Source organism: Nuphar pumila, chromosome 5, assembly GCF_984573655.1.
Source record: "Nuphar pumila chromosome 5, dmNupPumi1.hap1.1, whole genome shotgun sequence".
NCBI lineage: Eukaryota > Viridiplantae > Streptophyta > Magnoliopsida > Nymphaeales > Nymphaeaceae > Nuphar > Nuphar pumila.
Window position 1 is genome coordinate 3,854,839 of NC_143253.1, and position 72,089 is coordinate 3,926,927.

The 72,089-nt window shown below is 38.7% G+C and overlaps 3 protein-coding genes across 3 annotated transcripts in view; 2 read left to right on the forward strand and 1 right to left on the reverse strand.

Moving 5' to 3' along the window:
- Positions 1-814: 814 nt before the first annotated feature.
- On the forward strand, positions 815-27,767 carry LOC149836517 (uncharacterized). The gene is made up of 2 exons (XM_090005406.1): positions 815-996; positions 25,608-27,767. Exon 2 carries the CDS (start codon positions 25,632-25,634, stop codon positions 27,615-27,617), a length of 1,986 nt encoding a protein of 661 aa, XP_089861532.1. The 5' UTR covers positions 815-996; positions 25,608-25,631; the 3' UTR covers positions 27,618-27,767.
- A 1,625-nt stretch (positions 27,768-29,392) lies between these two features.
- LOC149836518 (uncharacterized) lies at positions 29,393-53,113 on the reverse strand. Its single transcript, XM_090007029.1, has 5 exons — positions 52,610-53,113; positions 31,394-31,509; positions 30,935-31,306; positions 30,093-30,789; positions 29,393-29,771 (listed from the first exon to the last, which is right to left on the reverse strand). The coding sequence occupies exons 1-5, from the start codon at positions 52,839-52,841 to the stop codon at positions 29,710-29,712; spliced, it is 1,479 nt and encodes a 492-aa protein (XP_089863155.1). The 5' UTR covers positions 52,842-53,113; the 3' UTR covers positions 29,393-29,709.
- Positions 53,114-70,076: 16,963 nt separating this feature from the next.
- LOC149836519 (nascent polypeptide-associated complex subunit alpha-like protein 1) overlaps positions 70,077-72,089 on the forward strand; it is a 7,809-nt gene continuing 5,796 nt past the window's right edge. Inside the window, exon 1 of the mRNA XM_090005407.1 lies at positions 70,077-70,213. Coding sequence (XP_089861533.1) covers positions 70,154-70,213 — 60 coding nt within the window. The 5' untranslated portion in view covers positions 70,077-70,153. The remainder of the gene's footprint in view (positions 70,214-72,089) is intronic.

A 72,089-nucleotide genomic window follows, 5' to 3' on the forward strand; every position in this document is an offset into this window, starting at 1 on the left:
AGAACTAAATGCAATTAAGAAGTAAAAGATATAGATCTAAATGTAGATTAAACAAAAACACTGATTTGAATTTGGACCACAATACGAAGAATTCAGATCATGTAAGTCATATCCCATTCGAATATGCATTCAAAGCTTATTTTCAAGATCCACATCCTAGGGTATTTCTTTGGACACAGACCATAGGCCTTACCGAATCTGATCCATTTGCACCACAAGTTAGGACTGGTGACTGGTTTGGGCCAACCTGACCAGAGAGACCCGATCCACAAGCCCTAGCTCGAGGGATAAGGATACCATAAAGGGATGCCTATTGTGGGTTTGGTATATATAACTATAAGTAAAGTTAGGGTGAGGCCTAATTTCGTATCACGAAACAGGATAAAGATAAACAGGTCAGACTCGGGTCAGATATAATCGGATCTAGGCTAATCTGATTTGAAGAAAAATCCTTTACTAAACCCAGATCCGAACTGCCACTTACGCCAATCGGATACACATTACGTGTAACCAAAGCTGGATCTTGTTGGTTCTATAAACGGATCCGGATTCGGATGTAAGATACTGAGACCGAATCCGGATCCGATTATCGATCTGATATGTATCTTCTTAAGAATTCGGTTTAATTGGATACGGGCTAGTTCTAATGTCCAACCCAAACCCTAACCGCTGAGTCGGGAATTCTCGGGATAATCAAACGCCACGAGAGGGGCAAGTTTCCCAAAGGAGGTGGATCCCAATGCCCTTCCCAACTTAGTTAATTCACCGGAACTCAAACCCCGCTTAATTTGGACCTAATGTTAGCCGATGCCACATAGACGCGGAGAGAGAGAGAGGGAGAGGGGGAGAGAGAGAGAGAGAGACGAACGAGCAGGAAAACGAAGCGAGCGCAAACCCTAGAATTCTCGACGCGTCTCGATCGTTTGATCCGTCCGCCCCATCTCTTCCCGACCGTCGATTCTCGCCGATCCCGGGAGGTACCTAGGATTTGTGGAGGTACGCTGTCCATCGCGTCGGTTCTTTTTCTCCCGTCTCTGGTTTTCATTTCTCGGATCTGCTTCGTTTTTTCCTCTTCTTCGGGATTTCGGTGGAATTTTGTGGATTCTATGGTGTTTTGTTTCGTTCTCTGTGGTTGTGGTGATCCTGGGGAGGATTTCGTCTCCTGAATTGTTAGGGTTTATGCGGTCGCATTTCGGGATCTTTTCGGTTTCGATTTTTTTTTCACGATCTAGGTTTGGATTTGAATTTTGAATCGTTGCGCCGGGAAAAGAACAAACGCCCGCAGCAGTAGGATTGTAGGAAGCGCGGTTCCGTGTTTCCGATTTGCTAGGAAGGGCTTCAGATAGTTATGTTGGTTAACAAGGGCGGAAAGTGTTGCAGGATGAGATTTGTTTTCTGAATGAAAACAATTTGGGGCTTGGAAGCCGTGGTGCGAAGAATGCCTGCATGTTGCTTTTCGGGCGTCCCCAATAGTCAAGTGTTGTGTGAGGCAACCGCAAGACGGTGTATCCGTAATGAATTGTGTAGCTCATGTTCCTGGTGGGGTTCCCGTTGCGCAGAATTAGATGTCGCCCATTCGGTTGCGGGTAGTCTAGTAGGGGAATATGGTCAGTTGGAGTGATTTCAGATGTTAATGAAGGTGTGCCCTGGTTGTCCTCTTGATAAGAAAAATTAGGTTTAAGTGCACGCCTAGTGCGAAACTTCTAATTACTTATGTAACTGGTAGGGGTTCGAATGCTGTTGGGTGATTAAGGGGCCACTAAGTCTACATTTCACGAAGCCGTGGAAGTCATCTAGATTTGTCGCAAAATGAAAAGTATATTGGACTGGTTTGATGAATTTTGCTCCTCACTTATATATATATATATATATATATATATATATATATATATATATATATATATATATATATATATATATATATATATATATATATATATATATATATAGGAAAACCTGTAACGTCTAACGGGTTTTCCTCGAATGAAATCTGTTGAAAAAAGGAATTAGCGGTGGTCCTTGCTAATTCCCTGGGCGGAAAAAATGACCTTTAGACAGACTGCAGCTGAAGGTCATTTTACTCAGAACTAGCGCCGCTGGTGCACGCCCTGCACTTTTGAGTGTTCGACAGTACGGGTTAATTTCTCTCTGTATATACACATATCCTTTTCGAGTTTGGTAAGTGAGGAGCAAGATCTGTTGTAGTTCTTTGAAAGGGGGGAGATTTTATCAACTTTAAGGAAGTAGATGCACTTACCCAATTATCTAGTTGAGTATACATCAGTGTTTTTTTTTTTACAATTTTAAACTATGCTCTTTGAATTTACATACTTATTTCTTTTGTGGGTGGGTTTCAGTTCAGTGGAAAGCATTGCTCGAGCCTTCTTTTCTATTTTTATTACTTTTTTAGTTATTCTGTTGTTACATTCCGTGGGTGTTTATTTTGTTATTGTGTTTGTTATTTGTTGGAACTTCCTTATTTGTTGAATGCATTACTCGGTTGAATTGATATTACTATTCTTTTATATGATCAGAAATGTTTGAGTGTATGTTATCTTAATTGATCTCTATTCTTATCCAAGTTGTTCCAATATAGTATTTCTTTTGTCCAGCCACAAAAGCAAAAATTGTTTGTCTCACTATCACACTAGCCATTCAACTTTTGGTTTCTGTAAATGGCATTGGATTTGTACCTCACAGTTTAGGTATAGACTCGTGTTTATATCACGTTGATTGGAAATAATATTCATTTTCATATGTATTTCTTTTGAGCCTTCTCACCTTTTTTGGGCTATGGCTAATACTAGTTTGTGGAACATTTTTTTTAATACAAGTATTTGATTTTGTTCATTTTTTTTTTCAGTTTCCTGTCCTACCTTGCAAATGCTGGTGATTTTTTATGTTTTGGAATTTTGCAGCCGTAAAGTAATTCATTGAAAAGAGTGCTGATAAATAGTTTTACATGCATTTATCTGTTGCTAGGAATTTATAGGAAAGCAGATATCTCCGGTAACGTGTATTGTACTGTGGCTCTGGGGTAGTGCTAGACTAGAGTTAAAAGTTAAAATAATGGTGGTAATCTAGTGTGCAAATGTTTCTTCTTATTTGCTTATGAAGTCCTGTAACTTGTATCTCTATTTGAGTTAGCAGATGCTGGTCAGTTGTTGTTGTTGTTGTCATCATGTGGTTTCTATAAGGGCATTGTCAAAAATTTTGTGTTGTGGTCTTTTCTGTGTTATTTGTTGCTGAGCACACTTGGTTTAGTAATTACATCGGGTTTGATTTGGATGTAGTTGCAGAGGAACATCTTCTGATGTAGATGTTCAGGGATTTGGGACATGCCTGACTTAATGGTTTTGCAAGTACAAGGTAACCTAAAGTTTTGGAGCTGCTTCTGTCTCAAGATGATATATTCATCTAATAACAGGCTGAATTTGGCTTAAATGGTCTTGCAAATTCAAAATAAATTCAAGTTGATGTAGGATAGGACACTAAGTGCCAGTAGTGGGCTTGAGTAGGAAAAGTGGCGAGCAAAAGGTGGAGTTGGATGAAGGGAAAGGAAAGCTTTGTTATAGTAGGTTCTTGTGTCAAAGTATTGTGAAAAAGTCTACAAAGAGACTATGTGCACAAAGGCACTATATTCTTGATATGAGACGTGTGCACAAAGGCACACGGATACAAATGCACAAAGACATACAAATAAAAAGAATCTTTTATTGAACACTAGTGAGAGCTTTACAAAAAGCTTAAAATTACAAGAGGGGACAATCCCCTATTTATAAGGCAAGTATGGCCCTTGGAGGGGCTCCCTCATGTGAACGTTGGAGCTCCTCCAACGATCATTAATATGATCGTTGGAGGGCCCAACGTCCACATGAGGTGGGCCCCTGCATGGCTAAAAGCCAAGATAAAAGAAATAAAAAAAAGAAATACAAAAAGAAAAATGCCTGAAGAGAGAAAAGACGGATTTACCCCTAGTGGGTATTACAAAAGTGTGTATATATATATATATATATGTATATATATATATATATATATATATATATATATATATATATATATATATATATATATATATATATATATATATATATATATATGGGATACAATTTAACTCCCCCCTCAAACTTAGGGCGCAATAACCGAAAGTTTGCCAAGGAGAAAGTTGAATCTAGGAGAACAGAGCACCTTGGTGAAGAAGTCCGCAAATTGATAGTCTGATGTTACATAAGGAAGATTTGTAACTCCTTTCTGATATTCTTCTCTAACATAGTAGCAGTCCATTTCAATGTGCTTTGTACCCTCATGAAACATGTAGATTGCACTCTTATTATCACAGCAAAGCTCCGTGGGCCCTTGAACATGAATCCCCATATCTTCCAGTAACTGCGACTCTAAACAATCTCCATGGTAGTAGTTGCCATGGCTCGGTATTCAGCTTCAGTAGATGATAATAACACTTTTTGTTGCTTCTTGCATCAACAAAAGATTAATGATTCTCCTAAAAACACACAAAAATCAGTGGTTGAGTGACGATTATTTGGGTCACCTCCTCAATTAGAGTCAATATAAGCTATTAAATTTAATTCAGAAGATGAGGATAGAAATATTCCCTTATTCAATGATCCCTTTATATCTATGTAACAGGGATTCAGCTAGCAGGGTGCCGCACCCGCATCGACGCGACTCGACGCGGGTGCGACCAACTCGACCCTGGGTGCGTTGACCACACTCGGGTCATTTCGGTCCATTTTTTTGGATTTTTTTTTAATTTTTTGTCCTATGAAATGGGCTGCGGAATTTTAAAAAAAAATTCTTGGGCCCCTGGACCCCCGCCCGCTGACCGCGCAGCGGGACCCGCGTCGGGGGGAACCCCCAGACCCCCTTCTATATATATTTTACATTTTTGCCCTTGCCGCACCCTCGCACCCGCACCCATGTGACATAGCTTTATATATATGATGATCCGGATATTTGCACTCATATGAACTGATGTAGGCGCATGCTGGAACTGACTTGCAATATGAACATGTGAAATATCAGGTCTAGTGATACTAAGTTACATTAGATATCCAACAAGTTGCCTGTAAGAGGTTGGATCTTTTAGAAGAATCTCATCATCGATTTTCATCTTTGTTCCTACTACCTAATTTCTGACCTGTCAATGATCTCAAATGCAAGTTTAGTTTGAGATAAAAAATAACCTCTATGAGAATAAACAACTTCAATTCCTAAAAAACAGGTTAGGAATCTCAAGTCGGACATTTCAAATCTATCTTTTAGAATAGATTTTATGCTCTTAATCTCTTTAGTATCGGCACTTGTTATTAGCATATCATCAACATACAATAATAAAATTACTATCTTTGCATTGGATTTCCTGACAAACAAAACTGTGTCAGTAAAACATGAAGAAAATCTATTTTCCAACATTACATTATTAAATCTATTGTATCAAGCCTTAGGAGCTTGTTTCAAACCATAAAGAGCTTTTCGTAGGCAAAGCACTTTATCTTTAGGAATTTCAATACGTGGGGGAGAGCATTCATATAGATTTCTTCGTTAAGATCACCATTCAAAAATGTATTTTTGACATCCATTTGATAAATGTTTCATTTCTTAATTAAGGCAATGGTAATGAGACATCTAATAGTAACCTTACGCGCAACAGAGGCAAATGTCTCATCGTAGTCTATTTCATATTCTTGACTATACCCTTTGTCTACTAGACAGGCTTTGCACCTTGCAAGAGATCCATCATTCTTGGTCTTGACCTTGAAAACCCATCTACATCCCATCGTTTTATTACCATTAAGAAGATTTTGAAATTTTCATGTTTTAGCTTTCCTAAGAGCTCTAAGTTAATTATTTATAGCTTCTCTTCATTCAACACTCTTCTTGGATTTTTCAAAGTTTTTAGGTTCCACATATGAGTGAATGACACTAAGACACACTCTATATTTAGGTGAGAATGAGTCATAGGATATAGACCTAGAAGGTACTCTTTTAGTCCTTTCAGTTCTTCGAGGATTTTCATCATGTGAAGAGGTAGATTCATTAGGTTCACTATATTTTTCAATTGCACTTCTAAAAATGCTTTTATCTTTATGTGTATAAGTGATAGAATCACTAGATGCCCTTTCTTCAATATGATGATCAGTAGATTGATGAGAGGAGTTGTTATTTTCTTCTACTTCATTATCACTAAGATCATTACGAGTGAATTCATCATTATTAGAAATATCATCATTTCTAGATAATAAGTCAAACAAGAAAGAATAGTTCACATTCTCTTCATGAGGTTGACATTTTTCAAAACCACTAACGTTTTCTAAAAAAGTCACATTCCTAGAAACATACAATTTGTCATTTTTAATATCATAACATCAAAACCCTTTTTGAGTTTTGGAATATTCAAGAAATGCACAAAGAATGGTTTTTGGTGATAGTTTGTCATTTTTATCCGTAAGAACAAAACATTTGCTCAAAAAATTCTCAACCTACTGTAATCAGGTTCTTTTTGATATAATATTTCAAAAGGTAAAATTTTATTTAAATTTTTGGATGGAAGATGATTTATAAGATAAACGAATTCAAGGGCCGTCTCGGCCCAAAATCTATGTCACATGGGTGCGGGTGTGGGTGCGACACGGGTGCGGCGCAATTCCAAAAAATTTGGGCACGGGGACTCAGCTATATATATATTAAAAAATATATATTATAAATATATATTTTAAATATATATAATTATATATATAACAATAAATTAACACATAGAGATTGTAAATTTTAAAGAAAAAATAAAAAAGCAATTCTTAACAACACAAACTTACCAAAATATAACACATAAAGAAGCTTGTGAGTGTGATAAACAACAAAACTTATCATAAATCTGCCTCATCGTCTGAATTAGAGGAAAGAACAGGATCAAGGTAGTCCATGTTGAGAGTATGTAAATTATGTTCTTCCTCCAAGTCAAAATCTTCTGGATTTACATCCAAATTCTTGGATGGTCCACAACTGCATCAAAAAATGACTATATTAGTATCTAACTTAAAACTTTGAATGCAAATATTTAAATACAAACTTTGAATACAAAAAAAAGTACCTATACTCTTCTTTGGTGCGGCGAGAAATTAATCATAGATTTGAGTAAACATAAACCAAATCCTCTGCACTTTTACTAGTGAGTTTGTTTCTTTTAATGTTGTGAATTTGAGCATATGTACTCCAATTTCTTTCACAACAAGATGATGTAGCAGGTTGGGATAACAACTTCATTGCAAGACGTTGCAGATTTGGTGTCTCTGATCCATATGCGTCCCACCAATTAAGGGGATCTTCCTCGTCCCTTGCCACAAGTGCTGCTAAAGAATCAAATCTCCCAGTAGAAAACTTGCCAAACTCACTATTTATAACCTTAAACATGTGAGGATCATTAAAAAGTCTTCCCAAATATATCATTTCATTTCTTGATATCTCAGGATCTTCATTTGGAGAAACACGACCAACACCTGCTGTCAACCATTTTTTTGAGTAGTATTTTGGATTGTGAGAGTGTGCCATGCAATGCAAAGGTGTATTGCTTTTATCCCATCTTCTCACTAAAACTGAATGTACATGATTGTAAAATTCTGAATCATCAAGTGCAATATCTTTCTTCTCATGTTTAAAAATGATACTTTGAACTTTTTCAATCATATTGTCCCACATTTCATAAATTCTATGAAGCATGGGTACATCTCTGTCAACTTCTCTCAACATTTCCCAAATAGGCTCTGTAAATTCATCAAAATATGTAATTTTATCCCAACAAAAATCATCACAGATGCATTTTTTGATAGCTTGAGCCTTGACATCATCTTCAGTATGATAAAAATCCCAATCTTGATCAACCACCTTCATCATCAATGCATTCTTGAGTTGCTTAATTCTTTTTATCATAACAATGAGAGAAGCAAAACGAGTTTCAGCAACTTTCAGTAACTTGAGATCAGAATGCCTATTAAATATAGAAAGGGCATGATGATGGTTTACAACAAAATTTCTAATATTTCGAACATCATGTTCTATTTCCTCAATCCATAAGCACATTTCATGTGCATGTGCATCATCTTTTGATGGATTGCATATACTCTTAAGTGTCAAATTTAAACTGTGTGCTGCACAAGGAGTCCAAAAAATATGTGAATATGTATCTTCACTTGCCAAATTCATTCCTGCACGACTGCAAACTGGAGCATTGTCAGTAATGATTTGCACCACACTTTCTTCACCCACTTCTTTTATCACTTCGACAAATAATCTCTTTAAATATTCAGCATCTTTATACTCTCCAGATACATCAACCGTCTTAAAAAAGATTGGCCCATTAAGTGAGTAAGCAATGAAGTTTATCAGTGGTCGCCTTTGTATATCAGTCCACCCATCAGAAACAATCGATACTCCATGTCGTTTCCATGCAAATTTTTGAGTCTCTAACAAGTCTTCAATTCTATTTTTTTCCTCTGCAAGAATGACTGTTCTTAGTTTTTCTGAACTAGGAGGCACATAACCACTCAAATTGCAATTAGCCAAAGATGTAATCATATCTTTCCAGTATGGACTTCTAGCTACATTAGAAGGAATTGAGCTTGAGTCAAAGAATCGACCAATCTTTTTATCAATTTTTGCTCTTGCCATATTTTTGAATGATGCTTGTATTGTTTTATTGCTTTCTATCTTTCTTTTCTTTAAAAGCTCTTCTTGTATATCACTAGCAATAGGAAAAGACAAATTAATCGAATCGCTTCTCATCTCTGCAATTTTCTTCTTTTCAGCTTCCTCTTGTTTTTTTTAATTGCTTTAACATGTCTTTGTCAACCCCAGAACATGCCCTAATTTCTTGACCACGAATATGCAAAAGATGTGCTTTCACACGTGTATAAGAACATGTGAAAACAGTCTTACATAGATTACAATGAAACTGCACATTCCCACCACCACCACTACTAGCTTTTACCCCTTTTGTCACAAGCCTCCAAAGTGGCAGGGTTAGAACTTGAACCAAATGTATTGACACTACCACTAGAACTCGCCATTATATCTGAAAAGTGAAATCTGAAAAGAAAATAAGTAAATAAAATAAAGTTAATAAACACTTCAAATTTCAAAATAATAGTAATAGGAGCTACCCCCTATCTAACACAAAAAAAGAAGGGCAGGGCAAGCCCCTGCTGAACCTTATCCGTGTCAGGGGCTTTGCCCTTGCCAAAAAGCCAAAGGCAACAGGGGAAACAATGAGGGGCCGAGCCTCTCCTCGTTTTCCTTTTGTTCGGTAGGGGTAAGAAGGAGTGGGGGAAGGAGGGGGCTCGACAACTCTGATACCAAAAGAAGAGTGCGCATGGACACAAATAAAATTGCGGAAGATGAATAGAACAAGAACTAGGGACTTTTATTTGATAAGATTGAAAGACACTTACAAGAACACTTGGGCGACTAGAGAAGGCAGTGGAAGAACTCGCTCTCAGTTTCCCGATGCTTTCTAAGACAGACTGAGGGGGTTTTTATAACCCCTTAAGACTTGCAGTACAATTATTGTGCTGCAGTACAATAATGCAGTGTAATAATACACTGCAGTACATGCAATACAATAATGCGTTACCACTATGCAACGTGCTTTTAATTATTGTACTACTAGCTAGTACAATAATTCATAAAGACAAAAGGTGCTGCAATAATGCAGCCGACAGTAGTACAATAATGCATAAAGCAAAAGATGCTGCAATAATGCAACCGACGCAAACGACAAAGGAAATAAAGTGGGCGACATGTGCCCGAAAAAGCAGATTCGCTCGCAGGCGAATTATTACAGATATGGACCCCGGTGGTCCCACACTATACTTTAGTATTTTGGATTTCTGCGAGAAGATTGTTGATTGACGCAGGGAAAACCTTTAACTTTGCTAAGGCACTCTAAACAGTGCCTCTGATGTCACTCCAGTAGTTGTCTTTGGTGGAGGATGAGATGCAAATCTGATTCTTCATTTGTTGGATTTCAATCAGACATTGCAAATCTTTTTCAATCCTTCGACACATAGCACACTCTAGGTGGAATAGAGTTTTGCCGAGGGAATCAAATTCTTCAAGTGACATGGCCGGGTGTGGACTATCATGGCGGTACTCTGGGTGACATTTTCCTGCAGTCGCCCTGTACCGGCTAACGAGGCCGTCACATGGCTGCACAAATTGTGCACTTCCTTCAGCAGCTTTGGGGAAGTTGATAGTTTGGCCTTCCATTCCTGAGAAAAATTAACAAACAGATTAATTAAATTCAATTTTTCCTCAGACATCTCTTCCCTTTAATTGATCAAGATCGTAATCATTCTGGATAATGTGTTTGCTAGCATATTATCTTTTCCTTCAATATGCTCAAAGATGATATTGATGTCGAGCCCTGTGATAAAATCGACGAACGCAATCCATCTAACTCTAGATGGCTTATTGACACAGGTCTTGTTGAAGAAGCTGATGATTGCTTGGCAATCAGTTCTGATCAGCAACTCTTTCTGCTCCAAGTAATACAACTTGAGGCTTTCTAAGCTGTTCATTACTGCATAGATCTCAACATCTATGGATGACTTAGGGGGATCAAACTTCCCACGGCATATGCACAAGGTTTTTCCAGTGACTTGGGGTCGTATTTCTGAGGTTTCCATTTTATGACTCCTCCCCATCCCTCCATACATCCGTTCGTTTCCAGCACCATGTAGCATTCTGGTGATGGAATTGATAATGGCGGCAGGTCCTTGACCTGTTCTTTTATCTGTCGAACGAGCTTCCAGTCTTGCTCGTTCATCCTCTGTTCGCATGTAGGGCTTGTCTTGCCATACAGGGGTGATAACAGCTTTCCGAGGTTGTGAATGAAATTCCTTGCATAGTTCAGAATTCCCAACCATGAACGAAGTCCAGCCTTTGTGGTGAGTTCTGCATCTGTCTTCTCAAGAATCTTCTTGATGATGTTCGGTTGCAGATGAATATCACCTTCTCCAATAATAGCACCAAGAAATTCCATTCTTTTCTGCTCTATTGTCATCTTTGTAGGACTTAGAATGAGCCCATGTTGCTGGCACTTTTCGAGAAGCACACGGAGGTGTTTAGCATGAGCATCCTCAGATTGGGAGAAGACGAGGATGTCATCAATGTACACGGCAGTGAAGTCCTCCGTTCCTTTGAAACAATTATCCATCTTCCTTTGGAAGACGACCGGTGCATTTTTCAGTCCGAATGGCATAACAAGTCATTCGTATAAGCCTTGTGGCACCCAGAACACAGTGAGGGGAATGGATTCGGGTTCCATCATAACTTGATGAAATCCGCTCTTCAGATCAAACTTAGAGTAGATCTTACTACCAGCAACCTTCTTGATTATAGAATTGATACCTGGTAGTGAGTATTGGTCATTTTCAGTGTTGTCATTTAAACGCTTGAAATTAAAGACCATCCTCTCTTTCTCCTTTGTGACAACGCCTGTCTTCGGGTCCTGCGTGGTTCCCGAATGGACAATAATGGCCGTTGTACGGTGCTTGCTTTGTGAAGGCCTAATCACGCCCAGTTGTTGCAGAGCTGTTACATGCTTCACAAATGACTCCTTCATTTGCGGGGTTACCTGCTTCAATGGCCGATCTTCAATAATGAAGTCGGCATTCTTTAAAGTAATTTTGCAGGTGATCTGGTTCTTGGACCAATGCTTTAGAGGGTCATCGCCGATAAATCATGGATCCTTTAACTTATTCATCAAAGGAGAGAATTTCTTCTGAAAGTTCTCCGGTGTAGGTCCGGCTGAGTACAGGACTGCTTCCTGTAGCTGTATATACTCTAGATCATCAATTTCTTGTACAAACGCTGATATATGAGCAGTCTGCTGCGTTTGTATTGTAGTCACATTTCTATAGAAAGTGATTATATCACCTTCTATCCTCAGGCCACCTTGCATGACTCTGATGAAATTGCATCCGATTATCATCTGGATTTCACCACTGAGATGCATTGGAAAGGCATAAGTGTATGGAGTCTTGAAATTATTATCTCCGATAATCATTTTTCCATACTTCAACTTTTTGTTGGCGCTCTGCTTGGAGTTAACGCCTATGAACTGCACCGTGAAGGTATTATCTTCCAGTGCAGTCGCAGGTATAGACTTCTCATCTATACAGCAGGTGGTAGCGCCTGTATCCAAGATTGCTCGAACAACAAAACTTGGTGTTCCAGGGATTTCAAAAATAACATTTAAATTGTAGAAGCGGTTCCGAATTGTCTTACCACCCCCACCACTCTCCGCTGCGAGTGAATATTCTTCCTGTAGAACGAACAACTCATCAGTATCTGAGGCTGTGTGTTTACCCTTATCATGGAGGCCGAGTTCCTTGAAATCTTTTTCAAGGTCCTGCACAAGCAGTTGCTCCCTTAGATACTGATTTTCTTTCTGAAGCCGTGTAATTTCGGCTTCACTCCACTGTATGTAATCGACCTGTGCTTTGATGATCCCCATGAATTTCATGGGATCCTCCGCCGTTTGTTGAACAGGTTCAACTGGCACATGACGATTAAAGTAATGTGGCCCGCAGAGACCACAGGCAACAATCTTGCAAGTAGGGCAATGGATCCTTGCCCTCTTCATTGTTTTCATCTTGCAGCAGCAACATGTTGGATCGTCAACGATCTGGTTGTGCTGCCATTGATGGTTGCAGTCCATCTGGTTAGGCGGTAGCAAGATGCTAGGCCGGTAGCTGTCAAGCTTATCTTCCCCAAGTCGTCTGATCATGTTAGATTCAGGGTCTGCAACTGGTGCTCCAACGACTCATTATTTTCCTCATTTTCAGAAACTGAATAGATGGCGTCGCTTACAGCTTCCCCTTCGTCTATCGAGACGATCTCATAATCATCAGGAAGCTCCAGAGTCCAGACCTTCAAAAATGGCTGTTCTCCTGATGTTTCGTTTCTCGTTGGGGCATTCATGTGCAAAGTGTCCTTCATCTCCATAGAGATAGCACTTGCACCTCTTCGTCCTTACAAGGTGCTTCCTCTTCTCTATTCGAGCATGAGAAGGATGAGGTTTGCCCTTGTAGGTGGATGATTTACGGAGTCCATATTTCTTCTTTTCCTTGGAACTTCCGTAATATCCCAGTATTGGTATCTGCGAACAAAAGGAGAGATTTTTCAACGATCTCTTGAATGCAGCGTCTTTGCATTATTGTTCCAGATACTGGTAGGCGTACAGGATTCTCGGTACGAGCCCAATTCTCACAGTAGGATACCGCTCGTCGAATCCTTTCTTAATACGATTGCCGAGGTCTCCCGGCATCTTCATCCAAAACTTCTCTGATATTTCATCAGAGATCCACACTCTTCCTGTTTTTGCAGCGAGGTGAAGGTAATCATTCATGTATTGAAGGATATACTTGATATTGCTGCAGGAGAGTCTCTCCAAGTCTCTATACGCTTGGTCTTGAATACCAGTTGTACCCTGTGCAGGGTCCTCAAGCGTAAAGACTAAACGCATTTGGGCCAAAATGTTATTTGTGCCCTCTCTTCCATCTGCAGTTGTGATGAGGTGCTCGTATTCCGTTTGATACCTCATCTTCCATTGAACCCATATCAATTTTTCCGTTTCTCCGAGCAGATTTTCTATGAAATTTGCCTTATCCCTGGCATCTGTGAAACCTTTGTCAGCGACGAGGTTTCTCGTTATAGATTCCCACTTGAAGAAAACATCATGGAAGAGACCAATTTGCTGAGGAATCACGAACATAGCGCCTTGGGATTGTTTTGCCGAAGGCAAATCTCACATTTCGTTGTTGATTCCTCTCTTGAATCTTACTCTGCTACTCGAAGCTCCTTCAAAATCAGGCTTGATAGGCGGAGTCTGACCTGTAGCAGGCGGATATCCTGGACAGTTCATTGCTGTATCTGTCTGGGCAGGGTTGTACACAGATGTTGATGAAGAGGAAGATGCTGCTATAGCAGTCTTCCGATGAGAGAAAGTTGGGTATTCCAACTCTTCTTCTAGAGCAAAGGTTTGCTCTTCTGAAAAAGGATTGACGAAGTCTGAACCTTCATCATCCGGGTCTTCATCAAATTTAGGGCCTTCGTCGAGCTTTGGGCCCTCCTTCCAAGTGGCGAGGTGCTGATAATATCTGAGATTGTCGTCGTCGCCAGAATCTTCTTCTTCAGAGAAGAAGGCTATGATTTGTTCAGGCTGGAGCTGATTAACTCTTTGCTGCATGTTATGCATGCGCCTTTGGCCTGAATGATAGTTCCACCTCTGGAACTTTGTAGAAGATGTAGACGGCTGGTTGGCAATGACTGCTGGGCGTCTGTCCATCCTTCTACTTTGGGATTTTCTTGATCTCATCCAAAAATAGCGTACGGGTCCTTGAAGACTTTGAACTTTCCCTTCGTTTCAGAAGGTTTGATCGAGAGATTCTTAAACTTTTGAGTAATCTCGTCGATTATGTCGTCTTCCTTGGACTGGATCTTATAGTCGAGACCTTTGAGTTCCGCAAGTTTAGCAGAAATGCTAGTTGGTTCTCAAGAACCTGAGTAAGGAGCTGAACAATAGAGTTGCCTTGTTTGGCAAGGGCAACTAAAGCAATACCAGTAGTGGTAAGAGTACTGGGTAAAAGATAGGCAATAGCGGGAGCGTCGATCTGATTGGTTACTTCGATCGCCTTCTTAACACAAGGGTTGTTTGTAAGGTTTTCTGGAACAGAACCTGAAGTGCTAGAGCTTGAATTGCTCATATAACACAACTTCTATGGGTACAAAACAGTCCCCCCTTGTTAACAGGAACTTCCTCAAGCATACACACCACTAATAGTACTTAGGTTTCCGAGGACTTATCTCTTGCCAGATCGTGCTTTCTTTGTGTCCATGAAATAAAAGTCCCTAGTTATTGTTCTATTCATCTTCCGTCAATTTCTTGTACAAATGCTCAGATATCAGCGTTTGTACAAGAAATTGACGATCTGGAGTATATACATCTACATGAAGCAGTCCTGTACTCTGCCAGACCTATGCCGGAGAACTTTCAGAAGAAAATCTCTCCTTTGATGAATAAGTTAAAGGATCCAGGATTTATCGACGATGACCCTCTAAAGCATTGGTCCAAGAACCACATCACCTGCAAAATTACTTTAAAGAATGCCGACTTCATTATTGAAGATCGGCCATTGAAGCAGGTAACCCCGCAAATGAAGGAGTCATTTGCGAAACATGTAGCAGCTCTGCAACAACTGGGCGTGATTAGGCCTTCACAGAGCAAGCACCGTACAACGGCCATTATTGTCCATTCGGGAACCACACAGGACCCGAAGACAAGCGTTGTCACAAAGGAGAAAGAGAGGATGGTCTTTAATTTCAAGCGTTTAAATGACAACACTGAAAAAGACCAATACTCACTATCAAGTATCAATTCTATAATCAAGAAGGTTGCTGGTAGTAAGATCTACTCTAAGTTCGATCTGAAGAGCGGATTTCATCAAGTTATGATGGAACCCGAATCCATTCCCCTCACTGCGTTCTGGGTGTCACAAGGCTTATACGAATGGCTTGTTATGCCATTCGGACTGAAAAATGCACCGGCCGTCTTCCAAAGGAAGATGGATAATTGTTTCAAAGGAACGGAGGACTTCATTGCCGTGTACATTGATGACATCCTCGTCTTCTCCCAATCTGAGGATGCTCATGCTAAACACCTCCGTGTGCTTTTCGAAAAGTCCCAGCAACATGAGTTCAATCTAAGTCCTACAAAGATGACAATAGGGCAGAAAAGAATGGAATTTGGTGCTATTATTGGAGAAGGTGATATTCATCTGCAACCAAACATCATCAAGAAGATTCTTGAGAAGACAGATCAGAACTCACCACAAAGGCTGGACTTCGTTCATGGTTGGGAATTCTGAACTATGCAAGGAATTTCATTCACAACCTCGGAAAGCTGTTATCACCCCTGTATGGCAAGACAAGCCCTACATGCGAACAGAGGATGAACGAGCAAGACTGGAAGATTATTCGACAGATAAAAGAACAGGTCAAGGACCTGCCGACATTATCAATTCCACCACCAGAATGCTACATGGTGCTGGAAACGGACCGATATATGGAGGGATGGGGAGGAGTCATAAAATGGAAACCTCAGAAATACGACCCCAAGTCACTGGAAAAACCTTGTGCATATGTCAGTGGGAAGTTTGATCCCCCTAAGTCATCCATAGATGCTGAGATCTATGCAGTAATGAACAACTTAGAAAGCCTGAAGTTGTATTACTTGGAGCAGAAAGAGTTGTTGATCAGAACTGATTGCCAAGCAATCATCAGCTTCTTCAACAAGACCTGTGTCAATAAGCCATCTAGAGTTAGATGGATTGCGTTCGTCGATTTTATCACAGGGCTCGACATCAATATCATCTTTGAGCATATTGAAGGAAAAGATAATGTGCTAGCAGACACATTATCCAGAATGATTACGATCTTGATCAATGAAAGGGAAGAGATGTCTGAGGAAAAATTGAATTTAATTAATCTGTTTGTTAATTTTTCTCAGGAATGGAAGACCAAACCATCAACTTCCCCGAAGCTGCTAAATGAAGTACCCAATTTGTGCAGCCATGTGACGGCCTCGTTAGCCGGTACAGGGCGACTGCAGCAAAACGTCACCCAGAGTACCGCCATGATAGTCCACACCCGGCCATGTCACATGAAGAATTTGATTCCCTCGGCAAAACTCTATTCCACCTAGAGTGTGCTGTGTGCCGAAGGATTGAAAAAGATTTGCAATGTCTGATTGAAATCCAACAAATGAAGAATCAGATTTGCATCTCATCCTCCACCAAAGACAACTACTGGAGTGACATCAGAGGCACTGTTCAGAGTGCCTTAGCAAAGTTAAAGGATTTCGCTGCGTCAATCAACAATCATCTCGTAGAAATCCAAAATACTAAAGTATAGTGTGGGACCACTGGGGTCCATATCTGTAATAATTCGCCTGGGAGCGAATTTGCTTTTTTGGGCACATGTCGCCCACTTTATTTCCTTTGTCGTTTGCGTCGGCTGCATTATTGCAACATCTTTTGCTTTATGCATTATTGTACTACTGTCGGCTGCATTATTGCAGCACTTTTTGTCTTTATGAATTATTATACTAGCTAGTAGTACAATAATTGAAAGCACGTTGCGTAGTGGCAACACATTATTGTATTGCGTGTAATGCAATGTATTATTACACTACATTATTGTACTGCAGCACAATAATTGTACTGCAAGTCTTGAGCGGTTATAAAAACCCCCTCAGTCTGTCTTAGAAAGCATCGGGAAACTCAGAGCGAGTTCTTCCACTGCCTTCTCTAGTCGCCCAAGTGTTCTTGTGTCTTTCCATCTGACGAAATAAAAGTCCCTAGTTCTTGTTCTATTCATCTTCCGCAATTTTTTTTGTGTCCATGCGCACACTTGGGCGACTAGAGAAGGCAGTGGAAGAACTCGCTCTGAGTTTCCCGATGCTTTCTAAGACAGACTGAGGGGATTTTTATAACCCCTCAATACTTGCAGTACAATTATTGTACCTCAAGTATTGAGGGGTTATAAAAATTAACGAAAAATGAATAAAACAAGAACTAGGGACTTTTATTTCATAAGATTGAAAGACACTTACAAGAACACTTGGGCGACTAGAGAAGGCAGTGGAAGAACTCGCTCTGAGTTTCCCGATGATTTCTAAGACAGACTGAGGGGTTTTTTATAGCCCCTCAAGACTTGCAGTACAATTATTGTGCTGCAGTACAATTATTGTGCTGCAGTAATGCGCTGCAGTACACATAATACAATAATGTGTTGCCACTACGCAATGCGCTTTCAATTATTGTACTACTAGCTAGTACAATAAAGACAAAGGTGCTGCAATAATGCAGCCGACAATAGTTCAATAATGCATAAATCAAAAGATGCTGCGATAATGCAGCCGACGCAAACGACAAAAGAAATAAAGTGGGCGACATGTGCTCGAAAAAGCAGATTCGCTCGCAGGCGAATTATTACAGATATGGACCCCAGTGGTTCTACACTACACTTTTGGATTTTGGGAATTGCTGCAGCCTTAACTTTGCTAGGGTACGCTGAACAATGCCTTTGATGTTACTCCCATGTCTGCTGTGTGCTTTAGCTCATCCATTTCCTGCATAAACATTGTTATCTGAGCGGTTCTCTGCGTTTGTACTGTAGTCACATTTTTATAGAAGGTGACTACGTCATCTTCTATTCTCAGGCCACCCTTCATGGCTCTGATAAAATTGCATCCGATTATCATCTGAATTTCACCTCCGAGATGCATTGGAAAGGCATAGGTGTATGGAATCTTGAACTTATTATCCCCAATAATCATTTTTCCATACTTCAGCTTTTTGTTGGCGCTCTGCTTGGAGTTAACACCTGTAAACTGAACAGAGAAGGTGTTGTCTTCCAGGGCGGTAGTAGGTATAGATTTTTCATCTATACAGCAGGTGGTAGCGCCTGTGTCCAAGATTGCTTGAACAACAAATCTTGGTGTTCCAGGGATCTCTAAAATCACATTCAAATTGTAGAGGCGGTTCCAAATTGTCTTACCACCTCCACCACTCTCCGCTGCGAGTGAATAGTGTCCCTGGTAGGTGGATGATTTACGGAGTCCATGTTTCTTCTTTTCGCTGAGACTTCCGTAATATCCAGGTATGGCTATCTGCGAACAAAATGAGAGATTTTTCAAGGATCTCTTGAATGCAGCGTCCTTGCATTCCTGTTCCAGATACTGGTTGGTATACAGGATTCTTGGTACAAGCCCAATTTTTACAGTGGGATATCGTTCGTCGAATCCTTTCTTGATATGATTGCCGAGGTTTCCCGGCATCTTTATCCAAAACTTCTCTGATATTTCATTAGAGATCCAAACTCTTTCTGTTTTTGCAGCGAGGTGAAGGTAATCATTCATGTACTGAAGGATATACTTGATGTTGCTGCAGGAGAGTCTTTCCAAGTCTCTATACGCTTGGTCTTGAATACCAGTAGTTCCCTGTGCAGGGTCCTCAAGCGTAAAGACTAACCGCATTTTGGCCAAAATGTTATTTGTGCCCTCTCTTCCATCCGCAGTTGTGATGAGGTGCTCGTATTCCGTTTGATACCTCATCTTCCATTGAACCCATATCAATTTTTCCGTTTCTCCGAGCAGATTTTCTATGAAATCTGCCTTATCCCTGGCATCTGTGAAACCTTTGTCAGCGACAAGGTTCCTCGTTATAGATTCCCACCTGGAGAAAACATCGTGGAAGAGACCAATTTGCTGAGGAATCACGAACATAGCTCCTTGGGATTGTTTTGCCGAAGGCAGATCCCATATTTCGTCGTTAATTCCTCGCCTGAATATTACTCTGCTACTAGAAGCTCCTTCAAAATCAGGCTTGATTGGCGGAGTCTGACCTGTAGCAGGCGGATATCACGGACAGTTCATTGCTGTATCTGTCTGGGCAGGGTTATACACATATGTTGATGAAGACGAAGCTGCTGCTATAGCAGTCTTCCGATGAGAGAAAGTTGGGTATTCCAACTCTTCTTCTAGAGCAAAGGTTTGCTCTTCTGAAAAAGGATTGACGAAGTCTGAACCTTCGTCATCCGGGTCTTCATCAAATTTAGGGCCTTCGTCGAGCTTTGGGCCCTCCTTCCAAGTTGCGAGGTGCTGATAATATCTGAGATCGTCGTCCTCGCCAGAATCTTCTTCTTCAGAGAAGAAGGCTATGATTTGTTCAGGCTGGAGCTGATTAACTCTTTGCTGCATGTTATGCATGCGCCTTTGGCCTGAATGATAGTTCCACCTCTGGAACTTTGTAGAAGATTTAGACGGCTGGTTGGCAATGACTGCTGGACGTCTGTCCATCCTTCTACTGGGTAAAAGATAGGAAATAGCGGGAGCGCTGATCGGATTGGTTTCTTCGATCGCCTTCTTAACACAAGGATTGTTTGTAAGGTTTTCTGGAACAGAACCTGAAGTGCTAGAGCTTGAATTGCTCATATAACACAACTTCTATGGGTACAAAACAGTCCCCCCTTGCTAACAGGAACTTCCTCAAACATACACACCACTAATAGTACTTAGGTTTTCGAGGACTTATCTCTTGCCTCACCCTTTCCCCTCTGGATGGTAATACTTAAGAAAGCTCTGATACCAAAAGAAGAGTGCGCATGGACACATAGAAAATTGCGGAAGGTGAATAGAACAACTAGGGACTTTTATTTCATAAGATTGAAAGACACTTACAAGAACACTTGGGCGACTAGAGAAGGCAGTGGAAGAACTCGCTCTGAGTTTCCCGATGCTTTCTAAGACAGACTGAGGGGGTTTTTATAACCCCTCAAGACTTGCAGTACAATTATTGTGGTGCAGTACAATAATGCAGTGCAATAATGCGCTGCAGTACACATAATACAATAATGTGTTGCCACTACGCAACGCGCTTTCAATTATTGTACTACTAGCTAGTACAATAAAGACAAAGGTGCTGCAATAATGCAGCCGACAATAGTTCAATAATGCATAAATCAAAAGATGCTGCGATAATGCAGCCGACGCAAACGACAAAAGAAATAAAGTGGGCGACATGTGCCCGAAAAAGCAGATTCGCTCGCAGGCGAATTATTACAGATATGGACCCCAGTGGTTCTACACTACACTTTTGGATTTTGGGAATTGCTGCAGCCTTAACTTTGCTAGGGTACTCTGAACAGTGCCTTTCATGTTACTCCCATGTCTGCTGTGTGCTTTAGCTCATCCATTTCCTGCATAAACATTGTTATCTGAGCGGTTCTCTGCGTTTGTACTGTAGTCACATTTTTATAGAAGGTGACTACGTCATCTTCTATTCTCAGGCCACCCTTCATGGCTCTGATAAAATTGCATCCGATTATCATCTGAATTTCACCTCCGAGATGCATTGGAAAGGCATAGGTGTATGGAATCTTGAACTTATTATCCCCAATAATCATTTTTCCATACTTCAGCTTTTTGTTGGCGCTCTGCTTGGAGTTAACACCTGTAAACTGAACAGAGAAGGTGTTGTCTTCCAGGGCGGTAGTAGGTATAGATTTTTCATCTATACAGCAGGTGGTAGCGCCTGTGTCCAAGATTGCTTGAACAACAAATCTTGGTGTTCCAGGGATCTCTAAAATCACATTCAAATTGTAGAGGCGGTTCCAAATTGTCTTACCACCTCCACCACTCTCCGCTGCTCGAAAAAGGATTGACGGGTGACCCTAAATTTGATGAAGACCAAGGCAGTTCATTGCTTTCTTAAGGTTTGCTCTTCTGAAAAAGGATTGACGAACTGTCCGGAATACCAGTAGTGGTAAGAGTACTGGGTAAAAGATAGGCAATAGCGGGAGCGTCGATCGGATTGGTTTCTTCGATCGCCTTCTTAACACAAGGGTTGTTTATAAGGTTTTCTGGAACAGAACCTGAAGTGCTAGAGCTTGAATTGCTCATATAACACAACTTCTATGGGTACAAAACAGTCCCCCCTTGTTAACAGGAAGTTCTTCAAGCATACACACCACTAAAGTAATAGTACTTAGGTTTCCGATGACTTATCTCTTGCCTCACCCTTTCCCTCTGGATGGTAGTACTTAAGAAAGCTCTTCTTTTAGAAATAAAAAGAAAAGGAAATACAAAATGAAAAATGTGTGAAGAGGAAAAAGACAGATTTACTCCTAGTGGGTATTACAAAAGTATATATATATATATATATATATATATATATATATGGGATACAATTTAACAAGTATGCAATCCAAGACTTGACACATTTAAGCGGACAGTTTGGAACCACTAGCTCAAACATCTGATGGGAAAGTTTGTGTTCTGAAAGTTGATATATTCAGCAGGCACTCAGGCATGTTTTTCTCTTGTTGACTTAAGGTTTGCGTATGAGAACACTGTGTTCTCATTGATTAGATGTTGAGAGTGGACGATGTCAAGATTCACTTCTAGTTTTGTCCAACATGATAATGTAAGAATTGAACTGTATGTTGGTCTGACATTCGAGGATTTTTAAGGCCATCTGCCTTTGATCAGAATTGAAGGAGAAAAAGGTTGGTTTTTCCTATTCTTTTGTGTGTGTGGGGGGTTTGCTCTATTCAACGCTGTGTGGGAGCTTTCCAAAGTTTTTACTACGGTGTGTATGCTAAAGAAATGTTTGTGAAATCCAAGACATGGAGTGCTTGTATATGCTTGTCTACCTTATGTGAGTTTGTGGTATGGTTGCTGAATCCTATTACAAGATTCCTAGTATCTGATACTGCAATTCTAACATTCAGCATGCATATAGGAAATGTATTTTTGCAATATATTTATTGTTTTATTATCCTGTCAGTGTCATGATTTATCATATCTAGGTCGTAGGCATGTCTAGGGAACCAATTTTTTGTTCCATTTCTTTGTCTAATGTTTGTTGAACATCTCTTTCTAGGTTGATTAATGAAGTGAGTGTGGACATTGTTTAGGTACATTTGGCATTATACTAGCTGACACGTTGAGATATGTCTAAGTCATCAAGGAATGTTACTGTATTTTATATACGATCAAGTTCAAATGGATTCAGGCTGGTATATTGTATGCTGAATGGAGAATAAATTAACCAAAACTGTAATCATGTTTTGTAGAATGAATCTGCATACCTTAGAAATGAGGTCATCCTCGTGCCATCGGACTCTGTAGCAACTGGTCTTTAGCTTAAGGTTGGTGGACAGAGATTTTGAGGTAATATCACAATGTAAAGATTAGTTAAGTGTGTGCACAGTGTTGAAGGTTTTAAAACTTTGGAATACTTGGTGGATGATTCATCTTGATATTCTGCTTTGATTTAATTATGATTTTGAGAGGTGACATTTTGTTAGCAATGATTTCAAGGTCCTCTGAAAAAAGTTAGTCATAATGTCAAGGTGGTTGTATTAGTCATGGGGGTACAATCTGGTCACAGTTTCTTTCAGTGGGTCCTATTCTTGGATATCTCGTGAATTCTTACTATTTGAGATTTCAGGCCTGCTATTAATAGCCTAGTACAAAACTTTGTCCTGACAGTGCTGACACATGGCTAGGTTGATAACATTGTATGGGAACTTAATGCACATGGCAGTAGCTAGCAGGTAGTTATTCAAAATGTTGGGATTTTGGTGTCTCCAACATTCTACCAAGGTAGAGTCTATTCAGTGAATATTGTTTCTCTGTTCGAAATAATGTTGGGTATCGTGTAAGAGAGCAAGTATGTTCTCATGAGTGATTCAGAAGGGATATCCTTTTCATGTGTTGTTGATTTAGTTTGGTTAACTTTTTTATTCTGCCCCAGGTCCAGTCGGAGATATCTCATTTGATGTTTGGAGATCGGTTTGCATAAGATCAAGGTCTGTTTGAGGTCAATCTTTGGGTTATTATGTGTTCCATGTCAGGTGTGACTGGAAGTATATCATTTGGTGTTCAGAAATCAATTTTTAATAGTTCCAGGATGCGCTATATGAGGTCAAAGCTTTGATAGTCACAAAAGGAAGGAATCTTGTGAATTCCTGGTAAACTTTGTTTTGAGACATAAAATTCCTTTTTTAATTATTTAATATTTACAGAAAATTTGCAGATATTACATCCTTCCATCCTTAAAGAAATTTCGTCTGCGAAATTCAATAACGGTTACGTACCAAATAATTATGGGTATTTTGCTTTCATCTCCTCCTCCGGCTCTCAAGTGCATTCCCGGAACAACAGGAGCAAACAGGGTAGTGTTGGTGGTTTCTTTAGGAATTGATGGTGGCATTCTCCATTGGTTGTTTGCCAATGAATATACCTGATCAGTTTATGACTTTTAGACCAGACTTGATCTGTCCAATTTTCGGTCATTTTGGCACCAATTTGGATGAACAGATCACAAGCTATTGTAGCCTTTGACATCCAAACTCATAAAGACGGTGAAGTTGTGGCCACTGTATGTGCCTATGTCAGAAAATCACTGATATTTGATAAATCATGTATCTTATCACAATTTTTTCGAAGGCCGATAAGGCACAATATTCTCAAAGCACGGCCTATTTTGGATTGTCATGTTAACTTCTTATCGTGATATTATTGTGACAAAAAAGTTTAATGGTATTTTTTATATTATTTATGTTTTCTTTGCACTTTTGTGTATCTTATATATTTTTAATAGTTTTATTTGAAAATTTTAAAATATCACAACATTTTCCCTCACCAGGATTTTCCTGAGAATGAGATCTGTGACATTGTCAACCAAAATATTAGTAGCCATTTCCTTAATCATAAACAGAAATGCCAGAACAGTAATAACCAAACCAGACATTCACATAGCATGGCATCAAGAGGACACAAAAATAATTTAGTAAAGAAAAATCCAGCTCTCTTCAATACTACCAAGTACCAGGTGTTAGGGCAAGAATAAACCGGAGAGCTTCTCAAGAAGGAATAAGCAATAAGCATCAAGTGTGCAAGTGTGAAATAATCTTGGATTGCATCTTGTCTTGTGTGTGTAGATATCATCATCTCTATGTCCATGTTATTGTATTGATTTATGTTTTTACTAGATTTGTGTTACATTTTTGGAGGCAGCACCTCACCATTCATTTTCATCTTTAGCTTTTCTAACTTGGAAAAGGTAAAAAGTATCTGGAGAAACTGGTTCCCTATGGGTGTGTTTGACTCACTGGACAAACATCATCTGGACACACCAGGTGGTGTTTGTCCAGCACCTGTGAGTCACACCCCCAGGGTGTGATTCACAGGTCCAATAAGCACCCTTTTAAAATATAAAGGGCGGGGGAGGAAGAAGGCGGTCTCTGTTGGGACTGCTGCCATGGCAGAGACTTGTCTGTGCCCGCAATTCAAATTCACCCTATACTCGGAATTTTCCAATCCTGGCTTGACACAAAATACTTGCCTTTTACATCTATTGTAATGATTGCTTCCTAGATATTGCTGAGACTGAGATTTAATCCCACAGTAGGCTATGAAAAGTAAATCGTCTGATTACCTGCTGAGTCTCTTGGGTTATAACCTGGTTCACTAGGGTTCACCAGGGTTCACCAAGTTTAAGATTAACTGTAATCCTCGGAAATCAGAAATTCTGCTTTGTGGCTGGGGATTGTGGATTGTTTTTTCTCTTTAAAAGTAACGGTGTGCTCATTGGTATGCTGAGATGATCAAACAATAGATACCTTATCTTGGGCATTGATTGTGATACACATGACTTCTAAAAACCAACCCCTATTTTGCACATTCGTTTTAGCACTATGTTATTATCGATGACAGGTTGTGACATGTATCCAACGGTGGGAGTTTAGATTTGATAGACTTGACACACTAGACTTCACTGTTGATACTAACATCTTCCTAGGGAATTTGGTCTCTGACTCTATTGGTTGTTAACCTCTTGGCTTGTTGTTTACAAGGAGAGACATATGAACTCGCGAAAATCACCCCTGTTTCTGCATGCATCCTTGTCATGCAGTTCGATGCTTGTAAGCTTTATTGATGCTTTCATATTGCTCATGTCTTGCAGGTTATTTTCTATTAGTATATCAACATGTCACCTGCATCTAGATCCAAGTCAAAGGAGAAGTCCTCTGCAAAGGCATCGAAGGAGCAGAAAACTCCTTCAAAACTGATAACTGGGAATTCTGGGGCTGGTACTCCAGCAAATGCCTACAACCCAGTCTCTGGCACATTTCATACACTAGAAACAGTACCTGCCATGTCTACTGCATCCCCTAATGGGCGTTTCAGAACTATTGGTGAAACTGATGATCATTCTGGAAGCTCGCACGGAACTGCTGCAGAATATGACTCTGTGTCCAACAATGACAGCTGCTCTGGGGAGTCAGAAGACCAAAAGGATAGGATCCCTGTCCCTCTTCGCCAAGAACCTCCCCCTGGTTCTGCATCCTCTGGAAATGATAAGCGGGACAAAATCCGTCAGAAGAATGAGCGGAAGCACCAAAGGCAGAAGGAACGGCGTGCGCAAGAGCTCCATGACCGCTGCACTGGTTTTCTAATGTCGTGGAAATTGGAATCTCTTTCCCAGCAACTTGTGGCTATGGGTTTCTCCTCTGATCGGGCAACCATGGCACTTATCCTCAATGAGGGCCGAGTTGAGGAATCTGTTGCATGGCTGTTTGAGGCTGGTGAGGAGGCATATGCTGCTGAGGAAAAGGTGGGCACAAGGAGTAACATCAAGATAAACATTACTGAAGAGCTTGCGTGCATGGCAGAGTTGGAAATCAGGTTCAAGAGTACACGGCAAGAGGTTGAACGCGCTGTTGTTGCCTGTGAGGGAGACCTTGAGAAGGCGTCGGAAGTCTTGAGGTCCCAAATACAGGAAGCAAACCATTCAAAACCTGAAGAACCCACTGATCCACCTTCTAGTAGCAGCACCAAGCAAGCAGCTGCAGTGCCACCAACTGTTTCAAAGTCGCAGACTGTTGCCAAGGCTGCAACTGCCCCACCTATTCAGCAAAGACGAGATGAACTAGATTTCAACTATGCAAGAACAGTGACAGATACAAGCAATAGACATCCTGTAGCTGTCAGAAGAAGCCAAGGAAAGACAGAAGGAGCAAGGGCTCAACCACCACTGACTATGGATAAAAAGTCATGGCCAAGTACCAGTGCGAGCCCTTCTGTGTCACACTCTCTGGCTGCAACGATGCCTGGGTTGCCATTGGCATCAAAAGTCATGCAGTCTGGTGCAAGGGGTGTGGTTGGGGGTAGTGAGAACAAAACTGTGGCTCAGACGGTGACTGTCAGGGAGCCTGTCATTGTTATGCAGCGTCCGCAGTCTGTTAACTCAAAGCAACAATCAGCAACCAGTGCTGGAGGTACCTCAGCAACAGTCGGTTGGAATATTAAGGGTGTCGTCGGTGTCGAGCAAGTAAAGGCTATGAGTGGCAGTCCTGGACCTGGGAACACAGTGGCCACAAATACCTCTACATCTAATGCTGGTACTGAATATCATCAGCAAGGTCAGTATCAGCCGTTTATGCCTAGTCCAGTTGATTCAATAGCTGCAAGCTGGAGTGCAGCAACTAGCTTTTCCAGAGGGTTTGGTGGGGCAGCAGACCCACCATTATCTGCTGGAGGTGGATGGAACTCGTTGGGGATGTCGCTTTCTGTGCCTTCCTCACTGGGTTTGCTCACTGGGTGGAGTTCATCAGGGCTGTCTGGTTCCTCTTTGTCGGCTTCAGCAGCAGACTGGAGTAGGGGCCGGTCGATAGCTGATTGTGACTACACAAACATCGACTGGAGTGTGACTCCATCATCCTGCATATCCCAGCCAGGTCAATCAACGCAAGGTTTTACATCGCTTAGTTCAAGCGGTCGGGCTTATGAGTCGTGGTCAGCAATGAGTGATTCAAAGGTGAGGGGCATTGTGAGTGGTCCCTTCATCTCTGGGTTGCAGGATAGTGGTGTTGCAACTGAAGGGTCGTCCATATCACATGAGTGGACGTCACCATTTGCCGGGAAAGATCTGTTTAGTCTGCCTAGGCAGTTCGTGACCTCTCCATCTCTTTAGGAAGAAGAAACAAGTGGGAAAAAAGAAAACAGCGATTTCTGTGAAATATGTGCTAGAAGCCGGACAGAATTATGGATTTGTTTGTTGATGGTGCTTTTAAATGTTGCTGTTTGCTGCATAATGAGTTAGAAAATGAGGTGCTTTGTGGTATCTCTTCTCTTTTTTTCCTTTTTTTAAAGTTTGATGTTCTGGCTAAAGCATGCCAGATCCTTGCATGAGTGCCTCTAGAATCCAATTTATGCGAGGTGTGGTCAATACACTTGAGTCTGCAACTTGGGATACATTGGAGGGGGAATGGAGAATGAAAGTTGGAATTTTCTGGCTCCATTCCCTCCTTTTTCATTCTCAATTCTTCCAGTGAAAGAAGGTAACTTGAAGTTCCTTCAGGCACTTTGCTGGCAGTTTTTGACGTGGAAAGTTCACGTTTTGCGGTGCCCATGACAGAAAGTCAGAAATATAACTGTCAGTAATTTTCTTTGCTTTTATTACATCGTTTATCAATTCTATAGATCCAAATGCAGAATTCTGCTGCAGTGTTAAATGAGAACCTTTTTTGTAGTTAGATGTGCTTGGTTTCCATGTAATTGGATGGGCTTGAATGTAGGAAGCAAGCTGCCATCCTGTAGGACATGTCGACGGGATTTCCTGCTGTTAGTAGTCTTTGCAATGGGTTCTTCTCAGTTCTTTGCAATGTTTCTTGACAATCTTACTGTCCTGCCCTGCAGTCTGGCAATTCTTTCCTGTTAGGATGGATTTGGGCTTGTCCTAGGTATGCCAAAAGTTAACGCAGTTCCCGTGTTTTAGGCTATATGATCTAAGTTTAGCCTATTTTCTTCTTTTTTGCTTGTCAGGCTGGGTTTTGGCTTGCCGCATAGGTGGTAAGTGGGCATCTAAATCAGCCATGATATATGGTTCTTGTCTAATTCTCTTGTCAAGATCAAACAGGATAGAACAAGGTGAAAATTCCTTTTTACTTCAAACATGTGGTAACATGGCAATCTCTCTCAGGAAAAGTGTTTGGACTTGAGGAGTAGGAAAATCCTGGACAATCTAAAAAATCAAGGATGTAAGAGTGAAGCAGTGCAACAGACTGCAAAGGATCGAGAAAACAAAATACTATTTGTTCTGCTTATTATTTTCGAAATAGACACTACGAGGGTCCTTGTTTAAGGGTTTCCTTCTGGGCCTGTGTACATAGTAGGCCTCCTGCAACCAGAGTTTGGTCATTAAAGATTGTTCCAAATGGCCATCCCTCAAAGCTAGATCCTCTCTCTCTCTCTCTCTCTCTCCATGGGCGCTTTAGGTCATGGTCCCCCCACATCTTATGGCACATGCAAAGATGGCAACCCGTTCAAGCAACCCATAATGCATCCAACTTAGCATTACAAGACACACCGGTGTTGCTTGCAAAAAAACAAAAAACTAATGTTGCTTCTCTCAATCGCTCAGTCTGAAAACAAATAGGAGACGGAAACATCGACTCTTAGCTTCTATCACATGGAAATCACGTTCACCATCCTATTTAATCAATGGTATCAACTGCAAATTGACATGTAAAAGAAAAGGGTTTATCACAAAACATGTTAACCTGTTATTTTTAAGTTGCTTCTCAAAAGGGTCAGAGAGAATGAAAAGGGGCATACCCGTAGAAGGATAAACCTCCTCGGTCCTCAGTGGGATTCTTCCTCCAAATGACCTGCAAATGAATTATTCTCGATGTGTGTGTGGATCAAGGGGAGAATACGACTTAAGAGAAATAATAAAAGGGCACAAGTGAGAAAAATCTCAGGGCAAAACTTTCTTTTTCCCTGGAGGAAAATGATTGGGGTCCGTCTGTAGCAGCAATATGTAATAGAGGGCCTGCCACCTCTGGCTTCGACCTATAACATATTTGCTCGCAACACCACAATTACATTTATATACATACACACACAAAAGAAACTTCGACCTCAATTGAGACTCCCTTTGTGCCAATCTCTCTCAAAGAAGCTCTGATGAATCTTTCAGTATTCAGCGGGGAAACCAAAGACACTTTGTGACCTTGTAAGGTTTCTGGCAAGCATGGAAAGGAAATTACAGATTTTGGACATCGTCACAGGTGTATCAACAATGCTCCAAGCACAAGAATCCACAGAATTGTTAACGTGGCGGATGCTGCACCAACAGTGAATTCCAGTGTCAACGATCATCAGAATCAGAAAGGAGAACATTAGACTTTAAGACAAAGTGACTGTGCCGCTACAAGAGAAAAAATAAGGCTATAAAGATGCAGCAATCTAACTTGAAACCTGGTCAAGAAAATCACAGGTTCAAGTGAAAGGCTGGAAAGACTGGGTTACCAACTCACCCAAATCCAGTGCAACTCATAAATGTGTTACACATTTGAAGCCGAATTAAACTACAAATTTCACAAGCTCAAAATAAACTACACTAGCATGATCTGTAGAAAAGAAATGGAGCTGAAGCAATACATACATGGAGTTGGTGATGCCAATGGAGAAGGTGAGTTTGATGACAATATCGGTTGGGCATCTTCTAGAGTAGCTACAGGTGCAGAACCCTCAGTGCTCTTGCTTGGATCCGTTGCAGTCTCACTGGGAGGTTGAACATAAGCAAAATAAACAGCTTGGAGAGGCGATCCTTCAGGCAAGTTGAACAAGGGGACAGGAGGATCCCCATGCTGCAGCTTTGGTGAAGAGGGAGAAATTCTAGGGGCAACATGGGCAATTCTTTTATGGCCCAAAACAGACCCAGGATGTTGGCAACTAGATGGAGGCCATGCATGGTGGGATTGATGGTGAACAAAATTTGTCACAGGTTGAGGTGGAGGTGCAGAAACAGTGTCTACATGAGAACCATGGTGATGGTGGTGGTGGTGGTGGTGGTGGTGATGGTTGTTATGGTGAGGTGCTGGAGCAGGACTTGGTGATGAAGTACCGTCACCATTAAGTGAATGTTGCAGATAGGATGATAATTGAATTTGCTTTACTTTACCAAAGACTGTGTGATTAAGGCCAAGGTTTCTCGCTGGAGAATTCGTTATCGTCTGAGCCAACTGCCTCAACCTCGGTGGAGGAAGTTGAATTCCAACTTCAGCAAAAATTGATGCCTGAACAATAACTGGGGGAGACAATGTGGAACCATTTAGATTTGTCAATCTCACGTACAGAGCCTGCATTTTAGTAGTCAATCAGTGTGTAATATCACCAGCACAAAATGAACTCGAGAAAAGAAGAGAACATGATGATCATTAGACAAAGAATTGACACAGAAATCAATTTGATCAAAGGATTGGTAGGTGATGGAATGAGCAAAACCTCATGCTGTCTAAGATGCAGCCCTGACTTCAGTTGGTTCTTCAATGCATCAAAATTGTCTTGGATTTGGTATATGGAATAGTTCAAGGTGAAGTTGAAAGGGAACTGAACCTTCTGCAGAAGAAACACATTTTGTGGTGGGGCAATAGTTATACCTCCAGGGAATTTCAGCACCTGAAAGAAAGATGGGACCCCAAATATACTTGGTGTCAGGTGCAGATTTGACTGCTGTGTGACCAAGGTTACCAAGGAGGCCCTCAGTACGCTCAAGCCAGCAGAAGAAATGTTGGAGTCTTGGGCAAACGGGAGGACACCAAACACGACATTTGTCCAGTTTGATTGAGAATCAGAATCCAGTGATACAATAACCACCTGTTTATATTACCATGTTAGGTCATAGCAAGCAGGAAATAATCAAACTAATAAGCCACAGATGAACATACATAAAAAGTAATCAACCTTGGTATTGGGAACTCCAATTTCTTCCAGGATATCATATTCAAGCTTCACGATAGTAGATTTTGCACTCAGCAGTGACACAGGCTTTCGAAGTATAAAACTTCCTTCTATTTGGGCTGCAGACAAACTTCTCTCAGTCTAAAATCATTGAAGATTGTTGATGGAAGAATGAAAAAGAACCTCATAAACTTAAAAAATAATTATAAGCTTGAACAGGAAGCAAACTTTTCTACTGAAGTTCTTTCCAATCAACAGGATACAGACCATCAATCAGCATCTTGAAAGTAGCATGCAGTAAATAAAAATGCAAGAAACAAGCCACATGCTTCACAAGAGATTGGCATCAGTTGGATCAAAGAATGTTACTTAACAAAGAATGCACATTCTAGCAAAATTTTCACTGTTAAAATATGGTATCAGCCAAAATCAGAAAAAGAGAGTGTTCAGCCGACCAGTTGATATACCTACAGCTCAATTAACCTTAATACACCTATCTATTATCACTAAACAGTCTGATTAGAAAGAGAACAAGAACCCAGCTCAAAAAACATTGAATTAGGGCACAATTAGGGCTGCACAACGAGCTGAGCTAGCTCGAGCTCTGCTCGGGCTTGACTCATTTAAACCCAACTCGGACTCATCCAAGTAAGTAAACGAGCCAAGCCTGAACAGCCATTCAAGTTCGATTAAGCTCGACTAATAGAGTCATATAGTGGCTAGTTCTAGGATATGTAGAGTTTTTGTTGAAAAAAAAGCACAAAATGAGGTTTCACTCAAGTGGGTAGGGTGTTGGGGGTTTATGTATGAGGGTTGGGGTTCAAATCCCGCCTTCTATGCAGTCGTTCCAATTTTTTTTTAAATAAATCAACTCGGCTTGAGCCGTGTCCACCCCAAGACAATTAAACTGGTATAGTACAGGACACTTATCCTTCTCATTTGTATATAACTGTCTCTTTGCCATGAAATCTACCTACTCTCAATTATGAGAACAAGTCCAGAAAGAGATGGATCAACGTCCTCTTTATACAGACCATGGTTGGGGTTCAAATCCCGCCTTCCATGCAGTCATTCCATTTTTTTTTAAATAAATCAACTCGGCTTGAGCCGTGTCCACCCCAAGACAATTAAACTGGTATAGTACAGGACACTTATCCTTCTCATTTGTATATAACTGTCTCTTTGCCATGAAATCTACCTACTCTCAATTATAAGAAGAGGTCCAGAAAGAGATGGATCAGCGTCCTCTTTATACAGACCATGGTTGGCTTCCTTCTCTTGGTCATGAAAAGAAGCACCTGTCCCAACTTCAACAAAACAACCACCACCTATGCACGCTAACCTATGTCACACGGTTACTCTTATCCTATAGATTAATTAAGTCAACACAACAGATATAGAATATATTACTGAAAAGAATATAACCACAGACTGATCTCTCTCATCGCCTTAAATGTCTCAAAAAAATAATATATCTAGAATCCCTCTAACTTATGATCCCAACGATGCAGCAGATACCACACTACCTATGTTCCTTGGCCTCCACTGAGAATTAATGATGCCCACCCGAAAAAGAAAAAGGAATTCATGAATATCTCTGGGTAAATTAGACATCGCTTCTAACACCAAAATCAGAAGTTTAGATCACTGACAAAATCAACATCTTTTTCTTGTTCCCCATTTTCTTGATAGCCAAACTGTGTGATAGCCCCAGATGCTATTTGAACACCAAGCCCCACGGTCTAAGAGGGCATGGATACGCATCTGACTCAAGCACGAGCAGCCATCACCAAGAATATCAGAATAAGAATGGGAAAGATTTAATGGCTGGATTCAGCAGCATCATTCACCAGAGTTAATCAACGTACAATCTAAAGGCTAGCAACAATTATGAAGCACAAAATAACAGTTGGTTCAAACTTTTTCACCTTCAAGATGCAATGCATCTCAGTGACACTCGATAATCTATCCTGTTGTTTAAGCTTCATTACACAGTGTAATCTTTGGAACTAAGAGTATCCTGCCCATTTTCTCAGGATCAAACTTTATCTGATCAAACAATGCCAAAAATGCAAAACCCACATAACTATTGAGATTGTAATATATTATTAGAGATTGTAATATACGGGTCTGCGGTATATTACAATTGGGTCTGGGTTGACAGACCCAATCCACGTTGTATCATATATATATAATATTAAAGATAGGGCACGCACGATGTGTGAGAGTGCTGCCAGTCATTGACGCCTCTTCTTGCAAATATTTCTCTCTTCTGCAGTGGATGAAGAACAAATCCAAGGTGCATGATTTCCAACATGGTATCAGAGCAGGCTAAGAAGTGAATACCAGGTCGGGTTCTCCTCTTTCTTTTTTCTTTTCTTCCTCTCTTCGATCCTAAGTCTGATCTTATCAGATCAGATAATATTCCCCTTCTGTCCTGAAAGTCGATCTTATCAGATTGGATTAAAAATCTTCTTCTTCCTTAAAACTTTAGATATCTTTCTTCTTCTCTAAAGTTTTTGATCTCTTAAAATCGAATCCAGTCACGTCACGCAGACGTGACGTCAAACCGAATCAGTTTCTCTTAAATCTCGCTTTTTTCTTTATGCTGGATTGGATCGTTCCAGCCCTAGTGCTTCATTCTCAGCCGTGACATATTGATTCTTCTCTTCAGTAGCGATTACAATCAAATCTGATCGTATCAGATCCGATTTGTGTTTTCTTTCAAATATAGATCGTTCTTCTACCTTTCAAGTCAAATCTCATTCTACAAATTGTTTTGCTTAATCATTATTTCCTGTTCGTATCGTTGAATAGGATCTAAATCAGATTTCAACATCTCAACGTGAAATCTGATCTGATCTCATTTCTTGCCCAACGTGAACTCTACTTTCTCGTTTATCAAAGTTTCGGTCTATATAAAAAAAAAACTTTGGATCATTACTTTGCTGTGTTCTACTGATTCTTTCTGATTTTTTTGCAGTAATATTATTTTCGCAGCAAAAAAAAAAGAGTTTACATTGCTGGGAAATTAAACTGCTGGTCAGAGTGCTCTTTTGTTATTCTTTCATATGGACTCTCCTTCCCTTCCCTCCAGTTTCCTTGGACAACTCATATCTGAGAAGTTGACCACCTCAAGCTACTTGACCTGGAAGCGGCAAATTTTGCCTTTTCTTAAGAGTTTGGATCTCTCTAGATATCTTGATGGAACGATTCATGTACCACCAGAATTCGTCCTGCAAGAAGAGCGAGATGATAAAGGAGAGGTTTCCACCAAATTGATTCAAAATTCAGAGTTTGCAACGTAGAGACGCGAGGATCATGCAGTTGTGGCTTACATCACCTCTACCCTTTCATAAGAGGTATTAGTGGCCATCCCAGATGAATGTTCAGCCCAAGAGTTGTGGCAAATATTGGCGCAGACTTATTCACAGATTTTAGAAGCTAGGATTTTGCATTTAAAGAGAGAATTTCAGCTTTTGAAGAAAGAGAGTTTATCAGTGACAAAGTACATGAACAAGGTCAAGAGTATTACAGACCAACTAGCCATGGTGGGTTGTGTGATTCCAGACAAAGAAAATGTTCAACAGGCACTGAATGACCTAGGTTCGGATTACCATATGTTAGTTATGAAAAGAAGACATTATTCATGTACTGGGTTTGGATCAGATCCAAACCCAATTCAAGTGTATCTAATTTCAGATTTAAGCACATGTTCATTTATTATATTAATGGTATATTGTAAATTACATTGTTGTGTAATGGGTATTCTCGTACCCTAGTGATTGTAACACTATATACTTAATGGAATGTCAATACTGCAGCCTCCAGTGAAGGATTCTGCAGCTCTTACGTAGCCTCTCCTCTTCCTGTGCTTGGTCTTGTGCATGTGCCAAGGAACCCACCATTTCTTACATGGTATCAGAGCCATTGATCCTCTCTTCAATGTCTTCATCCAAGGTATTTCTTTTTTTATTCTTCTTGAAATCTATTGGTTCTCTCCAGTCAACGTATTTCTGAAATCTGCATCCTTATTTCTCTCTCCTCATCTAAAAATCTGCATCCCTATTTCTGAAATCTACTGATCTTATTCTAAAAATCTGCATCTCCCAACTATTTGCATCTAATCTTTCTCCTTCTCACACTGTTTCACGTGATTTCATTTGGTCACGCACGTGATTTCTTTTGGTCACGCATGAGCAAACCTTTGTGTGATTTCATAAGTTGTTCCTAATCTGATATTTTCTTCAGAACTGAGTAAAATACCAGATCTGAGTAAAATATCAGATTCTTTTTCTTTACATTTTAGAATAACGTTAACTCCAAAAATCATATTCAGCTCTTTGTTTTTCATCGACTGATCTTTACAGATCAGTTTACTGCATAACTCTGGTTCTGTCTTGGGTCTGCAACCCGTAACAAAAAAAAAGCCGAGTTCCGAGTTTCAAGTTTCGAGTTCTGTTTTTTTTTTGTTCTGACTTTTTTGGTTCTACCCCAGTCTTGTTTCTGACTTCTTTTATTTCTGAGTCTTGCTCAGCCGTCAATCACCTATGGATTCCCTTTCTTCTTCTCAATCTGCCCTCTCTTCCAGCTTTCTTAGTCAACTTGTATCTGAAAAACTAAATAACTCTAATTTTCTTACCTGGAAAAGACAAATCATCCCATTTATAAGAAGTCAGGATCTTTCTGGACATCTAGATGGCTCTGTTTCTGTTCCTCCAGAGTTCATATTACAAGATGGCAAGGCTGAGGAGGGTGACACTTCCATTACTTTTGTCAGAAATCCAGAATATATATCTTGGATGAAGCGAGATCAAGCTTTGGTTGCCTACATCACTTCCACCCTGTCACAGGAGGTGCTTGTGGCAATTCTAGATGACTGTTCCGCAATGCAATTATGGCATCGATTGGTTCAGACATATTCTCAAGTTTCTCAGGCCAGAGTATTATTTTTGAAGAAAGAGTTTCAAATGCTGAGGAAGGACTCCATGACCATCATGGAATACTTGAACAAAATGAAGACCATTACAAATTAGTTGGCTATCGTGGGGTGCACAGTTAGTGAGAGAGATATGGTGCAACAAACTTTGAGCGGGATGGGATCAGATTATCATATGATGGTTACTTCTTTATTGTGTTTGCCAGATTTACCTACATTTGAAGACCTTCGTGCCAAACTTTTACAATATGAGATGACCTTGAAGGGATTTTCTGAAGCTACTCATGCTCAAGCTGGGGCACACGATGTCCTTGCCACAAGAGTTGCCCATGGACGAGGACGAGGACGAGGTAGGTATGCTTTTCGAGAAAGAGGGGAACAAGAAAGAAATGGACAAGGAAGTCGTGGAATATTACCTACACCCAATATTCCTCCTGATGGACAGAGGCAAAGATCTATACCCACCTGTTTTCTATGCAATAAAAGGGGACATATCAAAGCTAATTGCTGGTTTAATCCTCAAAATAGAAGCAAACAACCGGAGACAAGAAAGGGGTCAGATAAATTGAAGAACAATAGTGAAGTCAAGGAGTTGTTACTATCTGCTCTAGCTGAATTGAATTTAAAACAAAATGATCAGGGCACTTGGTATGTTGATTTTGGTACAACCACTCATGTCACTGGTGATGCTGGTAAGCTCCTAACTCTTGTTCCTTATGCTGGTAAAAATAGTATAGTCACTGGATATGGGTCTCACCATCATATTTCTCACATTGGAAACTCTGTCATTCTTATGTCTACTACTTCTCTTGCTCTTTCAAATGTCATTTATGCTCCGAATATCAAGAAAAATATTGTTTCTGTCTCTAAGCTTGTAAATGACATCAATGTTCTAGTTGAGTTTACTACATTTTATGTTTGTGTCAAGGACCTTCACACGAGGGAAACGTTCGCTGAAAGAAAACACCAAGGGAATATGTACGTGTTCCAAGAGAATCCTTCCACCTTGAAGCTCACATCATCATCTTCTTCAGCCCTTCCTAAGAATGTTTTTAGTCTTTCTGAGTGTAATAAGCCGAATCTTTGGCATAGTCGTCTGGGTCATTGTAATAGTCGTTTCATTCAAAAGCTTGTTTCAAGCAATCTTCTTCCCAAGTCAAGTCTAAGTTTAAATGTCAAGGATAAAAAATGTTCAAGTTGTCTGCAATGTAAGAGTCATGTTCTTCCATTTCATTCTATTAATAAAAAGAGCTTCAAGACCATTTGAAATCATTTGTTCGGATGTTTGGGGTCCGACTCCAGTTCCCTCTATGTTTGGCATCAGATATTATCTTATTTTTGTTGATAGCTATTCTCGGTATACATGGATTTTCTTTATGAAATGTAAATTCGAAACATTCAAGTTATTTCAGAACTTTCATTTCTTTGTTCAAAATCAATTTTCTGATAATATTATTTGTTTCCAATGTGATGGAGGGGGTGAATTCTCCTCAAATGACTTTATTAATTTTCTCCAGACAAATGGAATACGTAGACAGGTGTCTTGCCCTCATACACCTCAACAAAATGGGATTGCTGAACGCAAGCATTGCCATATTGTCAAGAGTGCAATGAGCATGATGCATGATAGTAACCTTCCAATTACCTTATGGGCAGAGGCTTTTCATTCAGCCGTTCATATCATAAACCGATTGCCCATGAATATCCTGGAAAACAAATCACCCTACTTTTCTCTACATAGTGTTCATCCAAATTATCATGATTTGCGAGTATTCGGGTGTGTATGTTATGTTCATGTTGACAGTTCAATGCGACACAAGTTTCAGGATAAGGCCTTGAAGTGCAGATTTATGGGGTATGCTGATGATTATAAAGGGTACAGATGCTATGATCCCGTGAGCAAGCATATCAAAATATCCAGGAATGTTGTATTTGATGAATTGAATTTTGACTACAATGTTAACACTCTTCCTGAAATTGAAGTTTATCACCCCTCGTTACACTCAGATCTCTTTTCTAGTGTTAATGATGTTTGTCCTTTAGAATGTAATCAAAGAGATGAGGGAAACATGTCTGATGCTCTTCAAAGGACTCAAGAAAGTGTCCTCTCAGATTTATCCTTGCCTCCCGTAAGGTATAAAGGTATTGTTTACTCTCGACGTGAGAAGGGGACCATCTCCAATTCTGATCAGGAGATGAATTCTTCTTCCTCTGTTCCCAGAAGATCCACTCGACCCCGACATCCTATTGACAGATGGGTAAGTTATGAGAACTTCACTATGGGTTTTCAACTCTTCTTAACCTCTTTAGGCAAGGAAGATCAACCCACAACATTTTATCAAGCAACAAATTCTAAGCGATGGATTGAAGCTATGAATAAAGAAATGAAGGCTCTTCATGAATGTGGCACTTGGGAGATTGTTCTCAGACCACATGATCGAAATGTGGTTGGGTCCAAGTGGGTGTATAAAATAAAATATAAGTCGGATGGTACTATTGAACGATATAAGGCTAGACTGGTTGCCAAGGGATTCACGCAGGAGCAAGGACAAGACTATGACGAGACCTTCAATCCGGTTGTGAAAATGAGCACTATTCGAATTATATTATCATTGGCTATTGAGCACTAGTGGATTATCAATCAGCTGGACGTAAAAAATGCATTCCTACATGGAACTCTGAAGGAGGAAGTGTACATAGAGCAACCCACGGAGTATGCAGAAGGGAACTCCAAAGAATCTGTGTGTAGATTAAAAAGAGCTATATATGGTTTAAAGCAAGCCTCCCGATCTTGGTTTGATAGTCTTTCTCTTGAAATAGAGAAATATGGTTTTAGTCGGTCTCTTCTTGATCATTCTCTTTTCATATTCAAATGTAACGACACAGTTATCTTGTTATTGATATATGTTGAAGACATAATCATTACAGGTAACTCTAATGAACATATTGAACAGGTAAAAGAACTCCTGAATCACAGGTTTAAGATGAAAGACCTTGATCAACTGCGATATTTCCTTGGAGTAGAAGTTGACAGAACTGTTGAAGGCATGACACTTACTCAACATGAGTACACTATTGATGTTCTCAGCAAGGCAGGTATGAAAGATTGCAAGCCTCTAAGCACGCCCAGTGTACTTCATCAGAAACTCAGTTCCCAAGATGAAGATTTGTACGAGAATCCTACAGAATATCGCAGCATAGTAGGGATGCTTCAATATCTCACCTTTACTCGCCCTGATATTGTCTATTCAGTTAATCAGGTATCTCAGTTCATGCATGAACCGCGCATTGGGCATATGGAAGTTGTTAAACGCATTCTTCGATATTTGAAGGAAACTATTGGGGATGGTCTTGTGTACAAGAAGAGTATGAAGGAACGTCACATGCATGAACTTCTTGTATACACAGATGCAGACTGGGCAGGAGATCCAGATGAGCGTAGGTCAGTCTCAGGATATTGTGTTTTCGTTGGCTTAAATCTTATCTCTTGGAGCAGTAAAAAACAAAGGGCTATTGCGAGATCGAGTACCGAAGCAGAATATAGATCAATGGTAGCTGCTACAGCTGAAGTAACATGGTAGCTGCTACAACTGAAGTAACATGGATTAGACATCTGTTGACAGAAGTAGGATAATCAATATCTAAATGTATTCTCTTATGTGATAATCAAAGTGCCATCAACATGTCATTCAATCCTATCTACCATAGTCGTGCCAAGCATATTGAAATTGATCAACATTTTGTAAGACAGAAAGTCGAAGAGAAGGAAATTGAACCAGGATTTGTTCAAACTACTGATCAAGTTGCTGACTTGTTTACCAAAGGGCTTATCAAGGACAGATACTGGATGTTGAAAGGCAAGTTGTTCATGGTTCAAAACCATGTACAACTTGAGGGAGGATGAAAAGAAGACATTATTCACGTACTGGGTTTGGATCAGATCCAAACCTCCAAACCCAATTCAAGTGTATCTAATTTCAGATTTAAGCACATGTTCATTTATTATATTAATGGCATATTGTAAATTACATTGTTGTGTAATGGGTATTCTCGTACCCTAGTGATTGTAACACTATATACTTAATGGAATGTCAATACTGCAGCCTCCAGTGAAGGATTCTGCAGCTCTTACGTAGCCTCTCCTCTTCCTGTGCTTGGTCTTGTGCATGTGCCAAGGAACCCACCATTTCTTACAAGTTACCGCTCTTCTATGTCTTCCTTTATTGCCCAGTTTTGAAGATCTACGGGCTAAGTTACTGCAATATGAAGTTACTATTAGGGGCGAGGAGATGGCTCTACATTCCAACAATCATGAGGTACTTGTCACAGGAGTAGTGTCAGGGCGAAGACGTGTGAGCTTTCGAGGCGGTCGTGGACAGGGAAGAGGTAATCAAGGAGGCCGTGTGCTTCTTCCCACCCCAAATATGTCATCTAATTTATATCCGGGGAATCCTAGAAACATTCCAACATGTTTTCAGTGTAATAAAATGGAGCACATTAAAGCAAATTGTTGGCATAATCCACAAAACAAAGGCAAGTTTAATGGTGTTGGGCCTTCCACTAGGGGACAAGCAGGGGACGACCCTAAAGGCGATGAAAAGGAAAGTGCGAAGAATCTTTTGATTTCTGCTCTTTCAGAATTGAGCTTCAAGCAAACTGAACACGGAACGTGGTACATTGACTCCGGGGCTGTTGCACATGTGACAGGTGATATTGGTAAGATTTCGAAACCCGTACCTTATCGTGGTAAATTTAGTATTAAAATCGGAGATGGTGCTCTTCATCCTATCTCTCATGTTGAAAATATTTCTCTTCCTCTTCCTAATTCTTCATTACCTTTAGCTCATGTTTATCATTCTCCCAGTATTGTTAAGAACATTGTTTATGTTTCTAAACTTTTTTATTATACTAATTCTTCTGTTGAATTTACTCCTTCTGTATGTGTCAAAGATCTTCTCACGAAGAAGACGCGCGTTGAAGGAAAACGACAGGGGAACATGTATGTCTTCAAGGAATCCCTTCCAATTTGTCATGCATCAATAAATTCACAGCCAATTTGTTCAGTGTCGTTCAAAGATTGTTTTAATTTATCTCAATATAATAAACCAGAGATTTGGCATCATCGTCTTGGTTATTGTAATCATTCATTTATTAAGAAGCTTGTGTCTAGTGGACTTCTGTTGCAGTCTAGTTTAAATGTTGAGACTGATTTTCCTCTCTGTCCCAATTGTCAATTATGTAAGAGTCATGTTCTTCCATTTCATTCAATAAATCAAAGAGCTTTTGTGCATTTTGAAATTGTCTATTCTGATGTCTGGGGACCTGCCCCACAATCCTCTTTATAACCGTAATTATGTTATCTTCATTAATAGTTACTCCAGATACACCTGAATTTATTTTATGAAACATAAATCTGAGGTTTTAAACTTTTTTGCTCATTCCATGCTTTAGTTTGTAATCAATTTTCAACTAAAATTTAATATTTCCATTGTGATGGTGGAGGAGAGTATTTATCAAAGGAATTTACTGAATTTCTCCAAAATAATAGAATAGGTCGCCGAGTATTTTGCCCATACACACCACAACAAAATGGTGTGGCAGAAAGAAAACACATGCACATTGTAGAGAGTGCACTGAGTATGTTACATGACACTCATATTCCTTTAAACTTATGGACAAAAGCTTTTCATTCAACTGTCTATGTCATAAATCGACTGCCAATGAAATTATTATCAGATCAATCTCCTTATTTCGCACTCTTTGGAGTTCATCCCGACTATAATGAGTTGCGAGTGTTTGGCTGCATTTGCTATGTTCATATTGATAGTTCTCAACGTGATAAGTTTCATAACAAAGCATGCAAGTGCACGTTTGTTGGATATGCGGATCAGTACAAAAGATATCGTTGTTATGACCCTACTACAAATCGTGTTAGAGTCTCACAAAATGTTGTGTTTGACGAGGCTCATACTGATGATTCAGTAAATGCAGAGGGACATAGTAAAGATGCTGAAAGTTATCAACCATGGCTCGTTGCTGAGGTGCTTGATCACATGGGGATGCATGATGCACCCTCATGTCACACCCTATCTGCAGAGCAGAGTAGTACAGATGTACACCCAGAAAAGGAAAGGACATCAAACACACAAGGTATTTCTATCCCTGTTGTTCCAGATGTTACCAAGTTTCAAGGGATTACTTATGTGCGGCGGAACAAAGACAATGTTCAGCGACCTATTATTTAGCCTAGAAGACCTGAAAGGATTCGTCATCCTATTGAAAGATGGGTAAGTTATGACAATTTCTCTACAGACTTGCAGTTGTTCATCTCCCAAATTGAAAAGCATGATGAACCCATCAGTTTCTCACAAGCATCTATGTCAATCAAATGGGTTAAGGCCATGAATGAAGAAATGCAAGCCTTACATGAGTGTGGGACTTGGGAGATTGTTCCTAGGTCATCGGACAAGAATGTTGTAGGTTATAAGTGGGTCTATAAAATCAAGTATAAACCCGATGGATCCATTGAACGCTATAAGGCGTGACTAGTAGCGAGAGGATTCACTCAAGAATACGGGCAAGATTATGACAAAACATTTAGTCTTGTGATCAAGTTGGGAACTATTCAATTAGTTTTGTCCTTATCAGTTCAGTATGGATGGACTCTAAGTCAACTTCACGTATGGCAGTCTCAAAGAAGAGGTGTATATGGAGCATCCCTCTGGCTATACAGAACATAGCCCCAGCATACATGTTTGCAAGCTACGAAGAGCCATCTATGGACTAAAGCAGGCCTCCCGCTCATGGTTTGATAGTTTCTCTATTGAAGTTCAGAAACATGGGTTCGTTCGATCTCATCTTGATTATTCGCTTTTTATTTTCCGAGATCGTCACGTATGCACCTTGATTCTTATATATGTGAACGATATCATCATTACTGGGAACTCTAATGAACACATAGAAGCTACCAAGATTTTATTGAGTCGACAATTCAAGATGAAAGACTTGGGGGTTTTGCGTTATTTTTTAGGGGTTGAAGTAGACTGACATGATGGAACACTTTCATTATCTCAGCACAAATATACTTTGGATTTGTTGAATAAGGCAGCCATGAAGGACTGTAAACCTCTATCTACCCCTAGTGTCCTTAATCATAAACTCGGATCCTAGGATGGAGATGCATATGAAGATTCAAAGCAATATCGGAGTCTTGTGGGTATGCTCCAATATCTCACCTTCACTAGACCAGACATTGTGTAGGCAGTGAATCAAGTTTCACAATTTATGCATGACCCACGAACAAAGCATATGAACGTTGTCAAGAGAATCCTTCGATATCTAAAAGAAACTCTTGGAGATGGTCTAGTTTATCATCAATCAAAGACTAAAGGGGAGAAACATACACTAGACATATACACAGATGCAGATTGGGCTGGAGATCCAGATGACATGCAATCGGTTTCTGGATATTATGCTTTTCTTGATGGGAACTTGATAGCGTTGAGTAGCAAGAAACAATGTGCACTTGCACGATCTAGTATTGAAGCTGAGTATCGATCTATGGCGGCTGCTGCAGTAGAGGCTACATGGCTGAAGTATCTTTTGACTGAAATTGGCGAATCTATGCTACCCACCACTCTCTTGTGTGATAATCAAGGTGCCATACAGATTGCTTTTAATCCTATTCACCATAGTCGCACAAAGCATATAGAGATTGATCAACACTTCATTCAGCAAAAGATTGAAGATAGAGAAGTTGAACCTACTTATGTTCCTACGGTTGATCAAGTAACAAATTTGTTCACTAAGGGCCTTACCAGTATCGTTTTTGGTTCTTGAAGAACAAGTTGTCCATGTTGCAAAACCATGCACAACTTGAGGCAGGGTATTGAGATTGTAATATACGGGTCTGCTGTATATTACAATATGGGTCTGGGTTGTCAGACCTGATCCATGTTGTATTATATATATATATATATATATATATATATATATATAATATTAAAGATAGGGCACACACGACGTGTGAGAGTGCTGCCAGCCATTGACGCCTCTTCTTCTTGCAAATATTTCTCTCTTCTGAAGTGGATGAAGAATAAATTCAAGGTGCGTGATTTCCAACAATAACAAGTAACAAAAACATAAAGAAATTCTACATAGATCGTAACGCATTACAAGACTGTAATCACAAGAAAATACCTACGCAGCTAAGAATGAAAGCCATTGATGAATAGTGAAGTAACAAAAATCACCATTTCCGCGTCAAGTCATAAAAATTGGCAATAAAAATAACGAAAGTCATTGACGAATAGTGAAAAAAGTAACAAAATCGCTATTTCCGCATCAATAAGTCATAAATTCTGCAATAAAAACAAAGAGGAAAACCTAAATTGTTTCAGCCAAAGGATTTAAAACGAAATAATTGTTTCACATTCCACAAGCTAAAAATTTCCAGAGAAGAAACTCTAAATTTAAGGCAATCACTGAATGTTGACACTCAGTTATCACACATTTCACTTCTGAAACACACAGATCTTACAAGTAATAGAAGAACAGAACATATAATCTTATCAAACACACGCAAATAGATGAAATTCGCTTACTTTCTTTATTGAAAGACTGGATTGTTGGATTTGTAAATCCACCGAAAACTAAAAGGACTGTCAAACATGTTCTCGCTAAATCGTTGAAATCAAAACTAAAACTTGATGCGGAAACGTACCTGAATCCATTGGCGCTCACGGGTATGATCACACAGAACCTGTATGCGTGACTATTCCTTTCTCTAAACCTTATGAGAGGGACTGAATCTCTTGATGGCTATGGAAAGCCTCAAAAGAGGGCTATTATATAAGGTTTGGGGGCCATAACCTAATTTGTATCCAATTAGGAGTTTGTTTCCAATTTAACCCATTACAGAATTGTAGACAGAACAGGTCTCTTCACACAGTGTACCATACCATATGAGATATCATATCACCCAACTGAATTGGATCACATAAACTGGGTCTGAACCTAAGATAGTCTATAATTTGTGGTTTAACGTATGTAGGCCCACACGATTTTTTCCAACAATCTCCCACTTGGGCTACATAAGTAACCTTATAATCACACATTATAATCTTATAAGTTTGAAAGCACTGTCTTATCAATTGATATCTCTACCAATTCGATCCATTGATGATGTCAACATAGAACCAAAGCGGTCTTCATTACAAATAACGTAATTGGACCCATCAATGATCAGATATATCGACATAACCAAATGACATGGATCAAGTATGGATGTGAAGCATGAAAATTAAATGCAATGTGATCAAACATGCCTATTTCCAACAGGTCCTTCCTTAGACTTTAGTGAAATCACAACAAAATGAGTACAAAATGAAACTAAAACTTTAACTTTATATTGAAGAACTTTATTATATCATAGAACATCCAAATACAAACTCCCACTAAACCAGCATATTATAAAATGATAAGACACCCATTCAAACAGTATGCTCATGAAAGACCTTGGGTAACAAATATTTGGTAAGCGGATCCGCAATCATGGAGTTTGTACCAATATGTTCTATCGATATCTGACCAATCTGCATTTTTTCTTTAACAACAAGGAACTTAATGTCAATATATTTTGACTTCAACGAGCTCCTGTTGTTATTGAAATATAGCACTACTGAATTATTGTAACAAAATAACTTTAACGGTCTCTCAACATTATCCAAAATCCACAGTCCCATGACAAAATTACGTAACCATATTCCATGGTTGGATGCCTTATAACAAGCAACGAATTCTGCTGCCATGGTGGAAGAAGCAATGAGTTTCTACTTGGCACTCCTCAAGAAAATATCTTCCCCGGCCAACAGAAAAAACATAACCTGACGTGGATCTGCGACTGTCTTGGCATTCCGTAAAGTCAGAATCAGAATACCCAATGATCTCCAACTGATCTGACTTCTTTTATGTGAGCATAGTTCTCTGCAAATATCGCATAACCCGTTTGGTTGCTTTCCAATGATCCATACCTGAGTTACTAAGATATATGCCTAACATTCCAATAATGTATGCTAAATCCGGATGCATACATACCTGAGCATACATAAAACTCCCCACAGCAGATGCATAGAGAATTTGTTCCATATCCTTAATTTTAGACTGGTGTTTGTGGCACTGGGCGAGACTAAACTTGTCACCCTTAGCAACAAGAGTATCCCTTGATTTGCAATCCTTCATGCCAAATCTATTCAGAATCCTTTCGATATAACTTTTTTGCGATAATCCAAGAATACCCCAAGAACGGTCTCGATGTATTTGGATTCCTAATACAAAAGAGGCATCCCAAAGATCTTTCATTTCAAATTTCTTTGTCATAAATCTCTCGGTTTCGTATAGTATGCTTATATTATTACTGACAAACAATATATCATCACTATACAAAATCAGGAAAATATATTTACTCTCACTAAACTTATGGTATATGCATTCATCAACCACATTCATCTCAAAACCAAATGAGAGGACAATTTGATGAAATTTATGATACCATAGATGAATTTCTTTAGTTTGCAAACCATTTTCTTGGCATGACCTGAAACAAAATGTTCTGGTTGCACCATATATATTATCTTATCGATGTCACCATTAAGTAATGCAGTTTTAACATCCATCTGATGCAACTCTAAATGAGTCACAAGTGTCATCATAATCCTAAAAGAGTCTTTCGTAGAAACCACAGAGAAAATCTCTGTATAGTCAATGTCTTTCCTTTGAGTAAACCATTTTGCAAAAAGACGGACCTTATATCTTTTCACATTACCCTTTGAATCCCTTTTGGTTTTAAATATCCATTTATAACCAATGAGTCTCACACTTTTAGGTAATGGGACAAGATCCCACACATCATTGTTCCTTATGGATTTAATTTTCTCATGCATTGCTTCAATCCACTTTTGAGAGTTAGAACTTTGTGTGGCTTGATGGAAGTTGATTAGATCAACTTCTCTTAAGCCAATATCACCCCTCATGTTTTTGTACAAAGACAATATAATAATCTGAAATTGTCCTTCTTCTCTCTCTAGTGGATTTCCTGAATGACACTTGTTCTTGAGGTGTTTCTTGAGGTTGTTGAGTTTGAGCTCTAGGAGTAAAATCTTGATTTTGGATAGGAAGATCTAAAACATTATCTTGATTCGAATTTGTGGGAACAATGTTAGGAATAGAAGTCTGATTATTGTCAACCACAGCTATAGGAAGATAAAGACTCTTCTTCAAAAGCAATGTCTTTTACTTTATCACTTCCCCCAAACTTAGTACCTTCAAGGAAACAAGTGTTTCTCGTTTCAAAAAATGACTTATTCACACGATCATAAAACTTATAGCCTCTAGATCTTTCAGAATACCCAACAAAATAGCAACTAACTGTTCTGGAGTCCAATTTATTTTCATGTGGCCTGTAGGGTCTAGCCTCAGCTGGACATCCCCAAATATGAAAATGTTTCATACTAGGCTTTCTGCCGCTTCACAATTCATATGGGGTCTTGGTTACTGCTTTAAAGGGTATCATGTTCAAAACATAAGTTGCAGTCTTTAATGCTTCTCTTCGGAGGAACTCTGGTAAAGTAGAATGAGAAATTATACTTCTTACCATATCGTTAAGGGTCTTGTTTTGTCTCTCAGTAACACCATTCATGTTAGGAGTGCCTGACATGGTATACTGAAGGATGATCCCACATTTCTCTAAGAATTTAGCAAAGGGCCCTAAAATTGTTCACTTGATCCATCATATCTACCATAGTACTCATCACCATAGTCAGATCTGACGGCCTTAATTCTTTTGCCAAGTTGGTTTTCAACTTCGGCCTTAAACGATTTGAACATATCCAGGGATTAGGACTTTTTATGAATTAAATATATGTACCCATAACGAGAATAGTCGTCTATGAAGGTAATAAATTATTATTGACCATTCTAAGAAGCCATAGAAAAAAGCCTACAAATATCTGTATGAATTAATTCTAAGACTTTTGTTCTCCTTTCTTTACCTAATTTCCTTATGTTTGTTCGTTTCTCTTTTATACACTCAACACAAACCTGAAAGTCATTGAAATCAAGAGAATCAAGAATCTCACTCAATACAAGCCTTTCAATTCTTTGTTTAGAAATATGACCTAAGCACTTATATAATAATAAAGCAGAATTCTCATTTGTTAATTTTCGTTTTGTACCACGAGTACTTAAATACAAGGTTTCATTAAATGAGACAACAATATCCAGCAAATAAAGGTTATCAGTCATAAATAAAGAATCAGTCCCAATAAGATTTGAATTAAGAAACAATTTAAATTCATTATTTTCAAATAAACATATTTGTCTAGAGTGGAAATAGAAACCAAATTCCGCCTAAAAGACGACACAATAAATATTTTTTTTAAATCTAAATAATTTTCAGTCTTTAAAATTAATCTAAACGTCTTTATTGCCTTAACTTCAATTGTTTTGCCATCGTCCACATAGATATCTTTCAACATCAATTGGTGGTCGATAACTTAGGCAATCCTGCATAGACACACTTATGTGAGTGGTAGTACCAGAATCTATCCACCAAGTGTGTTCGGGCATAAAAGTTAAATTAACTTTAGAACAAACCAAAGTAAGGAGCGTACTTTTCTTCTTACGACATACATGATACTTGGTACAATCCTTCTTCATGTGACCCTACCCTTTGCAGAAGAAACAACTAGACTTTGGGTCCTGATGTCATTTTTGTTTCTTCTGCGATTGAGGGTCAACTGCAGCTTCCTTAGTCCTTTTCTTTTTCTTAAACTTGTCCTTAGAGGTTAGTGTCAAATGAGCACTTTCAGTCTTCTTTTGCTCCATCCTATCCTCTTCTTTCACGCATTGAGAAATAAGCTCATTAAGAGTCAAATTTTCCTTCTGACAGTTATAACTGACCTTAAACTGGTTGTATTGTGCAGGAAGAGATATCAAAACCAAGTGAACGAGTAAATCCTCAGGCAACTTTAACTTTAATGCCTTGAGTTTTAAAGCAAGATAGGACATTTCCATTATATACTCCCTAATGTTCCCTTTGCCTTTATACCTCATTGAGACAAGGCTCGAAAGAAGAATACTTGTCTCACCCTTTTCGTTTTTCGCAAAACGCTTTTCAATTTCTTCAAAAAAATGTTTGGCATTCACCTCTTCAGACATAGTGCACCTGAAGGATTCAGGAATTGCACGTTTCATGAACATGAGACTCATGCGATTAGATCAATTCCATCGCTCAGAGTTTCTTTTATCCTAAGTGGAACTCCTATCCGTAAGAGCAGATGATTGATCTTCTAGTAGTGCAAGATCCAATCTAAGAACAATCATGACATTTTTTCCAGTTTTTAAAATTGAAAGCGCTCAAAATAGAGATAAAATTAATATTTACATATATCGCAAAAGCAGAAGTATTAACTGAATCAAGAACAAACAAGCTCACGATTAACATACATTTTCACATGCATTAACATAAAATAACATATTTAAACAGTGGTAAACCCCATCACAATATACCCAACACAACATTGACATTTAGTCTTTGGACAAAAATGTCAACTGGTAAGTGGTACTCTCAATACAGTAATCAAACATGAACAATTAGTCCTGTCAAACAATGAGTCTTTCTTTGGACCAAGTCGTTATTCACATGAAAAACCGTATTATTGTCACATATTTATTACTGAAAATATATATTTGGGTTCGGCCAAACAGTAATGTTCCTTTGGGCCGATCACCGTTCACATGAACCACAAATATATAAACATCACAATATTTCAAAACGAACTAATCTACCCAACAAAGGTTATTTTGACAACGTATTGATTCAATCAATTCAGTTTAGAATATTGAACCCAAAATCATAAATACCAAGGTTTAAATACGTTAATAAGTGCATATAAAAGAGAAAGCAAACACAATAATATACATGAGACGAAAAGTAACAAAAAATCGGCCCACCAAAGTGACCAATTATTTGTATTAAATAGCCAAGTAATAAAAGAAAAGACTTCATAATTTTTTTTTATTACAAAGCTAGTGTACGGGTCCGGCCAATAGGATCTGGCCGAACCCATCTGCAGGTCCCAAAGTTGGTCTGACCCAGATCGGGTCAGACCCTGTATACCATACCCGGGTGCTGGCCTATGCAAAGGATCGGGTCTAACCAGGTCTGACCCGCACATGGACTCACTTGACTCAGTTTAACCCCCACAACTGAATGGGGTTGAACCGAGTCGCAGGTCTCCACCCTCCGAATGCAACATTAGTCGGTCAGGCCCTTGATTGGGCACCGAGCTGGATCGGGTTGCCAGTGAAACCAGCACACAACACACACTGGACCGAACCGGTCCAGTGCGATATGGCCGAATCGGCCAATACCAAAAGGCCAAAATGGTATGTTCCAAATAGCCGATTCGGTTTGACATATGGTCGAACCGGCCTGGTTCGAAGGGCTGAAGGCCGAATCGGCCTGGTCCGATCAGCGGCAGAAGGTTGAATCGTCCTGGGTCCCCGGATCAGCAGAAGCCCGAACCGCCCCCCAACTGTAACAGGCCAAGCCTGAACAGGGTGCCGTCTTCCACCAACTTCGAGACGTTCGACCATGGTCGAACCTGGCCCTGAACGCCGTCGACCCTCGAGGTGTTAAACGAGGGTCGAATCCAACATGAGTGTCGTCGACTCCAACGAATCCGACGATGGCTGAATCTGGCCTTGGTACTGTCGACTCCAATGAGTCCGACGATGGCCGAATCCGGCCTGGGCGCCGACGACTCCAATGAGTCCGACGATGGCCGAATCCGGCCTGGGTGCCGACGAAAACACTTTATCCGGTGAACGATCAAAACTTGAACAACATCTCGACTGTCGCCGGTCCTGGAGCGTCCGACGACGATCGATGTGTGCTTTGAATGCCATTGACAAAAAAAAAGAGAAAACCCCAGCTATCATCGGCCTGAAAGCACTCGGCGACAGTGACTGGGGCGACCTGAATGCCTCGTGTATCGTCTCCGATCACGGCCGGTTTTGTACGATCACCGACGGTGGCTGGAGCGAGCCATATGCCCAGACCACCGCCTGTATCCGTTAGGCATGTCGTGACCCTCTGCATCAGGCGAACACAATGGCAGATCGTCTGTCTGATGGATCGGAATGGGCATCGACCCTAGTCGTTCGGCGATCTGAGTAAAAAAAATACGCTTATCCGTCGATCGAACTGGGCGAAACCTACTCCCGAATGCCAGAAAAAAAATGAGGGGATGTATCGGTTGTTCGACCGATATCCCCTGACTATAGTCTGGCGATGATAGGAATCGGGGAAGGGCCGAACGACCCTTTCGTCCGATCGACAGGCAATGGAAGAGGGCCCAACGATCCTCCCCGTCCAGCAAGATCAATGGGGGCAAAAACCCCATATTGCCTGACAGCGATCTAACGATCATGCTGGATCATTGCCAGATAAACAAAAAAAAAATCCAAAATATATAATAAAATCGTATTTTTTCAACGATTCAACGAGAAGAGTAGCTCTGATACCAATTGTTGGATTTGTAAATCCACCAACAACTAAAAATACCGTCATACATGTTCTCGTTAAATCATTGAAATCAAAACTAAAACTTGATGCGAAAGCGTACCTAAATTCATTGGCACTCTGGTAGATTGTTGACGGTATGATCTTCCAGAACTGGTATAGGTTGCCATATTTCTTTCTCTAAACGAGGAACTGAATCTCTTGATGGTTATAGGAAGCCTCAAAAAGAGGGTCATTATGTAAGGTTTGGGGTAACCATAACCTAACACCTATCTAGTTATGAGTTGCAGGTCTCTTCTCACAGTGTACCGTACCATATCAGATATCATATGATCCAACCGAATTGGATCACAGGGTCTGAATATGAGACAGTCTATAATCCATAATGTGTAGTTTAACGCACTAATTTTCACTGTTGAAAGACTGGATCTCTCCCAAAAAGCAAGAGGGAACAGAGAAACCCTACAATCCAACAAAATTCCAAAATCTAACACAATCGACAATGCAGGCGACACCAGATCCTAGTTCCTCATCTACAAACCCAAGAGTCGATTTCTCCCCCCTCGACCACACAGATCTCATCCGGATCCCCTACAAATCGCCAAAAACCACTCAAAAACCCAACCCCGCTCCAATGCAGCCATAGAGAACACCCGCCGAAACCACGAACTCAAGAAACAAAAACCCCGAATTTTACCTCCGGATCGCCACAGCTCCAGATCGGTCCGGTCAGCGTAGCGGACGAACGGAAGCAGCCAGAAGACGGACGAGACGAAGACGGCAAGGCCGAAGACGACGAAGGCGACGCACTTGAGGCCGAGAGCCCGGCGGATTGCAGCGGATCTACGGCCGGGACCGTCCCACGGGTTGGCGGAGCCCCGATCGATGGCCAACGACGCGGCAACCGCTTCTTCCTCGGCCTTCCCCATGGCTACGCATCGCCCGCTCCTCTCACAGCGCCTGTAAGAGCACCACCGCTACTACTACCACTACTACAACTAGCGGGGCTGCGTCTCTCCATTGCGGTGGCCTGAGGGTTGTTGCTGGTGGAGATGAAGGAGAGATGCGAGAGAGGCTGAGCAGAGGGTCGATCGCTGGTCCATTCGCATCCAAAGGCTTGTGAATTAGGGCAAGGAGGAGGAGGAGGAGGAGGAGGGCGTCTTCTTATTCTTCTGAGCACTGCTAAATCGGCCGCTGCGTCGTCTTCAGATCCAAACACTCTCTCGTGACCTCACTGTGAACTCGTTTTTTTTCACTTAAAAAACAAATCAATAATTTACAGTAGGCCTCCTAACTTATCAGATATTTATGGAAAAGAGCTTAATACTTCAGAATTGCACTTAACTGCTTACTTTTATAGTTCATGTTTTTAAAGACAGTCTTGTTTTTTGAACTACTAATTTAACTCTTGTTTAGTCAACCACCGTGAGGTCGCCCGCGTGACCAGTAGGGTGGTTATGACGTAGGGATGGCAGTGGAACGGGGGACAAGGGGGCTCCGCCCCGCTTTGCCCCGTTTGGACCCGGGATGAGGGGCATGAAACGTCGATGAAGGCGGAGATGAAGGTTAAAATCTATCCCCGTGCGAGTATGAAGGCAGGGATGGACTTACGCTTTTTCCTGCCCCACCCCATCACCATCCCAAGCCCCGCCCCATCCCCATCCCCATCTCCAATCCTTTAAGGAATGACTATAGACTAAGGGGAAACGGGCTCCGCCCCGCCTTACCCCCATTTGGACCCGGGATGAAGGACATGAAACGGGGATGGAAGCAGGGGTGGAGGTTAAAATCCATCCCCATGCTGAGATGGAGGTAGGGGTGGAGGTTCAGATTTTGAAACGGGGGCGGGGGTGGACACCTTGCCCCCCGCCATCCCTATCATGACGGTGCTGAGATGAAGGCAACATATCAAACCCTGCTGGTGCAGGGGTGTGTGTCTATAGCTTTTAGAGGTGGGCCACTTAAGGTAGGGTGGTTGTGACCAGCAGGGTGGTTATGACGGTGCTGAGATGAAGGCAACATGTCAAACCCTGTTGGTGCACGGGTGAGTCTATAACTTTTAGAGGTGGGGCCACTTAAGGTAAGGTGGTTGTGGGGCTCCACCCAGAGTTTTTTCTCTCTTCGATGAGGGTTTTTCGTCATAAAAAAAAAACTCTTGTTTGGTCAAACCAGTCGAAGTAGTCAAACAGCTTGTCCAGCAAATCATGATTAATAGGCAAAAAATCAGTCAACCACATGATTTGGATTTCTTAACAAATCGTGATTAATCATCAAGATAAAAAATTTATGATTAATCACCGCCTACAGCTACACGAAAACCCTGGTATCAAAATCGATTTGAATCGTTGAATTGGTCTCCCATTGAATCAACAGAGGGGCAGATTCAGGTGCTTTCTCAGAAATCAACTTATTTTATTTTTTATTGAGTAGCCAGAATTGGCCTGAATCCAGCTGATTCTAGCTTGAATCGATTCATTTACATGTTTAAAAAGCATATTTACAGAAAATAAAAGCATATGAAAAATTAAATATTTGAAATGACTCGATTAAAAGAATGATCTGATTCGATTTCAATTCAAACTGATTTTATTGTTTTTACCAGAAACCGATTCACTCAGTGAACTAAGATTAACATCGTTGTTAATTTGTTTACAGAATGCATAAGATTATATGAGTTGTATAAGAAAGGGTGGAAATGTCATTTTATACTTCATGCGTGTACGTGACATTTCGCGAGATATCTTGGCGGTCTAGTGAGATAACACAAAAAGTGAGTAGCCATTTGTAAATAGATGCTACAATGGAGGCTTCCGTAAATTACTCAATAATTTGAAAAGTAAATCTTGGTATAGACAAACACTAAATTGCCACTGGACTTTACCAAAATTGACGTGACTGTTTTTTTTTTGGGGGCGACGAAATGAAGGTTATCTTTTGGAATAAATGACCAATGTGTTCTGTGAAATTGTGCAGGGATGAAAACGGATCGGAAATGGATCAGCCGTAATAGCCCTGATATTGTGTCCGTTTTAAAAGATCGGGTCCGGTTAGGATCCAGTAGCACTGAAACAGATGATACCCATTGTCTCTTATGTGGAAAAGGTAAACGGTGCAGGTTATGGCTGATGCTGACTCGGGTTGCAGGTCCAATCCATTTGTAACCATGAATTGGTAAGGGTAGTTTTGTCTTTTGACAAGCATCGGATCCAATAAATTCTACCGAACCGAATCTTAGGACTTGTGCGTAATCGAAGGATTTGATTTGAAAATTGATCAAATTAGACGTAGGCCAAAAAAAAAGAATTTTACAGGTAGGTGCCTAATATGAAAAAAACAATTTTAACCCTACCTATTGCAACTTTTCACATAGGCACCTATGTTTTCAACAACCACTTAAATGACTATTTATGTGGTTGCTAAAATTACTTATTTGGTTTTAACAAAGTGACAAATGACACGGGAATAGTATAAAAAATTATGAATATCATAAAGTTCACGGGACATCACAAGTTCAAAACTCATGGATGGGTTACACGCCGCAAGATCGAAGCTGGGTCTGCCTAACAACAGCTTTCTCTATCGAAAAAAAGAATCAAACTGTTGCTAAACAGCTTAAAAAGTAACATTCAGTCATGTAAAGAAAACAAATGGCTAAATTGTAGATTTATAGCCGACACAGTAAAAATGATAAAAAAAAGTACCTAAAAGTGGTTATATGAGCAATTTCTTGAAAAGACAGGTGCACATATGAAAAGTATTACAAAGTAGGTGGTTAAGCATGATTTTTCCATAAGTTGAGCGCCAATAGGTAAATTCTTCTTTTCTTTCTTTTATTTTTTATTTTTTAAACCACGAGTAATCTGCTCAAACAATCACTTAATGAGACTCCACTACTCTAGATAGTATAGTGAATCTCGGGTTAAATAGTAAAATCAGGATGACGGCATCGAGCAAGCCACTGATATTTTTGGATAGACCAAGGGGGCAAAAACCGCTTTAGGCGCAGAGACCTAGCCACACTAGCTCAGCCCGCCTTACTTGCGGTCATCACTCACCACATTAGCTGGCCTCCACTTGGTAAGACCCTTAAGGTCTCGCCCCGTTTGGATCAGGGATGGAGGACATGAAATATGGATGGAGGCGGGGATGGAGGTTAAAATCCAAACTCGTACGGGGATGGAGGTCTGGATTTTGAGACGGGGCGAGGGTGGAGACCTTGTCCCCCACCCTGGCCCTGGTCCACTGCCATCCCTACAAAGACAGACGACATGAGGACACATGACATGCATTCAATTAAAAAAAAAAAAATAGGACAGAGGATACAGAATTTTTTTTGTTTTTTAATCCATAAAAAACTATTGTTTGGTATTTTATTATTAAAAGATACATTTTTTTATTGAAACAATACTTAAAAATATTAAAATACTAGCTGTACGTGTCAGTGTCTATGTCCATGTGTCCGAAGTGTTCATTCCTGTTATACGGGACACAATACGCTGCCAAAATGGCGTGTCCCTGTGACACAGAAGTTGGGCTGTTTGACAAATCACCTGATCTGTTATTTGATACAACTAGATGCAATGTTTTGATAAATTTAATAGTGGCCAACCAATTTTAACACTTAAAAAATGTATGGAACAATAAGAGTTAAGGTCGGGATAACACTCAGTAGTTTTTTTTTTTGAAAAAAACATGCCTTTCAAGGGTCCTATGCAGCTAAGTATATAAACCATTGGGGGCTCGGATTGTTGGGTAGGAGCTGTTAGTGCACGTCACCATGTGTTGGGACGTTGCAAGTTCAAAACCCAATGGTACGTTGTGTAACTGGTGGGGGTCGGCCTAAACCCAGCTTGCCTTTCAAAAAAAAAAGTCTTTGAGCATGTAAATAGGAATTTAATTAGTATTTTTGTTTTCTATCAATCAATGAAGTTTTCTTTTAGTTCCTTTTGGTTTTAAGACGGTGATCTTCTTGCTTCAAGCTTTTCCTATTTTGTCATCCTTACACTAGAAACTAATATGGGAGGCTAGTCAGTTAGGTTCAAGTATTAGTTTATAGCGTAGACAATACTAAAACTCGGTCTGAGGTCCACTAAGTCCAAGCATTGGACCATAAACTTGAGATTTTCAAGAATTTAAACTAGTGTTAAGTTCTAACATAGCCCATTTCATTGACCAAATCGGGTCGAGTTAGAGTCTAATGCTTGTTAAGTAATTTGCAATTAGGTAAATGCAAGTCAAGAAAAAATATTGCAAATGTGGATGAGATGGAATTGCAGGTAATTGTGAATCACATGTGATGCAAGAAAACGTGCTCTAAGAATCTATCCAAAGTTCATAAGTAGCTCAATCTTTTTTGTTCTTTAAAGATTAAAGATGGGATTGGCCACCCCATTCATAGGAGAGAAGATCAGGTCACATTGTATACAACTGATTCTTATGTTATATTTAAGAGATGTGATCAGGTTAGAGGCACCTCTCCAGCATTATCATCAGAGATGGCTTGGATCCTGTTCATCCATTGATAAACTACAACCCAAACACTACTTTTATTGGACTGGTCGACTCGATCGCTTTACACTTATGGCTTAATTTTTGAGTTTGAGCTGGAAATGAGTCAAAGGAGTACAGATTAAACTTATGAGCAAGCAAGCATTCCCCCTTAGGGGTGGGCATTTAGAGCTCAGCCCACCGGGCTTTAACTGCAGCCCTCCCGTTTACTAACTGGTCGGGTTTTGGCCCGCTTCTTAACAGGTTCAGGTTTGAAGAGCAGCTCATGGCTTGACCCATTGGCCCAACGGGCCAATATGAAGCAGGTTGGGTCCGGCGTGACCCGACCCAAATCCATTTGTAAATAGTAATAATTAACAAAGTTCTCAACTTCTCATGTACCAAACTAATTGTCTTTTTAGTTTTCATAAAATTAATGCGACTAATTAGGTAAATAGTAATAGTTACCAAGTTACTATACAATAGTTAACTTTTTAAAATTTTATATTATTAAAAAATTAATAAAAAAAAACTCAAGCCCATCGAGCCAGCCTGGTAGTCCGCGGGCCATTCCGAGCCCAGGCCACGTATAAAATGGACCGGGTTTCAGCCTGGTACCTAATGGTCCCGAGCCTAAAATCTTGGCCCAAACCCAGCCCATGGAGGGCTAGGTCGGTTTGGCCTATCGAGCTGTCAGGCCGGTTGCCCACCCCTATTCCCCCCTCCACAAATGTAATCCTTCATGTTCTAGATGGATGGAATGTAGCACACAAAAATTGAACTATTGAAAAACAAGCAAAAAGTGATGGTGTTTGGGTTGCCTCTCATCTCATAAATGAAGGGCATCCAAGGTACGTCTAACGATGGTACTATCAGAGGTGCTTGTGATACCCTTTCTATAGTTAATCTCCACTAATCATGGAGATGTGTGTGAGGAGCAAACTCCACTACAAAGCCTGGCAAATGGTGGTGGGAATGGTGGTAGTGCTGATGCTGGATGTCAAGGGTGTCGTATGTAGGTAGAGTCCTTATCGGACCTTGCGGTAGAGTCCTCATCAGACTTCTCATTAAGAAACTGTTTTTTAGATTGGCTCTGCAGTTTCAATGAGTGTTTATCCTTATCTCGTTTTTGGGCTTCCTTCTCCATATGGGTTGTTGATTGTTTTCCTATATATAGGGACATGCTATAATCATATGTGCACTGAATAATATTTAGGCTTTAAGCCTTCTTTCACCTGCGGATGTAAGCACTCATTGTCGAACCACGTTAAACTTGTTTCTCTTCTTGCATGTGGTTTTACATTTCTTAACATGGTATCAAAGTAGGTTCCTGATTCTTGGTAGAAGTTTATTGTTGGTTGGTGCCCATGGCAGAAGACAGGAGAGCTATTGTCGATAATACCATAGGAAGCGCGGCAGCTGATAAGGTTGGTTACCATGATCAGAATCACTTACTTAAAATCACCAATACTCTATTCTTAAGGGTCGATTACCTGAGTTGGGCAAAGGCTGTGAAGTTATTCCTAAGTGGTAAATCCAAAGTTGGATACATCACTGGAAAAAATGTGAAACCAAATCTCTCATATCCCACTTATGAAAAATGGAAATCTGAAAATGATATGGTCATGAGTTGGATATTGAACTCCATAGAATCGGCCATTGCTAGAAGTTTTTTGTTTATGAATTCCGCAAAAGAAATTTGGAATGTTGTTAAAGAAATCCATGTAGAGCAGTTCAATCTTGCGAGAGTATACGAACTGCAGCTGTAAATTACTAAGTACACTCACGGAGACAAGTCCTTTAGTGTATACATCGACACTCTTAGGGGGATGTGGGATGAATTACTCTAATATCGTCCTCCAACCGGAGACATTCTTGAAAATAAGAAACGTCTCGAGAAAGATAAGGTTTTTAAGGTGCTTGCTGATCTCGACCCTGATTATGAGAATTTGCATAGCCAGATTTTAATGTCTATCCCCCTACCATCTTACAACACTGTGTGTGCCATGATCCAACGAGAAGAAACTCACAAAAAAGTTATGAATCTAGGTCCTAAAATTAAGGAAGAACAATCAAAACAGATGGCGTGTCAGGTAGACTTCAAAAAGTACCAATAGTCTATTGAGACTTCTAACAATACCAATCAAGACCGATCTAAGGCGAAGCCTAAAATCAAATGCACCTACTATAAAAAAATGGGTCACTCCAAAGATCGGTGCTAGGACCTTGTTGGCCGACCTAACCGAGACAAGGAAACAGGTATAAAAAAAGATTCTGCCAATTTCGTCACCAAATAAGATTTGACATGCTTCTTTGAGCATATGGCTAAGACTAACATAGCCACCACATAGTCGGTTAGTGACGTCCCTACCAATCAACAAGGTAAGATTCATGCCTTTCAAACAATGAATGGGTTGTTGATTCTGGGGCCTTAGAACACATGATAAATCGCTATGACGGTTCATCGAGTACTAAAAAACTGGTTTACACTGTCGATGAATCCATCATGATGGTTACTGGGGAAAAAAATATTAGTTTTATCAATCAAAATCAGGAGTCTAAAATACTTATTGTCCCTAAACTTGTTGTTAATCTTATATCTGTAAGTAAGATTACAAAAACTCATGATTGCTTGGATATTTTCTTCTCAAAGGATGCAATTTTTCAGGATAGAAAAATGAAAAAGGTGATTGGTCGAGTCATAGAATGTGATGGACTATACATCTTCAGTCAACCAGTAAATGTTTTCTTAAGTTGTGATCAATCCAATAATCTTTATAGTCTTTGGCACTATCGGCTTGGACATGCTTCTTCTAGAATCTTAAAACTTTTACTCCCTTAACTTCGTTATGATAATTTATTGTGTGATGCTTGTGAGTTTGCCAAGGCAACTTGGCTTTCATTTTGTAACTCCTCTTTTAAAAGCAATGTTTTGTTTGAAGTCGTTCATTCTGATCTGTGGGATCCATCCCCAGTAGACTATGTGATTGGTTTTAAATATTATGTTACTTTCATTGAAGATAAATCTCATGTTACTTGGGTGTATTTTCTGAAGCATAAACATGAGGTAGCCAAAGTTTTCAAAAGTTTTTATAATATTCTGCTTACTCAATTTGAGCGCAAGATAAAACATTTGAAATCTGATAATGGAGGAAAATACATTAATGAAATCCTTAGTGGTTTTTTGACCCAGCAAGGTATATTGCCTCACACCACCTGCATTGGGACTTCACAGCAAAACAGAGTTGCCGAAAGAAAAAACTGGCATTTACTCAATGTTGCCCAGTCTCTCATGTTTCAGGTGAACATGCCACAACAATATTAGGCGGACGCTATTGCTATAGCAAGTTATATTATAAATTGTGTCCCAAGTATCAGTTTGAGAAACAAAATTCCCATAGAAAGTTTGAGAAATTATAAAATTTTCATCAAACATTTGAAAGTGTTTGGGTGCAAGTGTTTTGTTCATCTTTAAGACAAATTCTGGAACAAACTTGAAAAAAGAGTCGTTAAATGAGTATTTGTTGGTTATTCATCCTCAAAAAGGGGTTTTAAGTGTTTTGATCCTGTTACAAGAAAGTTATATATTTCAAGAGATGTGAAATTTTTTGAAAATGAGGCTTACTACCCGTGTCCTAATCAGAGGGAGAATCAACCTGATATAACAAGTTTCCTTCCTATGCCTTTTTTGCCTATCCTTGAGCAATTTATTGAACCTATCCCTAATGGCCCAGTTGACCCTTTAATTCAAGAAACTGATAGTCTTATTCTAGATTCCAATCCTAATCTCGGTTTTGAGACCAAACCAAGTCAGGCTATACCCAACTCTACTCAAGAGGCCAATAATGTTTGAAGATCTTCTCGACTCACACACACCCCTGTTAGACTCAGAGATTATTACTCTTATTCTGCCACTGAAACATCTAAATCCCATTCTATAGAGCTTCAATTTGATCTTTTGAAACTATCCAAGTCATATCAAGCTTACTTGTGTAAAATTTATTCTCATCATGAACCATCAAGTTATAAAGAAGCATTTGAAGATTCTCGATGGAAGAAGACAATGGATCATGAGTTGGGAGCCTTGTTAAAGAACAATACTTAGACGTTAGCCGAGTTACCTTAAGGAAAAAGAACAGTGGGATGTCGATGGATATATAAGATCAAGTACAATAGTGACAGCTCTGTAGAAAGATACAAAGCAAGGCTTGTTGCAAAGGGATATACCTAGAAAGAAGGTATTCATTTTTCTAAAACCTTCACACATGTTGCTAAAATGAGTTCTATTCATATTCTTCTTTCAGTTGCTGCTATTAAAGAGTGAGGTGTTTATCAGTTGGATGTAAAAAATGGTTTTCTCCATGACAATTTAGAAGAAGAAGTGTATATGGACCCTCCACTTGGGTTCAAGTGTGAGGTAGGAAAAGTTTACAAACTTCAAAAATCTATTTACGGTCTCAAACAGTCTCCTCGAGCCTGGTTTGTCAAGATTAGCAAAGTTCTTGTTAAAATCGTATATTTTATAAGAAGATCTCATATCTAATTGTTCAAAGAGATGCAAATATGTTACTAACTATGCAATTATTTGGTACCTAATGCAATGTTCTTTCATGTTTGTGGTTTTTCATTGTATAAAAAGTGATTGCCTGCACCGTAGGGTAATTTTCATATTTTTTAGGGTTTCTTTGTAGTCCCCAACTTGCTTGATCTTCTGCAAAAAAATTGGAGACTTTTTTTGTCTTCTACCCACTCTTTTTCGACATTTCATCAATAGCACTTCATCATTACATTCTGACAAGGTTGCAGGCATGCTACATCCTTTGCATCGTCTTTCCTGGTTAGGTCAAAAGGTGAATTTCATGCAAACAATATATATGCATATTTTTTATTTTTATTTTGAATTTTTTTCTTTTGTTATAGAAATAAGTATCATCTAGGCCTAGGCATATTTGTGTGTTGTTGTTGGCTTATCTTATATTTTATTTAATATTTTCACGTGATTTATCATTTAAGGTTTACTCTGTTTAGGATTTACCATATTATAGATTATTTATGTGTGTATGCTAGTCATTTATTTCATTTTTGATGTTTATGTGTTGGTGTAATGGGACTAGGATTGATTATGTTTATGTAATGTATATTTGTTTTCTGCATAAGTAGTTAATGATGGTCTCAGTATTTATTAAATTATACTATTGTCTCATTGATGATTGTAACTGGAGATCTTTAGTGGTTCAATATACTTATTCTCTAATGACAAGTGGAACAAATATATATAATTTTTTTTTATGATGATGATATAAAAATATGTTATTTAGTCGTGACATTTACGTAGTGGTTCAAATAGTACAACAAGAAGCACTTGGAATGTCCCAAACAATGAACGATGTTGATATCCTAAACATGTAAATCTCCAAAATAATGAATGATAGTAATGTTCAAATGGAGGGAAAACAATTGCCCGAATCGATTAGGAATATAGATGTTTGACATGCATACAACGAATAACTTTTACAAACAATTAATTGTGTACATGATCAAAAGATCAAAATAAAGGATGTGAAACCATGTGGGCACCCCAGTGCTAGTGATCGACACCGCAACAATGTAAATGACATTCAACCTTTCAGAGCTAAAGACAAAGCTAGGTACAAGTTGTTGAACATTGGAATTTATATTTAGATGTAAATGTGACGATGGATGTGATATTTTCATGGTTAATCTTGAAAGTTGAAAATTCACGATTGTTGCATATGTGAAAGCAAAGGATGAGACAATAAATTTTGTGTAACCGAACAGTCAATTAGTGGCAGCAATGATGACATAGATGGTAGAGAATATGTTGATAGCAGTGATGACATAAATAGTGGCAGCGACACTGGTGATGACTATACCATTTCTACTGAGTCGTACTTAGAAACGATAGGAGATGACCAAGACACTGATGACATGAGACAAATAATTGTTGTTGGAAATGATGTACTAATGACATATGGGAAACCCAAACCCTACTATGATGTATGAGTTGTATGATAATTTATTGGGCAATAAAATTGTTTTATGTTTTTATGCTAATGTTTGGGTTTTACTAAGTTCTCGCTCAATGAATTCTCTTTTAATAAAGAGCAATTGACAATCAATGATGCAGAGGCAACTTAGTTGTGTAAGCAACTGCATAACGAAAGACTTAACGATTTTAGTGGTTATCAACAGTCAAACAATTGAGAAGTTGTTATCAGTAAAAGGTTTAATGATCTTCAATACTAACACAATTTTTAAAAAAATCATGTGATTAAGAATAACTATAAGGTAAAATTCATGAAAAGCTATCATAACAGAGTCATTGTGGTTTGCACCGAAAAGAACCTGCAGACTCTGGCTGATTGCACTTAGAGAATCCATTACACAAAGTTGTGGGGGGCAACATTCTTTCAAGTGAAAAAGTATTAAAGTGAACATACATGTAATGGATCATTGGGCAACCTAGTAGTGAAAAAAGTGCCTTCAAAGTGAATTTCAAGTGTTATTTATGGATGATTGCATGATAATCCAGAGACGATTCTAAGATAAATCATGAGACATTAGTCACAAGGAAGGTATGGAGGTTACATGCAAACAAGCAAGGCAGGTATGGAGGTTACATGAAAACAAGCAGGGCGTGGACGAAAATTGACTAGAATGGCACTATATGGTTCATTTGAAGAGTCCTTTGGGATACTTTCCACCTATTGCCATCATTTGATGATGACTAACCGAGGATCGATAATGTACATTAAGACGAATAAATGACATTGATTTATGTACATATTTATATCTTTCTGTGCATGCATCAATGGATTTTAAAAGGATGCTCTTTACTTCTTATGGTAGATGTCGCCTTTCTAAAATAAAAATACATGAGTATATTGTTGTCAACTTATGATATTGATCATTGCGGTCATATGTTTCTGGTTGCATTTGAAATTATAGATAAGGAGTCAAACAAATCATGGGTGTGATTTTTGGCACATTTGAAGGTACAATTGAGACTCTATGATGATGAAATACCCAGAACTAAAGCACAATTGACAAATATCTCCAGAGGTGTTAATGGGTTTGGTTTACCCAGACCCGACCTGTACCAAACCCTATAGGGCACGAAACTTGTACCAAACCCTGTAGTACATTGCTTCCATCGTCGGTACAAAGTCTGCAACCAATCTCATGGTTACATTCTTGATCTTGAGAAATATACATGTTCTTGTAAAGTATGATAGGTTAGTGAGATTCTGTGATGCTATGCGATCATATGCATTTTGTATGAAGGCAAGCTATCAGAAGATTACTGCGACAAGTTCTACATTATTGAATCGTATCGAGTTACATATAATACTTATTCATTCATGTTGATGGCGGATAATGTCTCATGCATCACTCCTCCAAACCTTATTTTCGTCTTACCATAAAAAATGAGTCATAAACTGGGATACCCTAAGGAGAAAAGATGAAGAACAAAATATAAGGATGTTATGCCATACAAGTGTAGTCATTATGATGAGGTTGGCCACAACATATGAAAGCACAAATAACAGTATGTTGAAGTACTGATTGTTTCCAAAATCTGTATTCATTAGGAGTTGTTTAATGATTTTTTTTTATATTTATGCAGTCTTTTTTAATGAATTGTTCAAATATCTTATATTTTTATGTATATCTTAGGTAGTTCGTGATGAATACTTATAAACCAAATAGAAAACATTGCAATTGAAAGTTGTTTAAACCCTCATCTCCACCCTGAGCATTGAAACAATTATGTTGCTTGAGGTACTTATAAATGTTTCGAGTCATGTTTATATATTTAAATTCAATTTCAAGTAGTAGTTTTGACATGTATGTGTTTATATTTAATTTTATTATTAATGAAAATAAGTTGGTTAGGAAAGTCAAAATGTGCAAGAGGAGAAAAATGAGCCGAAAGAGTATGAATTTTATGAAGATCTTTTTATGGTAAGTGACGTAAGTGTTAGGTTTGCACAATCGTTTGTTTGTTCTTTTGTTATGTTTGTATGTATACTCAAGTGAATCTAACATTAATGTACCATATATGTAACATTTAACAATATTTTTAGAACAACAAAAAAGCCCACAACTGAGACATGAAAAAAGAAGATAATCTGCCAAGGACCCTTTATATTACTCCTTATTTCTTTGTGAGTCTGAAAACCAATATTTTATTATTTTACTACTGACTAACAAAAACTAACTTGTAAACATTGACTGGTCACAACAAATGCTCAAACTAAAAGACAGTAAGGGGGGTTGCTGGATGCTTGGATGTTGATAATATGCCTTATCTTTGGTTTAAAACTGATAAGGTATCCATTGAACAATGTTGCGTATATAGCAAAAAAATTGAGGTACCCAAAGCGACCTTAAACTCAATTTATGTTGCATATCTTATTTTTTGTCAACTAAGACAATAAGCATTGGGTTTTTTGAGAAATGGGCCTGAAGGCAAAGGACTTTAAGTTGTACAATTCAATTTGTAACACAACTTGCATATATACGCATGTTTGCAATATAGTAAGTTAAGATTACTTACTTAAACATGATCTTATTGCTCTCTCATACTTGATAGGTTTAATGTTTTGTTACAATCTAAATTTTTTACAACGTGGATGGGCTACAACTGTTAGTCTGAGTGGATGATCTCACTGATAAATGGTATTCCTCATCAAGAAAACAAGTAATTACTTTGCTTATATGTTTGTTAATTCAATTAGAGTTTTACACATGTTGTAGACTTCAAATATGATTGTTACATGTATGTCTAATATGTTTGTCCTTTTATACATATATTACTTGAGTAGAAATGATGAACTGATTGTTACCCAAGTACATGTTTATATATCCTTGTTTGTGATGTTTATGAGAGGTAAACTATATTAGTTGTTTGCTAATAATTCTTTTTTCAAAATGATGTCACCAACTGTAGGAATCATATGATATCATTCTATAAGAAAATGAGAAAGACTGCTGAGAATGAGGCAAAGAACAAAAAAAGACTGCAACGGAAAACAACAAAGACCAAAAATTTGAAAGTTATAAAGACGAGATCTGCTAAGACGAATGATCTGGAATTGTGGGCAATTCTAGAGACTATATGTTAATTAATATAAATGTAATTTATTAATTATCAAACTTTAAGGATGTAAATTATGAGTTTAAATTTGTTTTTTTAAATATTTTATGTTTAACTGGGAAACTTTGAATACCTGTAACAGTTTAAATATACACTGAGAATGAATGTATGCAGTTTTGAACATTACATGTGAATTGTATATAGTTTTAAATTTGAATGTAAATGTTTGCTAAATTATAACAAAAAATGTTTGTTGAATTGTATATTCACACATTGTTTTTTGCCATCCTTACAAAATGCATAAATATAACTTATGTGAACCTCCTTTGGAGGTCCATATGCCTTTCTATTTTTTTCTTAATTAATGGTGGAAAGTGGTGATGGCAACAATAGTCATTGTTATGGTAACAATAGTGATCGCCCCTACTATCTGTCACCACTAGTTATTTTTAGCGTAGTGATCAATTGAGCTCAGTCTTAGAAATTATTCTGTAAATATACTTTAAATATTCATTACAGTTTTAATGTTATGTATATTTTGTATATTTAATTTTATACCACAGACATTCACAAAAATATGTTATGCTCATACTTTGCATTCATTTCATTCATTAAAAAATGAACATGCTCATACATTGCATTTATTTTATTCATTAAAAAATGAATCTACTCATACAAATCATTGCATTCATTTCATTAATTTAAAAATAAATCTGCTATTACATTGCATTCATTCCATTTATTAAAAAATGAATCTGCTCTTACATTGCATTAATTTCATTCATTCAAAAACTGAACATGCTCATACATTGCATACATTTCATTCATTCAAAAACTAAATATGCTCATACATTGCATTCATTCTATTCATTAAAAAATGAATATGCTCATACATTGCATTCATTTTATACATTAAAAAATAAACATGCTCATACATTGCATTTGTTTCATTCATTCAAAACTAAACTTGTTCATACATTACATCCATTTAATTCATTAAAAAACTGAACTTGCTCACATATTACATTTATTCTATTCATTAAACAAATAAACTTGATCACACACTGCATTCATTAAAAAATGAACATGCTCATACATTGTATTTATTTCATTCATTCAAAAAATGAAGCTGCTCATACATTGCATTCATTCAAAATTTGAACTTGCTCATATATTGTATTCATTTTATTTATTAAAAAAAATGAACCTTCTAATACATTGCATTCATTCTATTCACTAAAAAATAAGCTTGCTCATGCATTGCATAATGTCTAGACATTAAAAAAATAGACCTGCTCATACATTGCATTAAGCTTTGCAAGCAACAATATCTTCTTAAACTTCGTAAGCAATTAAGTAAATGTCGTCACTAAATAACATCGATTATATATCATCATCATCTAAAATATCAATCCAACTATCTATATTTGGAGAATAACTATAGTGGAAGCTCAATAACTCTTCTACATAATTAGTTTTATGAGACGTCAAAGCCAAATATTTGTTAAAGCTACTATTTTTGGAGATATTCAATTAGTGTGATAGGTATGATAGTATACTTTAACCGTCTCAGAGGCTATCATTAACTAAGGCTGAAAATATTTAGCCCAATAATACAAGATATACAACATATAATCGCATAGACACTCACATACAAATGATTTAATCAAATAAAAAAATAAAATAAGCTATTGAACATGCAAAGATAACTAAAAAACCATACAATTCTTTCACAAAATAATAAACTCATGCCAATGTTTCAAAAAAATAACTGATTCAAGACATTGTTTTAAAAAAATAACATATTCAATCGTTAAAGATGTGATTATCGAAAAAACTCGCTGTCCATGAATTGCTGTCTATGATTTGCCAAAAATTATTGTTGTAGGAACACACATTAAGGACTACAAAAAAACCTAGTTTATGCGAAAATAACCATAGGGTGCGAAAAAACCCTAATTTTAAAGAATGAAGGTCGCATTTAATGTTTGTTCAAAAAATCTGCCAATAAGAAAAAATTTCACGTTGTATTCATCTTTAATATTTGCGATGTATCAAAAAAATCGCAAATTCCTTAAAAAATCAACATATAAAAAGCATATTGGCAATGAGGTTTACACGATAAAGATTTAAGAAGAAAAATTATTTTTTTGCATTTCGTGAAGACTGCAAAAAAATAGGCGCAAACATACATTTAAGCAACAGTTAAAGAAAGGAAATTTGATATTTGCATGATTTCTCACAATTTTGATATTAAATATGCGATTTTACTAAGGTATTTGTGATTTTATGATTAATAGAGAATATCATATAAATAATATAATTTTTTTGCACGTTTCTTAAGGACCATAAAAAATATGTTCAAATAAACAATTAAGAAAAGTTTTGCCTTAGTTGACGGGCAAAATAATATATCACGCGAACTTCGTGAGGTTCACTTGTGTGAAGAGTAAAAAAGTCCTAAAAAGTTTTTTATTTGCAGTTAAAAAAATGTAGGGTATTTGAGGAAACACATCATATTTGTCGTACAATATGATCATTTTTTATTTTGTAATTACTGTTACAATCTACACATGATGTTATTTTCAAGTTATATTTGCTTCCTAAATGCTCGTTCATTAAGTCATTTTTTTAAAACAATTAACTTTCTTAAACCCACCTATTACTTTGGTAAATCTGGTTCATCCACTTATTAGAAAAAATGATTTCTCTATTGTTTTGGGATAAGTTTTTGGCGCCAACATACATACAGTATCAACGATTTGAATATCATAGGTGCAACTTGTTCTGACTCAATCTGACCCCACAGATGTTGACTCAATCTGACCCAACAGATGTGTTCAACATAGTCGATTTGTTAGAGATTGACTCTTAGATCTTGTTTTTTTGATAAAAAACTTTTTTTAAGTCATAAAAAATTGACACATTTATCACCGTTGATATTTGAATCACAAAAAAAATACCTGTACAAACACTAGATCCAGTGATTCAAAAAATTGATCAGCACCAAACAAACCATGTAGATCATATGTAAGGTTTCAATCACTTAAAAGAACACAAGCAATAAGATATTGCTTATTTCAATTCATTAGTGGCTTATGCACAGCCACACTATATACTTATTCGTGGGTAACTGGAATATGTAAATCAGCTAAATACGTAAATTGGTACGCATCAATATTTTTATAAGTTTTTTTTCTAAAATTTTACCTTAAGGATGTTGGATGCTTGGTTGTATAGAAACAGACTTTTAGATCATCATAATGATGTATAAAAATCAATGAATTATTATTTTTTTAAATATTCAAGCATAATTTTTTTTTTATTTGACTATGATGATCCAATAGCCGATTTCAAACAAATGATCACGCTGAATGCATCTGGTTAGAAACTTAGAATTGCAAAAAACCCTATGAAATAAGAGGACAGCTAGAAGAGTAAAAGTAACGCACTTCTATCCAAACACGAGTTAAATTTTCGAGGCACAATCGTCATTTGCGTATCAAACAAGGGTATCCCAAGGAAGAGAAAGAAAAACTAGGGTATGGAAGCAAACACGAAATTGAGTGCCCATATGTTTCTCTCTCTCTCTCTTAGGGTTTTTGTTCTCTCTTCCAGAAGCGGAACGCTACCATGACTCAGAAGACTCAAGAAGAGCTTCTCGCCACTCATCTCGAACAGCAAAATCTTGATGTGAGATTTTTTTCCCCTCCCTCTTTTTTCTTGCTTTTTTCAATTTGGGGTCTATAAATTTGTCAATTTTTTTTGGGGTGCTCTAGGGTTTCTCATGGATTATTCCTTTGTTTACAGAAGCATTTTTGTGGTCACAATCTTGTATCTCTCATCCTTTCTCTCTGCGTTTTTCTTTTGCGGGATCGTTGGGGTTTTTGGGTGGTTCTGGGGGTTTTGGTTGCTTCCTGTGGATGGCGTGTTTATTTGTTCTCTTGTATTAACTTGTTGAAAAAATTCGACATTATTTTCGCGGTTGGTTTTAATTGGAATGGTGTTGAAGTTTCTGCGGTTCATAGTCTCGAATTATCTTCTTGCATCTTTTTTTTTTTTTGCATTTCAATTGGTTCAATTACTCTCTCTCTCTCTATATATATATATATATGTGTGTGTGTGTGTTTTGCAAACTGCAAAGTTTTATTTTTTTTTTCTGATTTTGTATGTTGTATGGGATTATTATTATTATTATTATTATTATCTTTTTTCTGATTTTGTATGTTGTATGGAATTATTATTATTATCTTTTTTCTGATTTTGTATGTTGTATGGAATTATTATTATTATATTTTTTCTGATTTTGTATGTTGTATGGGATTACTATTTTTTTTTTCTGATTTTGTATGTTATATGATATTATCAAAGCTTTTAATTTTAATTTGAAGGATGCATTTTATGGAATCTGTGTGCATTTTTTATTCGAATGATGCATTTTCACGTTTGGTTTTGATTGCAATGGTGTTGAAGTTTATGCGGTTCATAGTCTTGAATTATCTTCTCGCTTCTCCTTTTTTTTGCATTTTAATCGGTTCAATTGCTCTCCCCCCCCTCTCTCTCTCTCTATATATATATATATATATGTGTGTGTGTGTGTGTGTGTTGCAAAGTGCAAAGTTTTTTTTTTTTCGGAATTTGTATGTTGTATGGGATTATTATTATTATTGTCTTTTTTTCTGATTTTTGTATGTTGTATGGGATTATTATTATTATTATTATGTTTTTTTTCTGATTTTGTATGTTATATGATATTATCAAAGCTTTCATTTTTAATTTGAAGGATGCATTTTATGGGATCTGTGTGCTTGTTTGATTTATCATTTGTTTTAGTTAGTTTTATGGTTTGAAGCGGTTCTAGATCTCGACTGAGTTCATCCTTTTTCTTTTGCACTCTTGGCTGCATTCATTGATTGCTTTTTCTTTTTTCTATTTCATATTGCATTTTAGACTCCTTTTGGGAACCATGCATTGAGATGGAAACACCATTTACATATGTTACCAAAATATGATTTTGCCAAAATCTTGTGTTGACGATGGAGTTGCCAAAAACATCCTCTTGTGAATGGTGTTGAAATGTGGTGTTGGGGCTGCCAACTCCATTCTCAATGCAGTGTTTTGGCAACAACACTACTCCCAAACAGCAGAGAGCATGATAGAACTGGTGGATCCCACAACAGTCCTCCGATTTAAGGCTCCCAAACAGAGCCTTATTTTATGTGGAATGAGAACAGGTTCATGATATCATTTGGAATGATCGATTGGATTGGTCATATCTTGTTGTCTTATTTTGCGGGAGCAGTCTAGGTTTTAGGACTGCGATGTTTCTCCAGGTCTAGGCATTTCCGGGTTTTGGTGGTAGTTCTTGCTCGTGGATGGTTCAGTCCTGGCTCTAAGGAAGGATTTTTGTTGGCAACTGACATCTTCTGTTATTTATTTTCTTCTTTTATAGTTGCCATGTATTTGAGGATTTTGATAATACTGGGATTCAAGTTTTTCCCCGGCCTCTGGTGGTGGTTATTGGTCTTTGACATATTTCTGGTTTTAAGGGAGTGTTTTTTTGGTGCTT

Coding starts and splice junctions, on each gene's coding strand:
- LOC149836517 (XM_090005406.1), top strand. CDS start 25,632: ATGTCACCTGCATCTAGATCCAAGTCAAAGGAGAAGTCCTCTGCAAAG.
- LOC149836518 (XM_090007029.1), bottom strand. CDS start 52,841: ATGGGGAAGGCCGAGGAAGAAGCGGTTGCCGCGTCGTTGGCCATCGAT. Junction 31,307..31,393: donor TTGGAGTTCCCAATACCAAG/GTTGATTACTTT, acceptor TAATATAAACAG/GTGGTTATTGTATCACTGGA. Junction 29,772..30,092: donor ATTGGCATCACCAACTCCAT/GTATGTATTGCT, acceptor CTGTTGGTGCAG/CATCCGCCACGTTAACAATT.